The sequence below is a fragment of the Onychostoma macrolepis genome, chromosome 01 (genome assembly GCF_012432095.1).
Source record: "Onychostoma macrolepis isolate SWU-2019 chromosome 01, ASM1243209v1, whole genome shotgun sequence".
In the NCBI taxonomy this organism is placed as follows: domain Eukaryota; kingdom Metazoa; phylum Chordata; class Actinopteri; order Cypriniformes; family Cyprinidae; genus Onychostoma; species Onychostoma macrolepis.
Genome location: NC_081155.1, coordinates 4,219,928 through 4,292,016, shown reverse-complemented (window position 1 = coordinate 4,292,016; position 72,089 = coordinate 4,219,928). Strand labels below are relative to the sequence as shown.

Sequence of the window (72,089 nt, the reverse complement as noted above, 5' to 3'; positions counted from 1 at the left end):
TGATTTCATCTTCAGCTGTGGCTGAAGTCAGTTGTAGTTCTTGTGTTTCTCTTTCCTTCGGTGATTCTTCTTGATAACAGCAGGTGTTCATCATTAATGATCAATCATCACATAATTATCTCCTTAACTCCAGCACTACTTCAATTCTACTTGTACACTCTGTAGTGTGGAAACACATGAACACTGGCGCAAATTAGACCAAATCATTTTTTTGAGTGTACTTCACAAATTACTAACCAGACTGATGATATTTCTGTCAGACGTTCACAGAAATGCAAGTTGTTGTTGGTTTTTTTAACTACCATGATGGAGATCATTGTTAGCTTTAGTTGGGCTCTTGAACCTTGACTTGTTAACATCAGCTTGTCTTTGGCTGTTGTAAACATGTGTTTTAAAGCACAGTTGTTATGGCAAAAAGAACCAAAGCAAAATCTGTAATATTGTTAGTTGTGTTTTGTTAATGACCGAACCATCATCAAGCATTATATTTTTTTTTTCTCCAGTGTCTCTTCTGTTGTCAAAGTGATGATGTAATAACAGCCTGCTCAATCTTTTGCTCTCGCTTACGTACGATTGTTAAAAACATTACTGACAATTAAAAAAAAAAAAAAAAAAAGCTGTAAATTGCTATGAAACACACACCTCAAGAATCAGCGTATGAATCTCAACAGTGGTGACTATCAACCAAAATAAATAAACAGATCAACTCTGAACATCACAAAACATGCTAATATAACTCAACACAAAAAACAAAAGCAATTATAAAATCAAATATAAAGAATTAGAGAAAATAAGAGGACAATTCAGTGGCATAATTTATTCATGTTGAAATGCATGCTGGGAGTCATGGGTGAGTTTTGTACTGTGCTGGTACCCAGCATGCATTGCAGCATGAAGATTTTGACTCACCATTGTTGAGATTCATATGCTGATTCTTGATGTCTGTAAGGGTCTTAATTATGCCGTAGTACTGAAGGCTTTGTGCACAAGATGTTTTACAATTTTTCATAGTCAACTGTTTTGTCGTATCATAGCACATATCAGAACATGAAACTAATAATAAAAAAGCCACAACACTTCATTAAAGACGGAATAAGGTCAGAGAAGCGGGCAGCTTCATGATGATTACAACACAAACACAAACAAACCTCTACAAATCTTTACTATATCAGTAAATACACAGTTACTGCCTTTAAATAAAACAGCATAACACCAGTATTTGTCTGTCCGTCCTTGACTTAAACACAGGCTCTACTCTCCAGCACAATGGTGACCCATAAAACACAACAGGAAGTTGACTGTTAGATTTTACAGTATGTTGCTGTTTATTTTCTTGATTTTACAGTGAAATACCGGCAGCTGTGGTTGCCAGTAATCTACTGTTTTTTATATTTACGATATATTTCTGTTAAAATTACGTTTTTTTCATCTCACACATTTTACCCCTTTAATCCTACAGCAAAATCCTCAGTTTTAAAGAGCACTTTTATGTGTCCACACCACAGAGTTTTGAATTTAATGAGATAATTAATTGACTAATTAAATGAGGATTGAGCTTTAGTGATGAACACCTGCTGTTACCAAGTAGAATCACTAAAGGAAAGAGAAACAAGAGCAGAGAAACAAAACTTACAGCTAAAGCCAAAGATTAAATCAACTGAAATAAAACACATTAAATCTCTCAAGATCTCAGCAGAGGGTGATTAAACAACTCCACAAACAGCATCACCAGCTTATTATTATTAACCACTTTGACTTTATTTCTGTCATATGTGTACAAAAGCTCTTATTGAGATTTTAGGTGTTGTACTTTCATTTGAAGTCACCATATTGGCGATCAGTGGTTGCTTTAGTTGGGCTCTTGAACATTGACACTTTTAAATTAGTTTTTCTTTGGTTGCTTTGATTAGCTGTTTCTTAGGCAGTTTTTAAAGCAAGAAAAACAGAGATAATTTGTGCTGAGGAAAGACTGATGTTTGTGATGTCAAAACCATCGTGATCTAGTCTAGTTCACTGATCTTGCCCAATGTTTAATCTCTTATTAAATATGTGATATATTAATACACTTGTACCACTGATACTACAGCAATCAAATGTTGTTAAACAGTTAAGCGCAATATGCACAAATGTATTGAACTACGGCAGAAGTTAAACACACACAGACATCAACAATCAACATATGAATCTCAAAATTGGCGACAATCAAAAATGATAAAAAAAATAAAACCATCGGTTCAATCTGAACATCACAAAACAGTCCACTGAAAAGTCACAACCAAAACAACACCAAAATAAAAGCAAATAAAGAAAATATTAAGAACATTCAGCTGCATAATTTATTCATGCTGCAATGCATGCTGGGAGTTTTGTACTGGCACCCAGCATGCTTTGCAGCATGATTTTTTTTTTTTTTTTTTTTTTGAGGTTCATGTGCTGATTCCTGATGTCTGTGTGTCTAAATGGTGCTGTAGCTCTGAAGGTTTTGTGTATAAAATATTTTTTTATTCATACATTAAGAACTTATCTAATGAAAATGTAATGAAATTTATTACAAATCACCCATCTCATTTGAGACTAATTGAGATCAACGAATCAGATCATAAGACGATGACATTACCATCAACAATTATCCAACACTACATAATTTATTTTGGATTTTTTGTCATAACAAATGTGCATCATAAACACCGTTACAAGAACCAAAGAAAAGCTAACCTTAAAGAGTCAAGGGTCAAGAATCCAACAAAAGCAACCACTGATCGCCAAAATGGTGAGAGAAAACAAAACATTTGAAATAAAATCTAAACCTCTGTTAATTCGTAGATAAATTACAGAAATGAAGTCAATCTGGTTAGTAATGAGTGGAGCTGGTAATACTGTTTGTGGAGTTGTTTAATCATCCTCTGCTGTTTTATTTCAGTTGATTTAATTTAAGGCTGAGGCTGTATGTCAGTTGTAGTTTTTTTTCTTGTTCTTTCCTTCAGTGATTGTGTTAACAGTAGGTGTTCATCAGTGTCTGAATTTACTCGTATGTTCTCAATCACTCTGTCTAGTGGACTATATAGTGAAGTAATGTAGGACTAGTGAATGAGGGTGTAGGGTGTGGTTTCAGACACAGTCTATGAATGTCGATTCTGAGGCTACTTTCTCGAAAACAAAGGTTAGATCTATTACAGTTATTCACTGTATATAGTAAGAAAACTTACTGTTAATCATTTAACAGGTTTTTACTGTGGCATTTTTACAGTCTTTTACCGTTAAAATCGCGATAATTTTTTACAGTGAGCCTACATTGTATTAAATAGTTGTAAGCTTAGCGTAGAACCCTAGTATATTTTACATTTACATTTACATTTACATTTAGTCATTTAGCAGACGCTTTTATCCAAAGCGACTTACAATTGGGGAATACATCGAGCGATTAATCTTGAAGAGGCAATCAGACATACGAAGTGCTTGCAACACCAAGTCTCAGACATTGTTCAAATAAATACAAACTACCCAAGGAAGGAATAAGTAAAGATAATTTTTTTTTTTTTTTTTTTTTTTTAAGTTTAGGATGAAGTCAAGTGCTGTCGAAAGAGATGAGTTTTCAGTTGTTGCTTGAAGATTGACAGGGATCCAGCATTCCGGATAGAGGTGGGAAGATCGTTCCACCAGCCAGGAATGGTGAATGAGAATGATCTAGAGAGTGATTTTGCGCCTCTCTGTGATGGTATCACGAGGCCGCTCACTAGCAGATCTCAGATTTCTGGAGGGATGTAGTTTGTTAATAGAGAGTGCAAGTAAACGGGTGCTGAGCCAGTGGTTGTTCTATATGCAAGCATCAGTGTCTTGAACTTGATGCGAGCCGTGATTGGTAGCCAGTGCAGGGAGATAAAGAGAGGTGTAACATGGGCTCTTTTGGGCTCGTTGAAGACCAGTCGTGCCGCTGCATTCTGAATCATTTGTAGAGGTTTGACTGTATTAGACGGAAGTCCAGCCAGAAGAGCATTGCAATAGTCCAGCCTAGAAATGACAAGGGCCTGGACAAGAAGTTGTGCAGCATGCTCTGTCAGAAAGGGCCTGATCTTTCTGATGTTAAATAGTGCAAACCTGCAAGATCGAGCAGTTTTGTAATGTGGTCTTTGAAGGTCAGCTGATCATCAAAGATTACACCAAGATTTCTGACCGAAGTTGATGGGGTTATTGTTGATGAACCTAACTGGATCGTGAAGTCATGCTGTAGAGTCGGAGTGGCAGGGAGGACAAGAAGCTCAGTCTTTGCCAGGTTGAGCTGCAGGTGATGTTCTTTCATCCATGCCGAGATGTCCGCCAGGCAACCTGAGATCCTTGCAGTTACCGTTGGATCATCTGGTTGAAAAGAGAGGTAGAGCTGTGTGTCATCAGCGTAGCAATGGTATGAGAATCCATGTGCCTGTATGATGGGACCCAGTGATGTAGTGTATGTGGAGAAGAGGAGGGTCAAGAACTGATCCCTGAGGAACCCCAGTGACCAGTGTATGTGCTTTGGATACCTCACCTCCCAGGCCACCCTGAAAGACCTACCAGTGAGATAGGATTCAAACCAGCGAAGTGGAATGCCAGAGATGCCCAGTGATGAGAGGGTGGACAGGAGTATCTGATGATTGACAGTGTCAAAAGCGGCAGATAGGTCCAGCAGAATGAGGACTGATGATTTGGAATGGGCTTTTGCAATTCGCAGGGCTTCAGTGACCGAGAGAAGCGCAGTCTCAGTTGAATGGCCCCTCCTGAAACCTGACTGTTTAGCATCCAGTTTGTCGTTCTGTGAAAGAAACAGTGAGACTTGGTTGAAGACAACTCGTTCAAGTGTTTTCGCTATGAACGGAAGGAGAGAGACAGGTCTGTAGTTTTCTATAAGAGAAGTGTTTAATGTAGGTTTTTTGAGCAGTGGGGTTACCCGAGCCTGCTTGAACGCAATGGGGAAGTTACCTGTGAGTAGGGATGTGTTGATGATGTGTGTGAGTGCAGGTAAGAGTGTGGGTGAGATTGCTTGGAGAAGGTGTGAGGGATTGGGTCAAGAGGACATGTTGTAGGATGGTTGGAGAGGAGAAGCTTGGATACTTCAGCTTCAGTGAGTGGACAGAAAGAAAAGATGGGAGTTTTAGCAGTGGATGTGGTAGGGTGAGGGTCCTGTGTGCGTGGAGGTGAAAACTGACCACTGATTGATCTAGTTTTGTCTGTAAAGAAAGTGGCAAAGTCATCAGCTGTAATAGAGGTGGAGGGAGGAGGTGGAGGGGGACAGAGGAGGGAATTAAATGTTCTGAAGAGATTACGCATGTCTGGAGCGCTGTCGATCTTGTTATGCGGAAATGTGAGGATTTGGCAGTGTGGACTTTAGCAGAGAAGGATGTGAGCATAGACTGGTACCTACTGAGGTCCGACAGATCGTTTGATTTGCGCCATTTTCTCTCTGCCGCTCTGAGTGTAGTCCGATGTTCACGAAGAACCTCGGATAACCAGGGGTTGGAAGGAGCAGCCCGTGCGGGCCTAGAGGAGAGAGGACAAATGTCGTCTAGACAAGAGGTTAAGGTAGAGCATAAAGTCTCAGTAGCTGCGTTTACATCCAGAGATGAGAAATGGGTGGGTGAAGGAAGAGAGGAGGATACCACAGAGGAAAGATGGGAAGGAGAAAGGGAGCGCAGGTTTCGTCTAAAAGTAACTGGTAGGGGTTGGTGGCACAGGAGAAGCAAAGTGTAATGTAAATGTAATGAAGAAATGGTCCGAAGTATGTAGCGGTTGTACCAGAATGTTATCTGCAGTACAATTGCGTGTGTAAATTAAGTCAAGTTGGTTGCCTGATTTGTGCGTGCTAGTAGTGGTAAGGCGTTTGAGATCAAACGAAGCTAGGAGTGCATGGAAGTCTGTAGCATAAGGCTTGTCTAGGTGAATGTTGAAATCACCAAAGACTAGGAGTGGAGTGCCATCCTCCACGAAGAGGACAGCAGCCCGTCCAGCTCCTCTAGGAAGGTGGCTAGAATTTGGCTAGGGGACGGTAAATGACCACGATCTGGAGTTTTATCGAGCTGATACAGTAATGGCATGAGATTCAAATGAGTTGTAATTGCATAGGGAAGAGCGGGTTGAGTATTTCCAATTGTTAGAAATGAGCAGACCAGTGCCTCCACCCCGGCCAACTTGCCGGGGGGTGTGAGAGAAAGAGAGATTAGTAGAGAGAGCAGCTGGGGTTGCTGAGTCTTCTGGACGAATCCAGGTCTCAGTCAAGCCCAAGATGCTGAGCGTGGATTTTAAAGAAAAAGCAGAAATGAAGTCAGCTTTGTTGACAGCTGACTGACAATTCCAGAGACCCACAGAGAAGGAAAGAGGTGTAGTGAAGGAGGTAGAGATAAGGCGCAGGTTAGCAGGATTACGTTGCCGTCTGCGTGGGACGTTAGAGCGTGGTTGAGAGAGAACCGGAATAGTTTTAAAGTGTCATTGCTTCGTGGTACTCGGTTACAAGTGTTAGCTAGCCTGTTACTGAATTGCATGATTGAATTGCATGATTGAAATATCAGCAGATAAGGTGGGATTTAGCAACCCAGTCTCTTACTACTGCGTATCTATACAACGAGTTTGCATTTTCATTTGGCACAGTATTTACACGCCAAAGTCACATTTTTCGTTCACACTGTATGCGAATCCCTCACGTTAAACTTCCATTGATGGAAAATGCGTATGCATTGTACGCAGTGAATGGATTATATATCAACGTCATCACCATTGTCCCGCCCCTTCAGTCATACTCAAGATTTCATCTTGCGCAGGTGCCGCCGCATATGCAGAAATACATATTTAGGTTTTGTTTATTTATTTATTTTACAGAAACATATTGTAGCCTACATTACTCAGTATAGGGACGAATGTTGAACTACAGCTAACACTAAGCTTGCTCATTAATAGTCGGCGATTGCTTTTACAGTTATGTGGTAGTTATAATACTGTCTGCTTTTGTTTTTTGGTTTGTGCTTAAGGTTACACACATTTATGTTTTTGTTTGTGTTTGTATTTGGGATAGTAAAAGTATTAACTAATAATAATAATAATAATAATGAATAAAGTGCAATGCTCTGGTTTTTAGTCCTTCGCTGATTCAGGAACCACCCACTCCCGCTCGGAAGCCAATCAAATCGTTTAGCGGCTCATCATTATCCCGGGCCCGATGATTCTCGAGTTCGACTCGTGCGACCTCATGCATCGTCGAAGCTGTCAATCATCGCAACACAAAAGTAAGTATTTAGCCAAAAATATGAACAAATAAATATTGTAAATGTAAGTGCTAATAGGATTTCTAATGTGGGTCAATGCTGTCAGCATCAAACGTTATTCTCTTAAGTGAGCTTGTACATGTAGGCCACAGTGTTGCCAGGCGATTTAAGTCTGTTTAAAATAATTTTCATTAAATGTATTAGAATAAAATTAGTGTAAGGGTCATCTGTGCGCAAAGATTACTTTTTAATGATGCATCATATGTATTTGGTTACATTATGATGAGATCACATCACTTTATGTGCATGCCAGGCATTATGTGTCGATCACAGATGTGTGGATTAATCAACTCATTGTAATCTTGGTTTAACCCAACTTGTTTTCGAATTTCTATTAATTATTTTTCAATTCCTATTTTACATTTGTTCAAGCAGAATGTCCAGAGGCTCTTTAGAAGCAGCACATCTTCTTGGAGATGTGATTCTTGATCACATGCCGATAACTTTAGAAATTGTATCTTAAATAATAATTTACTTTGACTTCTTTTTCTCTGTAACATATTTGAAAGAAAACTACAGAATAGTGAACTATATACTGAATAGTTATATAGACTAATATATTATTCATGGAAGGTAAGTGTAAACTACACTGTAAAAAATTGCTGTAAAATTTACAGTAACTTACTGGCAATTTTGGTTGCCAGTAAGACTGTAAATTTACAAGAGTACTGTAAATCAATAATTACAATTGTACTGTAAAAATACAGCAAACTCTTGCATGCTGTAAAATTGTTGTGATGGTGTAAACATTTGGTAAACTTATTTCATTTGATTCTACTAAGAAGGAACATTTCTTAATATAAAACTGCAAACACTTAATTTGTAATGGTAAAGTTACTAAAAACATGACTTTAACTCAAATCGTTGCAGTTTATCATCAGCTATAACAGACATGCATGTGGTAAAGCACTTAACAAAGAGATCATCACTGTATCAGCAACTTTTTTTTTTCATTCAAATGATTTAAAAGCAGCAAACGTAAGCTAATCTGCTACATCAAGCTTTCGATTCAGCAATGCACAAATGTCTTTTTTTCCCCTTTAAAAACATTTATTCATCATTCAATTCAATACATAGTTATAACATCGCACAAAAAAGGGAACTTTCTTCCCCTACATATCATTCACAATGTTCAAAAACTGGGGAAGAAGTGGAACATTTCCATTTCTTAGATGTTTCCATCACAGATAAAGAGTTTCTATCTCTATCAGCAACTCTACAGTTACTGTCTTTAAATAAAGCAGCAGAACATCAGAGTTTGTGACTCATCATTGACTGAAGCACAGGCTCTACTCTCCACCACAATGGTGACCCACAAAACTAAATTAGATCTCTCTTGTGCAAAATAATAGTTCAGTTAAATATTTACTCTCCTTATAGATAACACCTGCTGTTAACAAGCAGATTCACTGAATGAAAGAGAAACAAGAACTACAACTGACTTCAGCCACAGCCTTAGATGAACTCTGAAATACAAGACATCATTAAATCTCTCAAGATCTGATTAAACAACTCCACAAACAGCATTACCAGCTTCACACATTACAATTTGACTTTATTTCTGTCATTTGTCTATACATTTTTTTTGAAAATTAACAGAAGTTTAGTTGTTATCTAGTGGCCTGATTCATTGTTTACAATCGTTATATGACTCTGAAAAAAACAATAAACAATTACTGAAAAATTTTAATAATGTTTTATACACAAAACTTTTAGTACTACAACAATAATTAGACACACACACAGACATCAAGAATCAGCGTATGAATCTCAACAACGGTGACAATCAACAAAATAAATAAACAGATCAACTCTGAACATCACAAAACATGCTACTAAAACTCAACACGAAAAAAAGAAAAAAGAAAAGCACATAGTAAGAATTAAAGACAATAAGTGGACAATTCAGAGGCATAATTTATTCATGCCGCAATGCATGCTGGGATTCATGGGTGAGTTTTGTACTGTGCTGGTAACCAGCATGAATTGCAGCATTAAGCTTTTGATTGTCACCATTGTTGAGATTCATACGCTGATTCTTGATGTCTGTGTGTGTCTAGTTGCTGCCGTAGTACTAAAAGTTTTGTGCATAAGACATTTTTAAAAATTTTCAGTAGCAGTTTGTCATCTCATTCAGGGTCATATAGCAGCTGTAAACAACACCAAACTATCAAATAAAAAAATCCACACCATGTCTTTAAACATCAGCCTCTGAATGAGATCAGTGAATCAAACCACTAGGTAATGATTACATCATTATCAATAGTCAATCAAAAGCACACAATCACACATTTTCCTGGCTTTCCATGCTATAACAAATGTGCTCTACAAACACTGTTACAGCAGCCAGAAAAAAACTAAGATTAAAATTTGATGGTCAAGAGCCCTACTAAAGCAAACCCTGATCGCCACAATGGTGAGGTCAAACGAAACGTTTTCAATAAAACAAATAAACTTCTGTTAATTCTCAAATTTTTTATAGACATATGACAGAAATAAAGTCAAATTGGAATGCGTGAAGCTGGTAATGCTGTTTGTGGAGTTGTTTAATCAGATCTTGAGAGATTTAATGATGTCTTGTATTTCAGTTGAGTTAATCTAAGGCTGTGGTTGAAGTCAGTTGTAGTTCTTGTTTCTCTTTCATTCAGTGATTCTGCTTGTTAACAGCAGGTGTTATCTATAAGGAGAGTAAATATTTAACTGAACTGTATTATTTTGCACAAGAGAGATCTAATTTAGTTTTGTGGGTCACCATTGCGGTGGAGAGTAGACCCTGTGCTTCAGTAAATGATGAGCCACAAACTCTGATGTTCTGCTGCTTTATTTAAAGACAGTAACTGTAGAGTTGCTGATACAGCGATGATCTCTTTGTTAAGTGCTTTACTACATGCATGTGTGCTATAGCTGATGATAAACTGCAGCTAAAGTTGTGTTTTTAGTGACTTTACTATTACAAATTAAGTGTTTGCAGTTTTATATTAAGAAATGTTCCTCCTTAGTAAAATCAAATGAAATAAGTTAACCAAATGTTTACACACCATCGTAACAATTTTACAGCATGCAAGAGTTTGCTGTATTTTTACAGTACAATTGTAATTATTGATTTACAGCAGTGGTTCTCAATTCCAGTCCTGGGGGCCCCCTGCTCTGCACATTTTGCATGTCTCCCTTACTTAACACACCTGATTGAGATCATCAGCTCATTAGGAGAGAGATCATGAACTGAACTAATGAGCTGATGATCTCAATCAGGTGTGTTAAGTAAGGGAGACATGCAAAATGTGCAGAGCAGGGGGCCCCCAGGACTGGAATTGAGAACCACTGATTTACAGTACTCTTGTAAATTTACAGTCTTACTGGCAACCAAAATTGCCAGTAAGTTACTGTAAATTTTACAGCAATTTTTTACAGTTTAATTTAAAAACCTGTAAAATATATTTGTAATTTAGAAAGAGGAAAATAATCAAGCCAAAAGGTCTAAGCCACATCCCACGACCGTGAAGTGGAGGCAAAGGGACACAAATGGGAATGTGGTAAGGCCACTTTGAAAAAAAACTGCAAAAACACCAAAACTGAAAAGAGCAGCTCCTAAACATGATGAGACAGCCGATAATTTACTGTTATTATTTAAATGTATTGTTATTTTCTGTTGTTATTTGTATTTTATCTCTATTTGATAAACGTTTAGCTATGTGTAGTCTGTTTTAATCTTCAAGTGCACTTATTTATTTACAGAACTAGATATAAAGTACCTCAAGTTGTTGTCTATTAACATTTTATTTTGTTTATAGCTCCTTCCAGTGTACCCATCCAAGAGGAATTTGTTTATCGAACAGAAACTGGTGACTGTTTATAAAATTGTTTATTCTGCCAGCTGCAACATACATAATTGCGTGTTTTTTATTTATTTTTTATAAATGAGATCATTGTACAATATCTCCATAAAAATGGATTGTATTGTGACTATAACACTGTTTCTCTTTCAATGAAGCCTCACAATAATTGGAGAATATCCTTAATGATGAACGTGTTCAGCCCGAAGAGGTGTCTTTGGCCACAGCCTGGCAGAAGCAGCAATCCCTTAGCCATGAAAAATGGCAAATTGCAAGGGAGTCCTTGGTTATGAATCTTTTGGAGGCTGAATATGTTCAGGAATGCATCTGCCAACACTGTCTAACTGCTGAGGCCATTGTACGGTGCAGGGTCTGTATACTGTCAAAACACACACACACACAAAACACAGGAGCTAACTGGCAGAAGTAGTGAAAATGACTTGTGTTAGCTGTATTTTCTGTTTTCTTCTTACCTCTGCGTCTGTGGCACTACTGTCCTCCGCTGCAGCAGCCGAATTTAAACATTTTGAAAAGTGTTCGGTTAATTTTACACATTTAGCAGCGTCGGACTTTAGAGCCATTTTTGTTTGTTTGTTTGTTTGTTGGTTTCTCAAAGTTTTTCTGCACCGCCTTTCCTTTTTACGGTCCATTATCTAGCTTTTACTGAAAATTAGCTTGTGTTAATATAGCTCGATTTTGACTGAACGTCCAATAACCTCTAATCGGTTCGGTCGGCCCATCTCGGGACCAGGCAGCTGGCCGTTGCCGACTGGGCCAAATGCTTAACATTTATTATTAGGCCTATTCATATTATTATTAACCATAGTGAAATCGTGCAAGCAATAAAAACTCGTCCTATGCGCTGTTGGCCCGTATAAACAATTTTATTCATATATTATTTTTAAAAATCTGACCGGCTCACATTAACCCCTTAACTGTCACCCACAGTTTTGAACAGAGACATTATAGTGCACTATCCAAACTTAATTTTTTATAATTCATGAATGAAAATATTTTGTAACATGATTTTAATGTACCATTTACATGGTAATGCAGTGTCTGATTTTAAAATGGGTTTCAAAGGATGAATTTTGAAATTTTAAGTTTTCTACTGATAAATAATTTCTTATGATTTCTAATTCGTGATAGAGAAAAAGGCAACTAAGAAGACTTTCTGTGACAAAGGTCAGAATTCATGTCATGATGTAGATTTTTTTCAGGTGCACTCTTGTCATAAACAGAGGTGTCAAATCCAGGGTCAGAAAGTAAAAGTCCTGCCATGTGTTTATTTCACCCATGAACTCAGCAGCTGATTTCACCAGAGGAGGAACCAACTCATTCCTTTCAAGTCACAAGCAAGTTTCGAGTCAAATCCCAAGACCTCAATGAGTTGAGGTAATTAAGAGATAATTGAGAGACTAATTAAATGATGATTGTGCATTAGTGATGAACACCTGCTGTTACTGTGAATCACAGAGGATCAGATGTTGATGTTTTATTGGTTAAAATGATATCACCATCATGTAGATCAGTGTTTGCTTTAGTTGGGCTCTTGACCCCTGTGTTAGATCTCTCTGTAGCAATGCATGTGCTGTTGTAAAGCGGAGAGATCAGTGCTGTGCAGTGAGCAACTGTTAGTTGTTTTCATACGATGAGGTAATCATCAGGTGCTTACCTGTTTGCATCCAATATACTGTGTGTGTATATATATATATATATATATATATACACATACAACATTTTTCATTTTTTTAATTTATGTTCTGCTTTTGAATAAACAACTCTGGGAAACCACAGTACGCAACGAATTTACTGCTGTAGTAGTTATAGAGAAAGAATTTTAAATCTAATGCATTTAAATATTTAAACTCCAGTCCTACTCAGACACACACAGACATCAAGAACCAGCGTATGAATCTCAACAATGGTGACAATCAACAAAATGCTTCATGCTGCAATGCATGCTGGGTAACACCACAGTATGAATAATTATTGTCACCACTGTTGAGGATCGTATGATAAGTGTTCATGTCTAAAAGCTTGAGCAATATGATTCTTAATTTTTTCCAATATTTAATATTACGATGGCATTTGTTTAATAGTAAATTCCTGCAGTTCTGTAACAGCTGAACGTCAGTAAATAAACCAAAGAGAGACACCTTCATGATGTTCATTCAAGTGACATAAAAGCCAAAAGTGTAAGCTCATCTGCTTTCTCAAGCTTTTAATTCAGCAATGTGCAAATGTTTGTTGTGAAGCAATATTGCAATTGCTTAAAAGCAATCCATTCTCAGTTACTAAAAGGGTCAAGAGCCCAACTAAAACAAACACTGATCTTCATGATGGTGGCATCATTTTAACCAATAAAACATCAACATCTGATCCTCTGTAATTCTCAATAACAGCAGGTGTTCATCACTAATGCACAATCAACATTTAATTAGTCTCTCAATTATCTCTTAATTACCTCAACTCGTTGAGGTCTTGGGATTTGACTCGAAACTTGCTTGTGACTTGAAAGGAATGACTTGGTTCCTCCTCTGGTGAAATCAGCTGCTGAGTTCATGGGTGGAACAAACACATGGCAGGACTTTTACTTTCTGACCCTGGATTTGACACCTCTGGTCATAAATTAATCTATTACTTTTCCTACATAATTTTTTAACAGAAAAAGTCGTAAAATACCTATTTAGGAGTCTTAGACCTTTCCAACGATATATAGTTTGTCATGATTAGATTAGGATTTAATTGTAAAATAGTGAAGTAAAGGTAGGCGTCCCACAGGGTGGACGGTGACAGTTAAGAGGTTAAATAAAATGGTCTGGCACCTCTGGCATTTGCCAGATGGCCAGTCCGCCCCTGGAACAGGTGAGCTGATGCTCCAAACAGTATACCAATACAGAATGCACATAAATGGAATGATATAAAGCTGGATGATGTGGATTCTATTTTAGATTGTGATAGACTACCCACTGGGCAAAGTTACGTCCAGTGGACGTCTTTTTGAAGTCTTTGCAGACGTTGAAAAGACGTCCACTGAGGAGCCAGAATGAACGTTTTTATGACGTCTTTTTTTGACGTGTTCTGCGCGTCCGATATAGACGTTCATGGAACCTCCATACTAGGTTAAAAACTAGTTCAAATGTGGTCAAGTGGACATATTTTTAACATAATTTAACTTTTTCAACGCCATTGACGAGATATCTCGTCAATTAAGAGACAATGCTTCCCCGCCATTGGTGAGTTTTTATGGCAATCCGTGTTCTAGGTGTATTACGGTAAGGAAAGACCTAGCGCATGTCCTGAATGAGTTGTGGGACTTCCGGGTCTTTAGGGTGTGAATAGAAGACGATCGGCGTACATGGAAGAATCAGAGAAAATGTAGATCATATATAGATCATAGCCTATGTAGATCATGCTTTAACCATTTTGAATCTGATTGGGACGATGTAGTCAGTGAGAGAAATGCATTTACAGACACAGAAACATATGTAGTTATAACCGATCTGTCGATCTGAATAGGGGTGTGTGTGGGCTCTATCTATGTATCTGTCTGTCTGCATGTACAGTATATGTATGCATATGTATGTATGTAGCCTGTGTGTGTGTGTATAATCATATGTATGTATATGTGTGTGCATGTGTGTGTGTGCATGTACAGTATATGTATGTATGTAGCCTGTGTGTGTGTGTATAATCATATGTATGTATATGTTTGTGTGTGTGTGTGTGTGTGTGTCTGTTTGTTCTGTTTATTGAATGCAATTTAAATTATTCATATAATTATTTACAGGTGAAAGAATATGACATCTGAATGTATTTTGCATGAAAACGCACTACTTTGATAAAAATACATTTTTCTCAGTTTTTTGTCCAAAATGTTGTATTTTTGATGGTACCCACCCGCATTCAAATGGTCATAAAACATGAACACATGAAGATAGAATAAAATAGTTTAATCATCAAAAATGCTGGCGGTGGCTGGCAACTTTTTTTTAAAAATGCTGGCAGTGAAAGAGTTAAGGTTCATTTAGACACAATTTATAATGTTTCTGGACCAAATAAACACTCTCAGGATACCGCAACAACTGCGTTTCACAAAGACACAGTTACAACAGCCAATGAAAAGCGAACACAAGTAATGCAAGGACCAAGATCCCAGCTAAAGCAAACACTGTCCACCACAATGGTGAGTTCAAATGAAACAAATACCAACATTTAAAACTCTGGTAATTATCAATAAAAGCTATAGATGTCTGACAGAAATAAAGTCAATCTAATGAGTGAAGCTGGTGATGCTGTTTGTGGAGATGTTTGATCCTCCTCTGCTGAGATCTTGAGAGATTTATTGTCTTTGATTTGCAGTTGATTTTACCAAATGCTTAATCATTAGTTATTTGATCATTTAATTAAACACTGTTTCAGTGAAGATTCTTTTATTTTCATGATTTTTGGACAAACACAGTGTCTGTGAGTTGCTTTGCAATTATAAATGGAAATTACTTTGAAAAAACATGAGTTTAAATCTAATGCATCCTGAGAGTGTTTATTTGGTCCAGAAACAGTATAAATTATGTCTAAATGAACCTTAAATTATGTAAAAAATATGTCCACTGACCACATTTGAACTAGTTTTTAACCTTGTATGGAGGTTCCATGAACGTCTAAATCGGATGCTCAGAACACGCCAAAAAAAGACGTCATAAAAACTTTCATTCTGGCTCCTCAGTGGACGTCTTTTCAACGTCTGCAAAGACATAAAAAGACGTCCTCTGGACATAACCTTGCCCAGTGGGTAGATATATTTTTAAATTTATACAGTTTTGTGTCTCCTGAAAGAATACAACTGATAATATAAAACACAAAATGTGAAATTTGGTTCAATTTGTTTATGCAATTTTGTATTTTACTACTTAGAAAAACATAAAAATGAAACATAATTCATTCAATAATCAGGAAAAGTGGTTATGGCACATAGTAAATTAGGATTCTGGGAGTAATTTGTTTTATATAGCTTGTTTTTGCAAAGGAAACTCAAAATGACAAATCTACATGCAAAATATGATAATTTCACTCGCTTCATTTATGATGCAATAACTCCTGTTTGGAAGCTGTTATTTGAAAAATTATTTTTTCTGGTACATTTTGGCATCTAGTGGCATCAAACTAAGTAAGTTTTAGATAAATAGAACATGAATTACAGATTTTCATTTTATTTTATTTTTTGTGTTTATTGTAATATTTGAAACACATATAATGTTATTTATGAAAAATGACACCCATCTGTTATAGTTCAAAGGGTTTTCTTTCAAATTAAACCATTTTTTTTTCTTTCATTTCCTCCATTGTATGTGTGCAGGGTAAACATTTGAATTTGAGTGTGAAAATTTAGGAGAAAATTCCCAAAAACGCCCCAGAGAATAAGTGGTTAAACTAGAATTAATCTGAAACTGATGATGAAGATTACAGTATGATTGATTCAACATTCAATATCAGACAGAGCGTTATAAACACATGTGCACAGCGACTCAGAGAAACCTTTACCAAAAAAAAAAAAAAAAAAGCCCTGATTATAAGAATAGAGACCTCTGCTGGTCACTCTTTATGCCTTACAGTGACAAGTCTTTCACTCATCGAATAAAAGTGTGCTTAATTTATTTGCAAATCTCATACTATCAATACTACTCCTGTAATTTATTTTCCATTATAGTTTTTCTCTGTCTGCATGTTTATTTAGTAACATGAATGTGAAAAAGTTTATTTAAACTGCCCCTGTAGTTCATTCATTAAACAATCCGTGAAATTACAGACACATGTACTGATTGTGCAGCCATAACCCTAAATATCATATATTATAAACCAAATGCACATTACTGGAGTCCAAATTTGGAGTCACACCATTTCTGAAAGCACTTCTCAGCCTCCTCCACTGTCTTCTTCTCCTCCACTTTTTTCTTCTCCTTCTGTTTCCCATCAGTTTGTTTGTAGTAAACTCTGACCAGTTCTTCATTAAACTTATTTGGCAGGAAACTGGAGAGCTGACAGAACAAGACAAATGAGTTTCTATTGTAGTAAATAAGCTGCACCGCAAACTTCAGTCCAGCATTCAAACAATACATAGATTTAAGCTCCTGCATCGTTTACAAAAAATACTTTAGTGAGACATTTATCACTCTTATTTTATTAAATTATGATTCATACTTCTAATCTGAAAGAATGTTCTGAAATATAATGATTTAAATGTGACGGGTACCTGATAAACTTTCATTTTAGAAGCTTCATTGGGTTTCCTCTTGCTGTAGAAATAGACGTTATCAATGGGGTTTTTGTCCTTCATGCCGTGATCCAGATCAACCACCTGAGTAAGATATGAAATGGTTTATGAGGACATGAGGCAGAGATGAAGGGGTGAATTCAGTAAATAGCTGAACATTTTATTTCAGTACAAAAACCTGCATCTAAACACCTGCAATCTACCCAGTCAACACGTGAGATCAAGCGATGATCACAGTGACATCACACCATTCTCATACGGTGATCCTCACAGTGTGAGTAATATATGAGCTCATTGTGAACTCAAAAAGATGAGCGGGGTTCTTATTTCTGTTAGACATCTACAAAAGCGCTTATTGAGAATTAACAGATTTAGATGATGATGTTTTATTGTTTTGTTTGACGTTACCATCGTGGTGAGTAGTGTTTGCTTTAGTTGGACTCTTGACCCTTGACTTTTAACATTATATTTTTTGGGGCTGCTGTAACTGTGTTTGAAAAGCACGTTTGTTATGGCAAGAAAAACCAAAAAAGAGACTGCAGCCAGGTGGTATTGGTTTGTTACTGATGATAATAGTGCAACCATCACCTAGATTCAACATGCAGTCTTTGTGAGTAGTTATTAATCTTAAATTTTTAACAATAGCTCTGCGATTACACAGTATAGGACCTAACAGTGTCATAATTGTTTATGAAGGATTTTAAAAGCATGATAAGACAGAAACATTTTGAAACACTGTGTAAATTAAATACAAAGAGAGACATCAAGAATCAGTGTATGAATCTCAACAATGGTGACAATCAAAAGCTTCATGCTGCCATGCATGCTGGGTACCTAGTCTCTGTGCAGTGAGTGCACTTTGACCTCACATTAGTATGAGCTCACAGTGAGGGCACTGTGAGGTTACACTTTTAGCTCACTGTTACCTCACATTGTGACCTCATCACGAGTATCCTGTGAGCTCATGGTGACATCACTGTGAGATCAAATTGTTGACTGGGTTGTATGTTTGGAGAAGGTTCTTATAACAGAAATCTGTTAGCTGGGCGTGCACTCATGAGCTCATCATGTGAGAGCACTGTGATATCTCTGTGATAGTGTTGAGAAACAGGAAGTAGAATGTCCCCCAGCGACTGATATTTGAGCTGCCTCGTCTCAACCTGCTCAACATTTTGAGTTCACAATGAGCTCATATATTACTCACACTGTGAGGATCACCGTATGAGAATGGTGTGATGTCACTGTGATCATCGCGTGATCTCACGTGTTGACTGGGAACTGACTTCCAGCCACAGCCTTAGATGAAATCAACTGAAATAAACAAATAACCAGCTTCACTCATTATTAACCAGACTGACTTAATTTCTGTCAGACATCTTCAAAAGCGCTTATTGGGAATTAACAGAGATTTAGATGATGATGTTTTATTGTTTTGTTTGATGTTACCATCATAGTGATTAGTGTTTGCTTTAGTTGGGCTCTTGACCCTTAACTTTATAACATTATATTTTCTTGGGCTGCTATAACTGTGTTTGTAAAGCACATATGTTATGGCAAGGAAACCCAAAAACAGACTGCAACCAGGTGGTTTGTTATTGATGACAACAACACAGTCATCACCTAGATTCAATTTGCAGTCTTGGTCTTGGGAAGTTGTGGCCTAATGGTTAGAGAGTCGGACTCGTACTCGTAATCCAAAGGTTGCGAGTTTGAGTCTTGGGCCGGCAGGGATTGTACTACGAATGAGGTGCCCTTGAGCAAGGCACCAAACCCCCAACTGCTTCCCAGGCACTGCAGCATAAATGGCTGCTCACTGCTCTGGGTGGGTGTACACCTTGGATGTGTTAATTGCAGAGCACAAATTCCGAGTATGGGTCACTTTCATAATCATTCATGAAGAGCTACAACAGCATAAGACACAAACATTATTAACTACTCTGATTCTTGATGTTTCTCTTTGTGTTTAAATGACAGTGTATGAATCTCAACAATGGTGACAATCAAAAGCTTCATGCTGCAATGCATGCTGGGTACCTAGTCTCTGTGCAGTGAGTGCACTTTGACCTCACATTACTATGAGCACACAGTGAGGGCGCTGTGAGGTTACACTTTTAGCTCACTGTTACTTCACATTGTGACCTCATCACAAGTATCCTGTGAGCTCATGGTGAGATCACTGTGAGATCAAATTGTTGACTGGGCAGACAACCTGCTAAATATGCCACACTAGCACACAAAATATTAGTTTACTAAACCTAGCATTTCTATTGAGCTCAATGATTGATTATACAACACAATAATTGTTTTAAAATGTTCAATTAATCAATAAATTAAACAAAATATAGAGAGAGACAGCAGAATATCAGTTATCATCTGGATATATTAAGCTTTGAATATAATAATATCTCACCCAAGAGAGTGCTCAAAGCGATTGTGAGAAGCTCCCGGATACACCAGGTATGTTCCTCCCAGCTGTTTAATGTGTCTCAGTCTCTGAAACTGAGGAGTGTCAATGATCTTCACCAGCAGGGGGTGCAGCTCAATGTGGCCATGAATGGGGTCGTTGAAGATCTACAAGACAAAAGACATCAGTTTGCTAAGAGTACTGACAGGTTTTAGCTTATAACTAAATATAACTTAACCAACTGGGACAAGATGTCCTCAAGGTTAAGACAGTAGTTAAATGGAAGCCCGAAAGATGTTATTTTGAGATGCTGACCAATATAATCGCTGCCAAGTACAACACCACAACACCAGGCGTGTGATGGAGTGAGTAAAGCACACTGATACTGGACTCTGGAGCAGTGGAAACCTGTTCAGTGGAGTGACCGATCACGCTCCTCTGTTTGGCAGTCTGATGGCCAGGTCTGGGTTTGGAGAGCGTTACCAACTGCATTGTGTTGACCAGGGTGTTGCTATGAATCTGGGACCCTGTGCAATGAATTTGCTACGAAGCCCTCTTTAAAATCACATTCAGTGCCAAACCTTAATGCTTCAGCATACTAAGACATTTTGGACAATGCTATGCTTCCAACTTTGTGGTAAAAACCAACTTTGTGGACAGCCCTTTTCTATTCCAGCATGACGTTTACATGCAACCAAATAATTATTTTTTAATCAGATCGATCGTTCATGTAAACACCTCAATCAATCTGACTGGATTGGACATGTAATCACTTGATCGGACTGAAAACTGAAATTGAAGGGAAAAAAAACAAAAAACTTTTGCGCATGTGCAATGATGTAGTAATGGCGTAATTGCATAATAGCATAATGGCACATGACGTGTGGAATGAGCTGTTGTTCTTGTAGGATGAAGTGCCATAATTGACAGTCATGTTATTCCAAAATTCTCTCATCATCATGTGTGACGTGGAGCAGAACAGAACAACATCCCATCAGTCCACACTTTATACACAGAGCTTGGGGACCAACTCCATATTAACATCTATTTAGAAAACAATGTCACTAAAGACACAAAAAAGCCCAAATTTTGTATCTTATTAAAAATATATACTATATACAGGCAAGCAACGTGGTAATCCATTAAGCCACATTAGGACTTTATAATGTTTTTATATGGGGGAGAAGACATGTGAAACTTTGCGCGTTCAGTTCATGTTCTGGGTTTGTCTGCTTTCCTGTGTGTAATATATTTTATTAATGAACTGTGTACTACATTTGGTCTTTTTATATTACCGTCTTCGTCCATTAAGTCCTTAAGCATTTTCTACAACGGTTTTCTATGGGGGAGAAAAAGCTTAACGTGCATTTGCGCGTTTTGTTCATAGCTATTCTGCTTTTACAGTAATATTACACAGAAAAATCTCCGGCGTTAAATTAACACCGCTCGGTGTCTATATGTGTAACACTGAAACAGTGTTAAAATCAATTAGGTAATTAAGAGATTCATTTGAGTGATGATTGGCCATTATTGAAGACACCTGATGTTAACAAGCAGAATCACCAAAGAAGAAAATCACAATTTTTAAAGTCAACATTACAGTGGTCAGTGTTTACTTTAGTTGGGCTCTTGACCCTTGACTTTTTAATGTTACAATTGTTTTGCTGCTGTAACTAAATTATAGTACCCAGACCAGCAGATAACAAAAGTCATCAGGTGGTGATGATTATATTGTGACATAATCATCATACAGTGATTTGAATAACTGAGTTAGGTTTTCTTTGTTGCTTATGTGAATGCTGTGAACAGCATAAGATCTGGTATTTTCAGTATAATATAAAAACTTATTTTGATCAAAAACTTAAAAATTGTCTTTAACTTAGCCACACAGACATCAATAATTAGTGTGAGAATCACAACAACAGTGACCATCAAAAAAAGCATGGTGTAGCCAATCAAAACTCATCCATGGCTCCCATCATGCATTGCGACATGAATAAATTATGAGCAGAATTGTATTTGTAATGTCTTTTATTCTTACTATTTTCTTTTATTTTTGCTGTTTTTATGTGACTTTTTAGTGGCTTGTTTTGTGATGTTCATAGTTGAGCTGAATATGCTGTTTGTCACTGTTGTTGAGATTCATACACTGATTCTTGATTTCTGTGTGTGCCTAAGTAAAACTTTTTTCTGAAGGTTTTTTTTTCTTTTCGGAACAGCTCATAGATTAAGATTTATATCTTAATCTATGAGATATATATTGTCTTCCTTGTCAAAGACATATTCAAAACAGCGCAATGCATAGATAACCAAGTGGCAATATCTTCTACTTTAATCCTTTCAGAATATATCAGGACAGTCGCAGTTCTAACATCTCTTTCAGACAGAGGAGTCAACTGGATTTTCTGAAGACAGGGAGCCACAGTTTTCTTGGAATTGAATCTTTCCAAACAAAGCTCATAAGCAAAAAAGGTGGTAAAAACAACTTCAAAGACTTTCCTACTGGGCAGAGCAAAGATATAATCCAGTTGCAAGGGTTGGAATCCAAGCACAGTCTGTAAGATTTTCCTGCTGAAATTCAGACGATCCATCTCCAATCCTTCCAGAAGCTCAAACCGGACTGTATTCCTTTGCACCAAAGAGGCCGACACTGTTGTTCTGTTGTATACTCTAAACCAGAACAAATGTTAAGGACTCTGGGTGAACCGCCTTCTTGGTCATGGTGTCTCCCCTGCCAGGTAAGTATCTATATATTATATATGAGCATGGGATAAAAACTGGAGCATCTAAGTTTCAAGTGCGTTTGAAGAGAGACGCTGAGGGTAATTACCACCACCTTCCCTCATTAATCCAATTAGGCCCAATTAGGGTCTATATTTTCTATAATGGACAACCAAAAGAATGTAGAAAATGTGGCTCCTTAGATCACATAGCTGCCAACCGTGAACTGGAAATTTGTAGACATTGTAAAAGTAAAGAACATAGCTCCAAAGATTGTCAGTTACTAAAGAAATGCAACCTTTGTGGAGCAGAAAGCCACAGGTTTCGTGATTGTCCCCATGCCTACTCTAATAAAACAAAACAACAGAATTATGGAGAAACGGAAAATGTAGTGGACTTTGAAGACTTGGCGAGTACTACTGGAGATCGTGTTGCTACTGGGAACCAACAGCGTTTAGCCCAAGATGGTATGGTCCCTTTGGGAGTGTCTAGTATAAACTCCTCACCGCAATTGCAAGGAACAGCTGAAGTCTCTATATTGACCTTGTCGAAAGAAGAGTTGTTGTCTTTATCAAGATTTATTGATCCCCCATTAGCTTCTAATGATGAGAAAACAGGAGAAAAGATACAAAGACGAGAAGTTCAATCACTTGAAGGAGGGATAGGTGTTGCAACAACAACTCCAGATAAGGAAGTTCAGAAACTGAAAGAATTGGTGGAATTAAATGGTATAGCTTTTCGTATAATTAACGTATATTGTCCTCCAGATTTACAAGAGCGGAAGGAAATTTTGAAAGAAATAGCTTCAATATTAATTTGTGAGCGGGAAGTAATTATGGGAGGTGATTTTAATTGTATAATAGCTAAAGAAGATCAGAAATCAATAACAACAATAAAACTTGATTCTAGTTCAATAGACCTTATGAATATTATTAAGGACTTTAAACTTACAGATATTTTTAGATCGCAGAACCCCAATATTCCAGGTTTTACTAGGTCTAATGGTTCCTCTTTCTCTCGTATTGATTTCATATTCTCCTCACCTACAATTGAAGTAATGGAATCTTTGAAACCGGTGTTCTTTTTCGATCATGCCAAAGTAGATTGTGTGGTGAGGATAAACGGAAGTAGTACGAGGGGATCTGGATTATGGAAACTGAATATAAATTTGTTAAAAGATCCTAAAGTGGTATCAAGATTAACCTCTTAACTGTCACCGTCCACCCTGTGGGACGCCTACCTTTACTTCACTATTTTACAATTAAATCCTAATCTAATCATGACAAACTATATATCGTTGGAAAGGTCTAAGACTCCTAAATAGGTAATTTACCACTTTTTCTGTTAAAAAATTATGTAGGAAAAGTAATAGATTAATTTATGACCAGAGGTGTCAAATCCAGGGTCAGAAAGTAAAAGTCCTGCCATGTGTTTATTCCACCCATGAACTCAGCAGCTGATTTCACCAGAGGAGGAACCAACTCATTCCTTTCAAGTCACAAGCAAGTTTCGAGTCAAATCCCAAGACCTCAACGAGTTGAGGTAATTAAGAGATAATTGAGAGACTAATTAAATGTTGATTGTGCATTAGTGATGAACACCTGCTGTTATTGAGAATTACAGAGGATCAGATGTTGATGTTTTATTGGTTAAAATGATGCCACCATCATGGAGATCAGTGTTTGCTTTAGTTGGGCTCTTGACCCTTTTAGTAACTGAGAATGGATTGCTTTTAAGCAATTGCAATATTGCTTCACAACAAACATTTGCACATTGCTGAATTAAAAGCTTGAGGAAGCAGATGAGCTTACACTTTTGGCTTTTATGTTACTTGAATGAACATCATGAAGGTGTCTCTTTGGTTTATTTACTGACGTTCAGCTGTTACAGAACTGCAGGAATTTACTATTAAACAAATGCCATCGTAATATTAAATATTGGAAAAAAATAAGAATTATATTGCTCAGGCTTTTAGACATGAACACTTATCATACGATCCTCAACAGTGGTGACCATAATTATTCATACTGTGGTGTTACCCAGCATGCATTGCAGCATGAAGCATTTTGTTGATTGTCACCATTGTTGAGATTCATACGCTGGTTCTTGATGTCTGTGTGTGTCTGAATAAGACTGGAGTTTAAATATTTAAATGCATTAGATTTAAAATTCTTTCTCTATAACTGCTACAGCAGTAAATTCATTGCGTACTGTGGTTTCACAGAGTTGTTTATTCAAAAGCAGAACATAAATTTAAAAATGAAAATGTTGTATGTGTATATATATATATATATATACACACACAGTATATTGATGCAAACAGGTAAGCACCTGATGATTACCTCATCATATGAAAACAACTAACAGTTGCTCATTGCACAGCACTGATCTCTCCGCTTTACAACAGCACATGCATTGCTACAGAGAGATCTAACACAGGAGTCAAGGGTCAAGAGCCCAACTAAAGCAAACACTGATCTCCATGATGGTGGTATCATTTTAACCAATAAAACATCAACATCTGATCCTCTGTGATTCACAGTAACAGCAGGTGTTCATCACTAATGCACAATCATCATTTAATTAGTCTCTCAATTATCTCTTAATTACCTCAACTCGTTGAGGTCTTGGGATTTGACTCGAAACTTGCTTGTGACTTGAAAGGAATGAGTTGGTTCCTCCTCTGGTGAAATCAGCTGCTGAGTTCATGGGTGGAATAAACACATGGCAGGACTTTACTTTCTGACCCTGGATTTGACACCTCTGTTTATGACAAGAGTGCACCTGAAAAAAATCTACATCATGACATGAATTCTGACCTTTGTCACAGAAAGTCTTCTTAGTTGCCTTTTTCTCTATCACGAATTAGAAATCATAAGAAATTATTTATCAGTAGAAAACTTAAAATTTCGAAATTCATCCTTTGAAACCCATTTTAAAATCAGACATTGCATTACCATGTAAATGGTACATTAAAATCATGTTACAAAATATTTTCATTCATGAATTATAAAAAATTAAGTTTGGATAGTGCACTATAATGTCTCTGTTCAAAACTGTGGGTGACAGTTAAGGGGTTAAGAGAAAAAACTTAATCAGTGGAAATCTCTGCAAGAATTGTATAGTTCTGTAGGAGATTGGTGGGAAGATCTTAAAACTAGAATAAGGAGGTTTTTCATACAGGAAAGTAAGAAAGCTACGTCGAAAAGTAATTTCCATTTTAAAAAATGTCAGAGAGATTTGCAAATCTTATATTCTATGTCTCATTTTGGATTTGATGTAGTTGAAGATATTGCAAAACTTAATAAAGAAATGGCTAAAATGATGGCTTATAAGAGTAAGAGCTATATTATAAGGAGTAGAGTTCAGTATATGGAATCTAATGAAAAATGCACTAGATATTTTTTTAGGAAACTTCTTGGTTCCTCAAGTTTACATTCTTTAAAAATTCAAGACGATCAAATAATAACAGGAACCCATAATATAGTATCCCATGTTCATTCGTTTTACGAGAATTTATATAGATCAAAAAACATAGAAGAAGAGGATATGATGACTTTCTTCTCTGAGGTTGGAAATAATATTCAAGGAGAATGGAGGAGATTAACCTCTGCGTAGACGACTTAACTAATGCAGTAAAGAGCATGAGTAATAATAAATGCCCAGGAGCAGATGGTTTACCTAAGGAATTCTATATAACCTTTTGGGAAGATTTAAAAGATCATTTGCTAATGATGTTCATGGAGAGTCTACGTATAGGAAAACTCCCATCTTCTTTAAGAGAAGTAGTCATCTCATTGATGTTTAAAAAAGGAGACAAACAAGATTTAAAAAATTGGATCCCCTTGACTTTGCTAGGGGTAGATGCTAAAATATTGTCTAAAGCCCTTTTTTTTAAGATTCAGCCTATTATGCCCAAGTTTATTGGTAGCGATCAAACATGTGGCATTAAGGGGCGGTCCTTACAAGACAATTTGGCATTGGCCAGAGATAGTTATTTGTTTGCACAAAACCGTAAACTGCCTTTGGCGATTTTAGGACTAGATCTGGAAAAAGCCTTTGACAGTATAGATTATTGCTATTTACATAGATTATGTGAGTGATTAGGCCTTAGCCCCTCTATATGCTCATGGATTAAACTTCTTTATACAGATTGTCAAAGCAAAGTATTGGTAAATAACTATTTGTTCGAGTGTACGACAAGGTTGTAGCTTGTCCCCATTGCTATTTATTTTAGCGGTCGAGCCACTAGCTTGTGCGCTTAGGCAAAACCCAGAAATTAAAGGGTTTCCGATCCCGGCAGTTCAGGTAGGGAGGCTAGGGTCTCACTTTATATGGACGATCTATCCCAGTCAATACGTGAGATCACGCGATGATCACAGTGACATCACACCATTCTCATACGGTGATCCTCACAGTGTGAGTAATATGTGAGCTCATTGTGAACTCAAAAAGATGAGCGGGGTTCTTATTTCTGTCAGACATCTACAAAGTGCTTATTGAGAATTAACAGATTTAGATGATGATGTTTTATTGTTTTGTTTGACGTTACCATCGTGGTGAGTAGTGTTTGCTTTAGTTGGGCTCTTGAGACTTGACTTTACAACATTATATTTTTTGTGGCTGCTGTAACTGTGTTTGAAAAGCACATTTGTTATGGCAAGGAAAACCAAAAAAGAGACTGCAACCAGGTGATATTGGATTGTTACTGATGATAACAGTGCAACCATCACCTAGATTCAGTATGCAGTCTTTGTGAGTAGTTATTAATCTAAAGTTTTAATAATAGCTCTGTGATTATACAAAATAAGACCCAACAGTGTCATAACCATTTATGAAAGATTTTAAAAGCATGATAAGACACAAACATTTTGAAATACTGTGTAATTTAAACACAAAGAGAGACATCAAGAATCAGTGTATGAATCTCAACAATGGTGACAATCAAAAGCTTCATGCTGCAATGCATGCTGGGTACCTAGTCTCTGTGCAGTGAGTGCACTTTGACCTCACATTAGTATGAGCTCACAGTGAGGGCGCTGTGAGGTTACACTTTTAGCTCACTGTTACCTCACATTGTGACCTCATCACGAGTATCCTGTGAGCTCATGGTGAGATCACTGTGAGATCAAGTTGTTGACTGGGAACCCTCTTTCTTATTGATAATAACTACATTAAGGAAACTTCGCAAAGCTGTGAAAAGTTTACTCTAGCTACCGGTGCAAAAATTAATAGAAAAAAAGACTGAAATTCTGTATTCCTTTGGAAAGAACCTAAATTAAATTTGGGCTTTAAAGATCAGGTAGAATCCATTAAGATTTTAGAGCTTTTGATTGCTAACAATATGGAGAAAATTAATTGGGATCAGAGACTCGATAAAATTAAATGGAAAGTAAAACAGTGGGAGGATCGAGACCTTACTTTGAGAGGGAAAGTGTTAGTAATAAATGCAAAATTGTAGCTTCTCTCACCTTTCTAGCCGCAACTTTGCCGGTACCAGTTAATTTCATAAGATCGGTTAAAAAAGTCTTGTTTGGTTTCCTTTGGGGTTCCAAACACGAAAGAATGAGAAGAGAAATATTGTATAAATCAGTAGTTAAGGGTGGGCTAGCAGTTCCAGAAATAAGTATTAAATTGGAATCAATGTTTTTGACTCCTATTCTGAAAGCTTGTCTAAGTAAGAACGAAGAAACCTTGTGGCATTGTTTTGCTAAGCTTTGGGTGGGCCAACAGGTAGCCAATGCTTGGAGGATTAGACGTCCACAAAATAAACCTCATGCTGATTTTAGACCAAATATATACGAAAAGGTGTTACTCTTCTTAAGAAAAGTTAAAGTGTCAGACATCCCTATCGAGAAAGTAAATCGAGTGAACGTGCAAAATATGTTATACCCAGAATTACAGAGGATATCTCCGTGGGAAAGCTCATTGAGCCTGATTGTATTCAAGTATGGAAGAATGTAAGCAATGTATTTTATTTAATTCACATAAAGACATTGCTTGGCAAGTAGTGCATCAAAGTCTACCTACTGAGTGTTTTTGGAAAAAGGAACTGCTCAAAGAGTTCACAATGTACAAAATTTAAATGTGGAGAAGACAAGTCCATCAGCCATTTATTTTGGTCTTGTAAATATGCTAAGGAGGTACGGTTTTCTGTATGAGAATGGTTAACTGACTTGTATAGATTTCCAAGTGAAATGGATGTTCTGTATGGAGAGCTGAATAACATAGACCCTGAGGAATGGATTAGATGGTGGACGGTTATCAATGTCATTAAAGAGGGGATATGGAAAGCAATAAATGTTTCTTGCTTTAAAAGATAAGATATACCAGCGGAACAGTGATTACCTCAAGTCTTGTTTCAATCAGAGACTATTTGTTATAGAAACTCTTTATCTGTGATGGAAACATCTAAGAAATGGAAATGTTCAACTTCTTCCCCAATTTTTGAATATTGTGAATGATATGTATGGAAGAGAGTTCCCTTTTTTGTGTGATGTTATAACTATGTATTGAATTGAATGATAAATAAATGTTTTTAAAACGAAAAAAAAAAAAAAAAAGATTAAGATTTATAAAAAATACAACATTTTTCACCGTGGAATCACAAGGCTTGTTCATACGAATTATAAATGCAAAATTTGATTCTCCAATTTCACTGTATTAGTACATTAAGCATTTTAGAATGTCCCAAAACCGTGTTTTGAACTAAGCACTTACTGTATTTCTTCATGCTTGAGTCCAAGTTCAAAATAAAACTCTATGAACTGCTACACTGTGAACGTATGGAGCTGTATGAACCACTGCAAGCTGTAAAGTAAACAGGAAGTGTTTGTCCGAAGGCAACTCGTTTTGTGAGAGAATGCAAATGTTTTCTGAGGAATGCAAATATATTTGCAAGAGAACGAAACATTTTTGCGAGGGAATGCAAATATATTTGCAAGAGAACGAAACATTTTTGCGAGGGAATGCAAATATCTTTCAGAGAAAGACATTTCTTTTCTTTTTTTTCTTTTTTTTTCCACCACCATGTCCCTTTAGGGGCTCTGTAGTTTCGCAAGTAAATCAAAGCAAACAAAATGGATACAAAATATAATCTTAAATATCACACATGCAGTAAAGAAACACAAGCTGCTAACTGCTCTTTCAACTGCTGGTTTTCTTAAAGGGCAGTACTCAATTTGAACATATCACATATTTCAATGTAAAAGTTATAAATACTCATCTAAATAGTACACATGCATCATATGTGTCCCAACAAATGCAAACAATAAGAAACACAAAATGCAAAGAGCAATACTAAACCACAAAACATGCAATACCAGCATGCAGCAGAACCTTTGCAAACTCCTACAGTAATAATATGAACCTTTTAGGGGTAAATCAATTACAGAAGTGTAAACCTAGATTAATAAAATGTTCTAAACACTAAGACAAATATTTTATTTTAAGAACTGTTCACTGATAGGTTCACCTTTTGAAACCTTTGTCTTTAGGAGTATATTATACAGTAGCTATACAGTACAGTACAGTAAGATAGTAAAATAGTACTATTATCATTAGGTTCATGTGTGGTAAATAATTCAACAGTCCTGATAACAGCTTCACACAAGACATTGTTTGCTATATTTTCCCATAGAGGAGATTTTCTGCTTCCCTTTTAATGCTTCACTTACCTTCATGACGTCCTTTGAAATGTGTGAAGAGTTTTTCTGTTTTTCAGTGGTTTCGCGTCTTTTCACTGCAGATAAAGTATGAAAGTTTTTATGTGTTTATATAACTTTATATGAAAATTATTACCATGACATTGAATTTACATTTCTTAAAAGATCCTAAAGTGGTATCAAGATTAACCTCTTAACTGTCACCGTCCACCCTGTGGGACGCCTACCTTTACTTCACTATTTTACAATTAAATCCTAATCTAATCATGACAAACTATATATCGTTGGAAAGGTCTAAGACTCCTAAATAGGTAATTTACCACTTTTTCTGTTAAAAATTATGTAGGAAAAGTAATAGATTAATTTATGACCAGAGGTGTCAAATCCAGGGTCAGAAAGTAAAAGTCCTGCCATGTGTTTATTCCACCCATGAACTCAGCAGCTGATTTCACCAGAGGAGGAACCAACTCATTCCTTTCAAGTCACAAGCAAGTTTCGAGTCAAATCCCAAGACCTCAACGAGTTGAGGTAATTAAGAGATAATTGAGAGACTAATTAAATGTTGATTGTGCATTAGTGATGAACACCTGCTGTTATTGAGAATTACAGAGGATCAGATGTTGATGTTTTATTGGTTAAAATGATGCCACCATCATGGAGATCAGTGTTTGCTTTAGTTGGGCTCTTGACCCTTTTAGTAACTGAGAATGGATTGCTTTTAAGCAATTGCAATATTGCTTCACAACAAACATTTGCACATTGCTGAATTAAAAGCTTGAGGAAGCAGATGAGCTTACACTTTTGGCTTTTATGTTACTTGAATGAACATCATGAAGGTGTCTCTTTGGTTTATTTACTGACGTTCAGCTGTTACAGAACTGCAGGAATTTACTATTAAACAAATGCCATCGTAATATTAAATATTGGAAAAAAATAAGAATTATATTGCTCAGGCTTTTAGACATGAACACTTATCATACGATCCTCAACAGTGGTGACCATAATTATTCATACTGTGGTGTTACCCAGCATGCATTGCAGCATGAAGCATTTTGTTGATTGTCACCATTGTTGAGATTCATACGCTGGTTCTTGATGTCTGTGTGTGTCTGAATAAGACTGGAGTTTAAATATTTAAATGCATTAGATTTAAAATTCTTTCTCTATAACTGCTACAGCAGTAAATTCATTGCGTACTGTGGTTTCACAGAGTTGTTTATTCAAAAGCAGAACATAAATTTAAAAAATGAAAAATGTTGTATGTGTATATATATATATATATATACACACACAGTATATTGGATGCAAACAGGTAAGCACCTGATGATTACCTCATCATATGAAAACAACTAACAGTTGCTCATTGCACAGCACTGATCTCTCCGCTTTACAACAGCACATGCATTGCTACAGAGAGATCTAACACAGGAGTCAAGGGTCAAGAGCCCAACTAAAGCAAACACTGATCTCCATGATGGTGGTATCATTTTAACCAATAAAACATCAACATCTGATCCTCTGTGATTCACAGTAACAGCAGGTGTTCATCACTAATGCACAATCATCATTTAATTAGTCTCTCAATTATCTCTTAATTACCTCAACTCGTTGAGGTCTTGGGATTTGACTCGAAACTTGCTTGTGACTTGAAAGGAATGAGTTGGTTCCTCCTCTGGTGAAATCAGCTGCTGAGTTCATGGGTGGAATAAACACATGGCAGGACTTTACTTTCTGACCCTGGATTTGACACCTCTGTTTATGACAAGAGTGCACCTGAAAAATCTACATCATGACATGAATTCTGACCTTTGTCACAGAAAGTCTTCTTAGTTGCCTTTTTCTCTATCACGAATTAGAAATCATAAGAAATTATTTATCAGTAGAAAACTTAAAATTTCGAAATTCATCCTTTGAAACCCATTTTAAAATCAGACATTGCATTACCATGTAAATGGTACATTAAAATCATGTTACAAAATATTTTCATTCATGAATTATAAAAAATTAAGTTTGGATAGTGCACTATAATGTCTCTGTTCAAAACTGTGGGTGACAGTTAAGGGGTTAAGAGAAAAAACTTAATCAGTGGAAATCTCTGCAAGAATTGTATAGTTCTGTAGGAGATTGGTGGGAAGATCTTAAAACTAGAATAAGGAGGTTTTCATACAGGAAAGTAAGAAAGCTACGTCGAAAAGTAATTTCCATTTTAAAAATGTCAGAGAGATTTGCAAATCTTATATTCTATGTCTCATTTTGGATTTGATGTAGTTGAAGATATTGCAAAACTTAATAAAGAAATGGCTAAAATGATGGCTTATAAGAGTAAGAGCTATATTATAAGGAGTAGAGTTCAGTATATGGAATCTAATGAAAATGCACTAGATATTTTTTAGGAAACTTCTTGGTTCCTCAAGTTTACATTCTTTAAAAATTCAAGACGATCAAATAATAACAGGAACCCATAATATAGTATCCCATGTTCATTCGTTTTACGAGAATTTATATAGATCAAAAACATAGAAGAAGAGGATATGATGACTTTCTTCTCTGAGGTTGGAAATAATATTCAAGGAGAATGGAGGAGATTAACCTCTGCGTGAGCGACTTAACTAATGCAGTAAAGAGCATGAGTAATAATAAATGCCCAGGAGCAGATGGTTTACCTAAGGAATTCTATATAACCTTTGGGAAGATTTAAAAGATCATTTGCTAATGATGTTCATGGAGAGTCTACGTATAGGAAAACTCCCATCTTCTTTAAGAGAAGTAGTCATCTCATTGATGTTTAAAAAAGGAGACAAACAAGATTTAAAAAATTGGATCCCCTTGACTTTGCTAGGGTAGATGCTAAAATATTGTCTAAAGCCCTTTTTAAGATTCAGCCTATTATGCCCAAGTTTATTGGTAGCGATCAAACATGTGGCATTAAGGGGCGGTCCTTACAAGACAATTTGGCATTGGCCAGAGATAGTTATTTGTTTGCACAAAACCGTAAACTGCCTTTGGCGATTTTAGGACTAGATCTGGAAAAAGCCTTTGACAGTATAGATTATTGCTATTTACATAGATTATGTGAGTGATTAGGCCTTAGCCCCTCTATATGCTCATGGATTAAACTTCTTTATACAGATTGTCAAAGCAAAGTATTGGTAAATAACTATTTGTTCGAGTGTACGACAAGGTTGTAGCTTGTCCCCATTGCTATTTATTTTAGCGGTCGAGCCACTAGCTTGTGCGCTTAGGCAAAACCCAGAAATTAAAGGGTTTCCGATCCCGGGCAGTTCAGGTAGGGAGGCTAGGGTCTCACTTTATATGGACGATCTATCCCAGTCAATACGTGAGATCACGCGATGATCACAGTGACATCACACCATTCTCATACGGTGATCCTCACAGTGTGAGTAATATGTGAGCTCATTGTGAACTCAAAAAGATGAGCGGGGTTCTTATTTCTGTCAGACATCTACAAAGTGCTTATTGAGAATTAACAGATTTAGATGATGATGTTTTATTGTTTTGTTTGACGTTACCATCGTGGTGAGTAGTGTTTGCTTTAGTTGGGCTCTTGAGACTTGACTTTACAACATTATATTTTTTGTGGCTGCTGTAACTGTGTTTGAAAAGCACATTTGTTATGGCAAGGAAAACCAAAAAAGAGACTGCAACCAGGTGATATTGGATTGTTACTGATGATAACAGTGCAACCATCACCTAGATTCAGTATGCAGTCTTTGTGAGTAGTTATTAATCTAAAGTTTTAATAATAGCTCTGTGATTATACAAAATAAGACCCAACAGTGTCATAACCATTTATGAAAGATTTTAAAAGCATGATAAGACACAAACATTTTGAAATACTGTGTAATTTAAACACAAAGAGAGACATCAAGAATCAGTGTATGAATCTCAACAATGGTGACAATCAAAAGCTTCATGCTGCAATGCATGCTGGGTACCTAGTCTCTGTGCAGTGAGTGCACTTTGACCTCACATTAGTATGAGCTCACAGTGAGGGCGCTGTGAGGTTACACTTTTAGCTCACTGTTACCTCACATTGTGACCTCATCACGAGTATCCTGTGAGCTCATGGTGAGATCACTGTGAGATCAAGTTGTTGACTGGGAACCCTCTTTCTTATTGATAATAACTACATTAAGGAAACTTAGCAAAGCTGTGAAAAGTTTACTCTAGCTACCGGTGCAAAAATTAATAGAAAAAAAGACTGAAATTCTGTATTCCTTTGGAAAGAACCTAAATTAAATTTGGGCTTTAAAGATCAGGTAGAATCCATTAAGATTTTAGAGCTTTTGATTGCTAACAATATGGAGAAAATTAATTGGGATCAGAGACTCGATAAAATTAAATGGAAAGTAAAACAGTGGGAGGATCGAGACCTTACTTTGAGAGGGAAAGTGTTAGTAATAAATGCAAAATTGTAGCTTCTCTCACCTTTCTAGCCGCAACTTTGCCGGTACCAGTTAATTTCATAAGATCGGTTAAAAAAGTCTTGTTTGGTTTCCTTTGGGGTTCCAAACACGAAAGAATGAGAAGAGAAATATTGTATAAATCAGTAGTTAAGGGTGGGCTAGCAGTTCCAGAAATAAGTATTAAATTGGAATCAATGTTTTTGACTCCTATTCTGAAAGCTTGTCTAAGTAAGAACGAAGAAACCTTGTGGCATTGTTTTGCTAAGCTTTGGGTGGGCCAACAGGTAGCCAATGCTTGGAGGATTAGACGTCCACAAAATAAACCTCATGCTGATTTTAGACCAAATATATACGAAAAGGTGTTACTCTTCTTAAGAAAAGTTAAAGTGTCAGACATCCCTATCGAGAAAGTAAATCGAGTGAACGTGCAAAATATGTTATACCCAGAATTACAGAGGATATCTCCGGTGGGAAAGCTCATTGAGCCTGATTGTATTCAAGTATGGAAGAATGTAAGCAATGTATTTTTATTTAATTCACATAAAGACATTGCTTGGCAAGTAGTGCATCAAAGTCTACCTACTCGAGTGTTTTTGGAAAAAAGGAACTGCTCAAAGAGTTCACAATGTACAAAATTTAAATGTGGAGAAGACAAGTCCATCAGCCATTTATTTTGGTCTTGTAAATATGCTAAGGAGGTACGGTTTTCTGTATGAGAATGGTTAACTGACTTGTATAGATTTCCAAGTGAAATGGATGTTCTGTATGGAGAGCTGAATAACATAGACCCTGAGGAATGGATTAGATGGTGGACGGTTATCAATGTCATTAAAGAGGGGATATGGAAAGCAATAAATGTTTCTTGCTTTAAAAGATAAGATATACCAGCGGGAACAGTGATTACCTCAAGTCTTGTTTCAATCAGAGACTATTTGTTATAGAAACTCTTTATCTGTGATGGAAACATCTAAGAAATGGAAATGTTCAACTTCTTCCCCAATTTTTGAATATTGTGAATGATATGTATGGGAAGAGAGTTCCCTTTTTTGTGTGATGTTATAACTATGTATTGAATTGAATGATAAATAAATGTTTTTAAAACGAAAAAAAAAAAAAAAGATTAAGATTTATAAAAAATACAACATTTTTCACCGTGGAATCACAAGGCTTGTTCATACGAATTATAAATGCAAAATTTGATTCTCCAATTTCACTGTATTAGTACATTAAGCATTTTAGAATGTCCCAAAACCGTGTTTTGAACTAAGCACTTACTGTATTTCTTCATGCTTGAGTCCAAGTTCAAAATAAAACTCTATGAACTGCTACACTGTGAACGTATGGAGCTGTATGAACCACTGCAAGCTGTAAAGTAAACAGGAAGTGTTTGTCCGAAGGCAACTCGTTTTGTGAGAGAATGCAAATGTTTTCTGAGGGAATGCAAATATATTTGCAAGAGAACGAAACATTTTTGCGAGGGAATGCAAATATCTTTCAGAGAAAGACATTTCTTTTCTTTTTTTTCTTTTTTTTTCCACCACCATGTCCCTTTAGGGGCTCTGTAGTTTCGCAAGTAAATCAAAGCAAACAAAATGGATACAAAAATATAATCTTAAATATCACACATGCAGTAAAGAAACACAAGCTGCTAACTGCTCTTTCAACTGCTGGTTTTCTTAAAGGGGCAGTACTCAATTTGAACATATCACATATTTCAATGTAAAAGTTATAAATACTCATCTAAATAGTACACATGCATCATATGTGTCCCAACAAATGCAAACAATAAGAAACACAAAATGCAAAGAGCAATACTAAACCACAAAACATGCAATACCAGCATGCAGCAGAACCTTTGCAAACTCCTACAGTAATAATATGAACCTTTTAGGGGTAAATCAATTACAGAAGTGTAAACCTAGATTAATAAAATGTTCTAAACACTAAGACAAATATTTTATTTTAAGAACTGTTCACTGATAGGTTCACCTTTTGAAACCTTTGTCTTTAGGAGTATATTATACAGTAGCTATACAGTACAGTACAGTAAGATAGTAAAATAGTACTATTATCATTAGGTTCATGTGTGGTAAATAATTCAACAGTCCTGATAACAGCTTCACACAAGACATTGTTTGCTATATTTTCCCATAGAGGAGATTTTCTGCTTCCCTTTTAATGCTTCACTTACCTTCATGACGTCCTTTGAAATGTGTGAAGAGTTTTTCTGTTTTTCAGTGGTTTCGCGTCTTTTCACTGCAGATAAAGTATGAAAGTTTTTTATGTGTTTATATAACTTTATATGAAAATTATTACCATGACATTGAATTTACATTTCTCTAAAATATTATTTTTAAAAATTCAGTTTTTTTATGTTTATTTTTCATCATAAAGGGTTTTCTCACCATCTTTTGTGCCTTCAGATCCAGACATCTTCTCTTCTTCTCAAGTAGAACTGTGTAGAGAGTTTATGGATTCAGAGGTTTGTCCCACTGCAGCATGTTATCAGGGCTTTAAATGATGAGGGTGTGTCAGAATGACTGACGAATCTGATCATCTGCTGCACTGTGTTCTTCTGTGAGTGTCCTGATTGGGGCATTCGCTCTTACTGGAAATGAACAGCTATTACTGCATTAGATACAGGTATTACTTGAAATTAAAGCTGTTTTTCTGTTTCAGTTGGCTAAGTGGTTGTCAAGATGCACCTCACTTTCTGTCTGCTGATACTGTTTTTGTTATGGGTATGTTGACAACATAATGATTTTTTAGCATGTAGGCTGATGATTTTAAAAATGAAAAATAAACGCAGAGATCATACAAAAACCATCAGCAATAAGAAGCGGAGAGGTAATGTTGTGAAATATAACACTATTGTACATAAGATGATGTGCATAAAAGGCTGTCAGTAACAATCTGAAGCAGTAAATCTAACTGTTTTTGCAATGAACATGATTATGCAGCGATTTCAGTTTTATTGTTTTTGTAATAAAATTATTTTTATTTTTAACGGAGAGCAATAAAAAGTTTTGTTTTTTTCACATGAATGTACTATTACATTTTTAGGGTGTTAAACTTTAAAGTTTTTATTTTTTTATTTATTGATTCAAATTAATGAATTTTAATAAATTAAAGTATTCAATTTGATAGACTTTATTGTACTTAAAATGTATCTATTATCAGTGTTACAAAGATAGCAAGGTGATATTGATTCAATGTTGAAATTCCATCAGAATCATCATTTTGATTGAGGTTGAAAATTCAATGTTAAATAATATTGAATCAATGTTGATAATTCAATGCTTTTCAGTAGTGATGGTGAAATTAAGCTTCATGAAGCCTTAACCCCTTAACTGTCACCCACAGTTTTGAACAGAGACATTATAGTGCACTATCCAAACTTAATTTTTTATAATTCATGAATGAAAATATTTTGTAACATGATTTTAATGTACCATTTACATGGTAATGCAATGTCTGATTTTAAAATGGGTTTCAAAGGATGAATTTTGAAATTTTAAGTTTTCTACTGATAAATAATTTCTTATGATTTCTAATTCGTGATAGAGAAAAAAAACAACTAAGAAGACTTTCTGTGACAAAGGTCAGAATTCATGTCATGATGTAGATTTTTTTCAGGTGCACTCTTGTCATAAACAGAGGTGTCAAATCCAGGGTCAGAAAGTAAAAGTCCTGCCATGTGTTTATTCCACCCATGAACTCAGCAGCTGATTTCACCAGAGGAGAAACCAACTCATTCCTTTCAAGTCACAAGCAAGTTTCGAGTCAAATCCCAAGACCTCAACGAGTTGAGGTAATTAAGAGATAATTGAGAGACAAATTAAATGATGATTGTGCATTAGTGATGAACACCTGCTGTTACTGTGAATCACAGAGGATCAGATGTTGATGTTTTATTGGTTAAAATGATGCCACCATCATGTAGATCAGTGTTTGCTTTAGTTGGGCTCTTGACCCTTGACTCCTGTGTTAGATCTCTCTGTAGCAATTCATGTGCTGTTGTAAATCGGAGAGATCAGTGCTGTGCAGTGAGCAACTGTTAGTTGTTTTCATATGATGAGGTAATCATCAGGTGCTTACCTGTTTGCATCCAATATACTGTGTGTATATATATATATATATATACATACAACATCTTTCATTTTTTTAATTTATGTTCTGCTTTTGAATAAACAACTGTGTGAAACCACAGTACGCAATGAATTTACTGCTGTAGTAGTTATAGAGAAAGAATTTTAAATCTAATGCATTTAAACTCCAGTCCTACTCAGACACACACAGACATCAAGAACCAGCGTATGAATCTCAACAATGGTGACAATCAACAAAATGCTTCATGCTGCAATGCATGCTGGGTAACACCACAGTATGAATAATTATTGTCACCACTGTTGAGGATCGTATGATAAGTGTTCATGTCTAAAAGCCTGAGCAATATAATTCTTTCCAATATTTAATATTACGATGCAATTTGTTTAATTGTAAATTCCTGCAGTTTTGTAACAGCTGAACATCAGTAAATAAACCAAAGAGAGACACCTTCATGATGTTCATTCAAGTGACATAAAAGCCAAAAGTGTAAGCTCATCTGCTTCCTCAAGCTTTTAATTCAACAATGTGCAAATGTTTGTTGTGAAGCAATATTGCAATTGCTTAAAAGCAATCCATTCTCAGTTACTAAAAGGGTCAAGAGCCCAACTAAAGCAAACACTGATCTCCATGATGGTGGCATCATTTTAACCAATAAAACATCAACATCTGATCCTCTGTAATTCTCAATAACAGCAGGTGTTCATCACTAATGCACAATCAACATTTAATTAGTCTCTCAATTATCTCTTAATTACCTCAACTCGTTGAGGTCTTGGGATTTGACTCGAAACTTGCTTGTGACTTGAAAGGAATGAGTTGGTTCCTCCTCTGGTGAAATCAGCTGCTGAGTTCATGGGTGGAATAAACACATGGCAGGACTTTTACTTTCTGACCCTGGATTTGACACCTCTGGTCATAAATTAATCTATTACTTTTCCTACATAATTTTTTAACAGAAAAAGTGGTAAAATACCTATTTAGGAGTCTTAGACCTTTCCAACGATATATAGTTTGTCATGATTAGATTAGGATTTAATTGTAAAATAGTGAAGTAAAGGTAGGCGTCCCACAGGGTGGACGGTGACAGTTAAGAGGTTAAACTTTTCAGCCAAGTGGTTCACAAAAGGGTTAATTTCTGGTGGCTTAATTTGCTCACAATACCACCTGGTGGACAAAGAGTGTTAAACAAGCAGATATATTACAGACAGAGGTGGATAATCCAGGGGTCAGAAAGTAAAAGTCCTGCCCTGTGTTTATTCCACCCATTAACTTAGCAGCTGATTTCACCAGAGGAACCAAGTCATTCCTTTCAAGTCACAAGCAAGTCTCGAGTCAAATCCCAAGTCCTCAAAGAGTTTAAGTTATTGAGATAATTAAGTGACTAATTAAATGATGATTGTGCATTAGTGATGAACACCTGCTGTTATTGAGAATTACAGAGGATCAGATGTTGATGTTTCATTGGTTAAAATGATGCCACCATCATAGAGAGCAGTGTTTGCTTTAGCTAGGCTCTTGACCCTTTTAATAACTGAGAGTGGTTTGCTTTTAAGCAATCGCAATATTGCTTCACAACAAGCAATTGAACATTTGTACATTGCTGAATTAAAAGCATAAAGAAGCAAATGAGTTCATGCTATTGGCTTTTAATTCACTTGAGTGAACATCGTGAAAGTGTCTCTCTTTCTGCAAATAAACTGCAAAAAAGTTTTATTAAACAATGCAATGGTTAAGTATTGGAAAAAATAAAAACTTTATTATTCAGGCTTTTAGACATGAACACTTATCATACGATCCTCAACAATGGTGACAATAATTATTTATGCTGCAGTGCATGATGGGAGTTTTTACTATGGGGTTACCCAGCATTCATTTCGGCATGAAGTATTTTGTTGATTATCACCATTGTTGAGATTCATATGCTGGTTATTGATGTCTGTGTGTGTCTAAATAGCACTGGAGTTTAAATATTTATATGCGTAACATAGGTTTAAAATTCATTCAATCTAACTATTAGAGCAACATTTTCGTTGCATACTGCAGTTTCACAGGGTTGGTTATTGAAAATCTGAACATATAAGTAAAACAAAAAGTTATTTTTATAAACAAAGTTATTTATATAAATACCTGAAGATTATTTGATCATATGAAAACAGCTAATAGGTGTAGTTATGGCCTAATGGTTAGGGAGTCGGGTTTGTAACCTGAAGGTTGCCGGTTTGATTCTCGCGCCGGCAGGAATTGAAGGTGGGGATTGTGAATGAACAGCACCCTCTCCACCTTCAATACCATGACTAAGGTGCCCTTGAGCAAGGCACTGTACCCCTAATTGCTCCCTGGGCGCTGGAGCAATGGCTGCCCACTGCTCCGTGTGTGTGCATTTGTTCACTACTCACTGCTGTGTGTGTGCGCACTTGAATGGGTTAAATGCAGAGCACAATTTCGAGTATGGGTCACCATACTTGACAATACATCACGACTTAACTTAACTGCACAGCGCTGAACTCTCTGCTTTATAACAGCACATGCACTGTTTTAGAGAGAGATCTGACAGAAGTAGTCCATGATGGTGGCATCATTTTAACCAATAAAACATCAACATCTGATCCTCTGTAATTCTCAATAACAGCAGGTGTTCATCACTAATGCACAATCATCATTTAATTAGACACTTAATTATCTCATTAACTTTAACTCTTTGAGGACTTGGGATTTGACTTGAGACTTGCTTGTGACTTGAAAGGAATGTCTTGGTTCCTATTCTGGTGAAATCAGCTGCTGAGTTCATGGGTGGAATAAACACATGGCAGGACTTTTACTTTCTGACCCCCTGGACTATCCACCTCTGTCTGTAATATATCTGCTTGTTTTACACTCTTTGGCCACCAGGTGATATTGTGAGCAAATGAAGCCACCAGAAATTAACCCTTTTTTGAACCACTTGGCTGAAAAGTTTAATGCTTCGTGAAGCTTCATTTCACCATCACTATCGCAAAGTGCTACTAAAACTCAATACAAAAACAAAGGCAAAAATAAAAGCACATAGAAGTCATGGAAGAGTTTTGTACTGTGCTGGTACCCAGCATGCATTGCAGCATGAAGCTTTTTATTGTCACCATTGTTGAAATTCATATACTGATTATTTCTGTGTCTTTTTGAGTGTAAATAACACAGCAGCTCAAAATAGTTTAAACCCAAACTGTTTTTATTTGCTATAAGTAGCTTTGATGTTTTATTAGTTAAAATGATGCCACCATCGTGGAAAACAGTGTTTGCTTTAGTTGGGCTCTTGACACTTGACTCCTGTGTTAGATCTCTCAAAAATGCATGTGGAGTTGTAAAAAATAAGTTTTGAAAAATCTCAACAATGATGACAACCATTGAGTTTTTGAGCACAAAGTGATTTGTAAATTATTTAAATTATCTGATTTTTCAAGACTACTTCATCTGAAGCTATATAAAAAATCTAAAGCAGTACTACATCCATGCAATCAGATGTTGGACTTGAAATGAGACGGGATCATTTGCCCACAACTCTTTTTTTGTTTTGTTTTTTCTTAGCTTTTCTTGGTTAAACGAAGTGTGTTCTATATAAACACACAATTAAAGCAACCAGTGTAATATTAACACCAACACGTCAAGGGTCAAGAGCCCAGAGCCCAGAGCCCAACAAAAGGAAACACTGGTCTCTTTGATGGTGATTTCAAACAAAACAATAAAGCATCTAAACCTCTGTTAATTCTCAATAAGAGCTTCTCTAGAAGTCTGACAGAAATAAAGTCAATCTGGTCAGTCTGATGCTGTTTAATCAGATCTTGAGAGATTTAATGTCTTCTTTTTTTTCAGTTGATTTCATCTTCAGCTGTGGCTGAAGTCAGTTGTAGTTCTTGTATTTCTCTTTCCTTCGGTGATTCTTCTTGATAACAGCAGGTGTTCATCATTAATGATCAATCATCACATAATTATCTCCTTAACTCCAGCACTGCTTCAATTCTACTTGAACACTCTGTAGTGTGGAAACACGAACACTGGCGCAAATTAGACCAAATCATTTTTTGAGTGTGTAATTCTCAATAAGATCTTCTGTAGATGTCTGACAGAAATAAAGTCAGCTGGTAAAGCTGTTTGTTGAGTTGTTTAAATCTTCGGTTGATTTCATCCAAGGCTGTGGCTGAAGTCAGTTGTAGTTCTTGTGTTTGTCTTGTTTCTCTTTCCTTCAGTGAATCTGTTTGTTAACAGCAGCTGTTCATCTGTGTCTGAATTCATTCATTAGTTCTCATGCTCTATTAGTAAACTCATGTAAGGAATAGTGAATGAGGGTGTAGGGTGTGATTTGAAACACAGCCTCTGAGTGTCGACTGAACGCTGTTAATTCACAATATATAGCAGCAGGCTACCTTCTCAAAAATGACAAATATTACCCAGAATGCACTGTTTTAATGGAAAACAGCATGTTACTGTCTAAATTTGGCCATTTTTTACAGCGATTTTTAACAGTGTAGGCTGATCAATCAAAAACAATAATAATAATAATGATAATAGTAGTAGTAGTAGTAATATTAATAATATAAAATGTAAGCTTTTTTTTTTTTTACATTTTATTTCTCATAGTTTACATTAATATCAAAAAGCAGGAATACAGGTGGCACACATGCACTTGTAAACTCACTAAAGAAGCCATTTAATTCGGTCAGTTTATGGAATACTGTAAATCTTTATTCTGTCTGAAGGCTGTTTATATATAAGATAATATCTAAAACATAGATTCACATAGGTCACTTAGTGTAACTATTATTTTAAGTACATTAAAATCTTGTTGCCTTTGGTTATGCGTATATAGATGCAATGGCATGAAATCTCCTGTAATCCTGATTATAAAAACACTCATATTCATGACTCAGGGATCATGATTTATCAACAATTCTGATAATATTTTTAGAGAGCAATGAGGATTTAGTGCTTTTGTATGAACGTTTGTATGAGGATTCATCTCATATAATTCAGCAGTGAAGTCATGACAAATCTCACACATACATCAACCTTCATCACTCAACACTGATCCTGTTATTAGCTATTCATTCTTTTTGTTTGTTCATTTGTCTTTTTCTCTGGAGTTTTTGTAACAATCTAACGTGAGTTGATGATCTTTGGTTGGATGTGTTTTACTGATCAAAGTCCAAATGGAAATCTCACACATCAGAACAAGAAAAACCAGCACCTCAGTAAAACAATCACCGGAGACAGATTAACCCCTTAACTGTCACCCACAGTTTTGAACAGAGACATTATAGTGCACTATCCAAACTTAATTTTTTATAATTCATGAATGAAAATATTTTGTAACATGATTTTAATGTACCATTTACATGGTAATGCAATGTCTGATTTTAAAATGGGTTTCAAAGGATGAATTTTGAAATTTTAAGTTTTCTACTGATAAATAATTTCTTATGATTTCTAATTCGTGATAGAGAAAAAAAACAACTAAGAAGACTTTCTGTGACAAAGGTCAGAATTCATGTCATGATGTAGATTTTTTTCAGGTGCACTCTTGTCATAAACAGAGGTGTCAAATCCAGGGTCAGAAAGTAAAGTCCTGCCATGTGTTTATTCCACCCATGAACTCAGCAGCTGATTTCACCAGAGGAGGAACCAACTCATTCCTTTCAAGTCACAAGCAAGTTTCGAGTCAAATCCCAAGACCTCAACGAGTTGAGGTAATTAAGAGATAATTGAGAGACTAATTAAATGATGATTGTGCATTAGTGATGAACACCTGCTGTTACTGTGAATCACAGAGGATCAGATGTTGATGTTTTATTGGTTAAAATGATACCACCATCATGTAGATCAGTGTTTGCTTTAGTTGGGCTCTTGACCCTTGACTTCTGTGTTAGATCTCTCTGTAGCAATGCATGTGCTGTTGTAAAGCGGAGAGATCAGTGCTGTGCAGTGAGCAACTGTTAGTTGTTTTCATATGATGAGGTAATCATCAGGTGCTTACTTGTTTGCATCAATATACTGTGTGTGTATATACATATATATATACACATACAACATTTTCATTTTTAAATTTATGTTCTGCTTTTGAATAAACAACTCTGTGAAACCACAGTACGCAATGAATTTACTGCTGTAGCAGTTATAGAGAAAGAATTTTAAATCTAATGCATTTAAATATTTAAACTCCAGTCTTATTCAGACACACACAGACATCAAGAACCAGCGTATGAATCTCAACAATGGTGACAATCAACAAAATGCTTCATGCTGCAATGCATGCTGGGTAACACCACAGTATGAATAATTATGGTCACCACTGTTGAGGATCGTATGATAAGTGTTCATGTCTAAAAGCCTGAGCAATATAATTCTTAATTTTTCCAATATTTAATATTACGATGGCATTTGTTTAATAGTAAATTCCTGCAGTTCTGTAACAGCTGAGCGTCAGTAAATAAACCAAAGAGACACCTTCATGATGTTCATTCAAGTAACATAAAAGCCAAAAGTGTAAGCTCATCTGCTTCCTCAAGCTTTTAATTCAGCAATGTGCAAATGTTTGTTGTGAAGCAATATTTCAATTGCTTAAAAGCAATCCATTCTCAGTTACTAAAAGGGTCAAGAGCCCAACTAAAGCAAACACTGATCTCCATGATGGTGGCATCATTTTAACCAATAAAACATCAACATCTGATCCTCTGTAATTCTCAATAACAGCAGGTGTTCATCACTAATGCACAATCAACATTTAATTAGTCTCTCAATTATCTCTTAATTACCTCAACTCGTTGAGGTCTTGAGATTTGACTCGAAACTTGCTTGTGACTTGAAAGGAATGAGTTGGTTCCTCCTCTGGTGAAATCAGCTGCTGAGTTCATGGGTGGAATAAACACATGGCAGGACTTTTACTTTCTGACCCTGGATTTGACACCTCTGGTCATAAATTAATCTATTACTTTTCCTACATAATTTTTAACAGAAAAAGTGGTAAAATACCTATTTAGGAGTCTTAGACCTTTCCAACGATATATAGTTTGTCATGATTAGATTAGGATTTAATTGTAAAATAGTGAAGTAAAGGTAGGCGTCCCACAGGGTGGACGGTGACAGTTAAGAGGTTAAACACACAGGGCTTGGCTTCTTTTGTGTAAGTGTTACACAATAAAATATTGTGATTTTAACCTCTTAACTGTCACCGTCCACCCTGTGGGACGCCTACCTTTACTTCACTATTTTACAATTAAATCCTAATCTAATCATGACAAACTATATATCGTTGGAAAGGTCTAAGACTCTAAATAGGTAATTTACCACTTTTCTGTTAAAAATTATGTAGGAAAAGTAATAGATTAATTTATGACCAGAGGTGTCAAATCCAGGGTCAGAAAGTAAAAGTCCTGCCATGTGTTTATTCCACCCATGAACTCAGCAGCTGATTTCACCAGAGGAGGAACCAACTCATTCCTTTCAAGTCACAAGCAAGTTTCGAGTCAAATCCCAAGACCTCAACGAGTTGAGGTAATTAAGAGATAATTGAGAGACTAATTAAATGTTGATTGTGCATTAGTGATGAACACCTGCTGTTATTGAGAATTACAGAGGATCAGATGTTGATGTTTTATTGGTTAAAATGATGCCACCATCATGGAGATCAGTGTTTGCTTTAGTTGGGCTCTTGACCCTTTTAGTAACTGAGAATGGATTGCTTTTAAGCAATTGCAATATTGCTTCACAACAAACATTTGCACATTGCTGAATTAAAAGCTTGAGGAAGCAGATGAGCTTACACTTTTGGCTTTTATGTTACTTGAATGAACATCATGAAGGTGTCTCTTTGGTTTATTTACTGACGTTCAGCTGTTACAGAACTGCAGGAATTTACTATTAAACAAATGCCATCGTAATATTAAATATTGGAAAAAAATAAGAATTATATTGCTCAGGCTTTTAGACATGAACACTTATCATACGATCCTCAACAGTGGTGACCATAATTATTCATACTGTGGTGTTACCCAGCATGCATTGCAGCATGAAGCATTTTGTTGATTGTCACCATTGTTGAGATTCATACGCTGGTTCTTGATGTCTGTGTGTGTCTGAATAAGACTGGAGTTTAAATATTTAAATGCATTAGATTTAAAATTCTTTCTCTATAACTGCTACAGCAGTAAATTCATTGCGTACTGTGGTTTCACAGAGTTGTTTATTCAAAAGCAGAACATAAATTTAAAAAATGAAAAATGTTGTATGTGTATATATATATATATATATATATATATATACACACACAGTATATTGGATGCAAACAGGTAAGCACCTGATGATTACCTCATCATATGAAAACAACTAACAGTTGCTCATTGCACAGCACTGATCTCTCCGCTTTACAACAGCACATGCATTGCTACAGAGATCTAACACAGGAGTCAAGGGTCAAGAGCCCAACTAAAGCAAACACTGATCTACATGATGGTGGTATCATTTTAACCAATAAAACATCAACATCTGATCCTCTGTGATTCACAGTAACAGCAGGTGTTCATCACTAATGCACAATCATCATTTAATTAGTCTCTCAATTATCTCTTAATTACCTCAACTCGTTGAGGTCTTGGGATTTGACTCGAAACTTGCTTGTGACTTGAAAGGAATGAGTTGGTTCCTCCTCTGGTGAAATCAGCTGCTGAGTTCATGGGTGGAATAAACACATGGCAGGACTTTTACTTTCTGACCCTGGATTTGACACCTCTGTTTATGACAAGAGTGCACCTGAAAAAAATCTACATCATGACATGAATTCTGACCTTTGTCACAGAAAGTCTTCTTAGTTGCCTTTTTCTCTATCACGAATTAGAAATCATAAGAAATTATTTATCAGTAGAAAACTTAAAATTTCGAAATTCATCCTTTGAAACCCATTTTAAAATCAGACATTGCATTACCATGTAAATGGTACATTAAAATCATGTTACAAAATATTTTCATTCATGAATTATAAAAAATTAAGTTTGGATAGTGCACTATAATGTCTCTGTTCAAAACTGTGGGTGACAGTTAAGGGGTTAAAGCAAGTGAATCCAGTGGATCCGGTTTTTCTCTTTAATGCAGAAACAGATGAGCAGATAATCTGTGTTTCTATTTCCATTCATACACACTTTCACTTTCACAGCTACTTTAGACTTTGTGTTTTGTGTCATTTGTCAGAGTAAAATTTGACCTAACTATTGTTTTGTTTAATATATATATATATATATATATATATATATATATATATATATATATATTAACTATAACTATACAGTACAGTGCAAAGGATAAAAATTAAGCATCTAATATGTTTTGTACATTTCTACAGTTTCTATAGTACCGTAGTTTATATTTTAAAGTTTATATTTATTTAGCTTTTTTTAACAAGTAGATGTTTCAGTGGACTACACTCAAAAAAATGATTTGGTCTTAATTTACATTTTATGTAATTCAATTGCATAACAATTTTCCATCCATTTAGATTACATAGTTTTAACATAAACAAATCAATAAACTTAATGTGATTCATATCCATCAGTCATACTTGAATGAAACAGGTAAGATTCATGCAATAATTCACAGCAAAGTCCCCACACTGCTCAGTGTTCATGTGTTTTCACACTACAGAGTGTTAAAGTAGAATTGAAGCAGTGTTGAGCTAAGGAGATAATTATGTGATGATTGACCATTAATGATGAACAGCTGCTGTTATCAAGAAAAAATCACAGAAGGAAAGAGAAACATAAGAACTACAACTGACTTCAGCTACAGCCGAACGTGAAATCAACTGAAATAAAAGAAGACATTAAATCTCTCAAAATCTGATTAAACAACTACACATACAGCATCAGATTGACCAGATGGACTTTATTTCTGTCAGACTTCTAGAGAAGCTCTTACTGAGAATTAACAGAGGTTTAGATGCTTTGTTGTTTTGTTTGAAATCACCATCAAAGAGACCAGTGTTTCCTTTTGTTGGGCTCTTTGAGTGTATTCTGTTCTTGTTTTCTTCTGTTGTAAACTGTTCTTGTGTTTTATTAGATTAGTTATTTATTAGAGGAATTTATTTATTAGATGAGTTATTGCCAGTTTGAGTACAGGACATATCTGTGCATTAAACACTGGAATATCACACACCTTTATGTAAGATATTGGGGGGGGGCTTCGAATGTAAGAATGTTTCAATGTATTGATTGCTTATCAAAGCAATTTTGTGTTCGGATCTGAAAGAGAGAGAACAAAGACACGGTGGAGAGATGAAGATAAAGTGCCACACATCAGGACAGATGGGCATGAAATAAAACATATCTTGTCCTGCTGGCAGTTTCCTCACAGATTCACCTTTGTACCTGGTCTAAACCTAAATCTCAGTGTTTTGCATGTGATTTCTTCATACGGCCATATATTTCCATACAGTGACCTGCTGAGCAAAGTTTTGACAGTCAAACCTCTGATAGCGTGTAATGATAATAGTTAATTCATTAATCAAATGTTGGATTAATGACTGGTGCATGCATTGGTGTTGCTTAATGGAAATGTATGAATATACATGCAAATATAAACATGAGCTGCTGGACAAATTTAATATCCATAATTTCTCACGTCACGCATCTGGTCCAATCTCTTCTCTGGCTGAAAGAATTCAGTAACAGCCTTAGATTTTTCAGGCATGTCTTGTTAGTAAACGTGGCAGGTACCTATAATATAAAAACATAAAACACCAACGCCCTGTGAAATACGCAGCTGAGCAGGTTCAACTGTAAGGTGTGGAAAGGTGTGTTAATGCTCACATAAACAAAAACATTCTGAGGTTTGTAGGAATTCAAGGTTGATAGAGGAACAGGTTCAGTTACATGTGTGAAGAACAGGTAGTGCTGCTTGTCACTTTGTTTTACACCTATAATGCTCTATGTAATTATAATACACATTACTTGTTAATACTTGTTTATAATGTGCAGAGACGACTGGCTTCATACAGCTGAATTCTTTGTGATTCAATAGTCTCTCCAGTCAACAATTTGATGTCACAGTGATGTCACCATGAGCTCACAGGATACTCGTGATGAGGTCACAATGTGAGGTAACAGTGAGCTAAAAGTGTAACCTCACAGCGCCCTCACTGTGTGCTCATACTAATGTGAGGTCAAAGTGCACTCACTGCACAGAGACTAGGTACCCAGCATGCATTGCAGCATGAAGCTTTTGATTGTCACCATTGTTGAGATTCATACACTGATTCTTGATGTCTCTCTTTGTGTTTAAATGACACAGTAGTTGAAAATGTTTTTGTCTTATCATGCTTTTAAAATCCTTCATAAATGATTATGACACTGCTGGGTCCTATGCTGTATAATCACAGAGCTATTATTAACAACTTAAGATAAATAAAACCTCACAGAGACCGCATACTGAATCTAGGTTATGGTTGCGCTGTTATCATCAGTAACAAACCAGTATCACCTAGTTGCAGTCTCTTTTGGTTTTCCTTGCCATAACAAATGTGCTTTTCAAACACAGTTACAACAGCCCCAAAAAATATAATGTTTTAAAGTCAAGTCTAAAGAGCCCAACTAAAGCAAACACTACTCACCACGATGGTAAAGTCAAACAAAACAATAAAACATCATCATTTAAATCTGTTAATTCTCAATAAGCGCTTTTGTAGAAGTCTGACAGAAATAAGAACCCCGCTCATCTTTTTGAGTTCACAATGAGCTCACATATTACTCACACTGTGAGGATCACCGTATGAGAATGGTGTGATATCACTGTGATCATTGCGTGATCTCACGTGTTGACTGGGTTTTGTGGTAACTGCTTCATGAATGTTGCTGAGATTAGTTGTTACATCAGTCATAATTTCATGAGAGACTCATTTTGTTTCCTTCCAGATCTAAATGCAGTTGTAAGGAATTTGTGTGAACGCGGCTGCTGTGTCACTTTCAGTTACAGGAAACATCACATATGTTTATTTAGTCATTGTATCATATTTACTGTCTCTACAGCTCAGTCTGTATTTGTTTAGTTAAATATTAGTGAAAGTATTTTACATACATGGAAATGTAATTATAAAATGGTCAATCATAGGATTTAAAACAAGCAATAAAAACACCAGTGGAATGTTATCACTCTATTGAATAAGCGTTATCAGTGGATATCAGGTCATAGATATGGGCCAGAAGGGACCTGCTACACCTACTGGTAGGCTGAGAAGGCTGTTATCATCCATCCAAATGATTAATCACCGCACGCATGTATGAAGGTGAAGTTACCACTGGAGTACCAGCAGGGGTGATCTTTTCCCCAATGTCAACAACTGCACACGGACCAAAGACCAGCGAAATAGCGCATTAAAAGATGGATTTGGATGACTTCAGGACACATATACAGGTACAGTCTCGTAAAATACTCCATTGTTCTGTGTTTATGAATGAAGATATGTATTTATAATTTGCCTATGGTGGGAAAGGGATCATGTAAACAGTCCACACATTTACCATATTTTTACCATAGTAACTGTCACTTGACCATGTCATGTGTAGTTGATACACAGTAACCACAAAGTATACCATGCTTCTCCCACCATATCCGTAGTTTTACTATGGTATTTGTAGTTAAAGCACAATAACTTCAATATTTACTATGAGTTTACCTCAGTAACTGTAGTTTTACTGTGGTATTTGTAGTGAGAGCACAATAACCTCAATTCTGACTATGGGTTTACCTTAGTAACCGTTGTTTTACTGTGATATTTGTAGTTAAAGCACAATAACCTCGATACTTACTCCTTTCCATGGATTCAATAAGAAAAAAACATAATCAATAGAGAAGGAGCTTGTTTTGACATAGAATATCAGTGTAGTTGAACATCTGATGCTGGTGCAGCGCTCTCAGAGGAACACAGTTTGAAGAGACATCAGGATACATCTGGTGCTGGTATCTGATTCAAAATACAAACAAAAAAACATTTGTGAGCATGTTAATATCAGGAATATCTGTATATATATCATAAATATCATATATATCACTACCATAAAAGAGAGAAAGAAATCTTATATCTGAGAAACAAATTATTATTGTTTAGCACGTTATTAAAAGAAAAAGAGATAGAGGAAAAAAAATTGAATGAAATCTAGCAGCGGGGAGCCGCCATTTTGGATTCTGCACCAGATCTCGTTGGGTTCTCGCGTTACGCAGCCATCAATTTTTAGCCTAACTTTTTCCGAGCATGATATGAAGAGAGGCGAGCATGATAAACGCTGGTCATTCACATATTTGCACAACTAGCTACTCAAACAGCATTTATATGCACTTGATGCGTTTATTTTGTCACACTTATACTGTCACAGAAGCGCCAGACAAAAGTTTATAGGGCATATAAGCACAATAATGTATGAAAAGGCGCTCAGCCTGTTTGTTTTAGGCTGATGAGCAGCTGGCATTTATATTCACTAAAACAGTGTTTACATTCGCATGCTTATTTTATGCCAGCACTCCGATTGTCACTGAGGTACCACAAAAAAAGAAAAAAAGTTTACGGCACATATAAGCACAAGAATGTCAATGTAGCCGAAAGCGTAGCCGTCTATGTTTACATCACAGGCTGATGTGCGCCTGTCATTACGTTCACTCAAACAGTGTTTATAGGCACTTGATGCATTTAATTTGTCACATACACTTATATTGTCACAGAAGCACCAGACAAAAGTTTATAGGGCATATAAGCACAATAATGTATAAATGAAACGAGCGCAGCCGTGTTTGTTTTCTAAGGCTGATGACTGGCATTTACATTCACTAAAACTGTTTATATTCGCATGATGTGCTTAGCCTATTTTATGCCACGGACACTCGATTGTCACAGAAGCACCACAACAAAAGTGTATGTAGCATAAGTCCGTTATGAATGAAATGCGCGCAGCCGTCTTTGTTTTCATCACAGGCGGCTGTCAATTACGTTCATTCAAACAGTGTTTATAGGCACTTTATGTGATTATTTTATGTCACGAACACTCAGATTGTCACAGAAGTACCACAACAAATGTTTATAGGGCATATAAGCACAATATATATTAATGAAACACGGTCACCCGATGCGTTGCATAACTATAAAGTTTATTGTTTACATAGTACAGTATACAAACAAACATGGCTTCCTACATGACAGCTCATGACATCACCATAAATAGTTCGCGGGGATGTTTTTTTTTTTTTGCGGGAATGTTTGGCGGGGTTGTGACGCGTCTCCCTCTGATCTGACCACATTACTTCAGAGTAAACATGGAAAGAAAACTTACTCGTGATGATATTTTGGACATTCTTCTTGACTCGGACGCTGAATCCGGCAGCAGCAGTGACGGACAGCTGTCAGAGAGCGACGAGGAAGCCCACCTCCTGGAAAACCTTGCGGGCTGTGATCGTTCCGAAGCGCCGGCGATCCCTGACAATGCCGGCCCTGCCAGTGAGGGCGCTGTTGTGGAGGACTTCCTTCCAACCTGGACGTCCAATCCATACTCTCCACCAGCCCTGGACTTTGACAACACTACCAAAGGTGTTCAAGGTAGTCTAACAAATCCTTCTGAGGCAGAATGTTTCAGATTATTTATGAATGAGCAACTTGTGGAGCAAGTGGTGCAGGAGACCAATAGGTATGCTCATCAGCTGAAAGAGTCGGCTACTATCCCTGGGAAACTGGCAAAGTGGACTGAAACAACTGTAAATGAAATTTACACATTTCTGGCAGCTGTTATTCTTATGGGCCTGGTAAGAAAAAACTCCTTGAAAGATTACTGGTCCACCGATCCAGTAATACAGACCCCATTTTTCTCTACTCTCTTCTCTCTGGATCGGTTCCAACTCCTCCAGAGGGCCCTCCACTTTGCTGACAATGCTACAGCAAATCTCAGGGATCCTCTGAATAAAATTAGAAGTGTTTTCACCTCTCTGATGGCTGCTTTTGGACAGATGTTCATTCCTCACAGGGACTTGTGCATCGATGAGTCACTGCTGCTGTGGAAAGGCCGGCTTGGATTTCGACAGTACATTCCATCAAAGAGGAAGAGGTTCGGAATCAAGCTCTTCATGCTGTGTGATGTTCTGACTGGGTACGTCATCAATGTGGTAGTGTACACTGGCTCCAGCACAGACATCACACACACTCCAGGACTTGGTGTGTCTGGCTCAGTAGTGCTGACACTGCTGAAGCCATACCTGGGGAGAGGGCATACTTTGTACGTGGACAACTGGTACACCAGTCCTTCTCTTTTCAGTCACCTGCTGAGAGGTAAAACTGGGGCTTGTGGAACAGTGAGGGCCAACAGAAAGGGCATGCCACGCTTCCAAGACAGGATGTCCAGTGGGGAGGTAGACTTTAAAAGTTGCGAAGAAATGCTGGCAGTGAAGTGGCATGACAAACGCGATATCCGCATGCTGACAACAGTCCACTCAGCAGAGTTGTCACCCTCTGGAAAGATAGACCACACCACTAGAAATGAGAAAATCAAACCCCAATGCGTGCTGGACTACAATAAAAAAATGAGTGCTGTGGATAATGATGGACAGTTTTGTTGGCTGTACTCGTAAGACCTTAAAATGGTACAAGAAACTGTTCTTCCATTTTTTGGACCTTGCAGTACACAATGCATTCATTGTTTACAAGGTGAAGAATGATTCTAGCCTGACATACTGAAAGTTCCGTCAAAATCTTGTTCGCCAACTTGTGGAAGAACACCACACTCCCCAGAAGCCATCTTCCGGTGGTCGCCCTCCTGCTTACAACCCACTTCGTCTCACTGCTCGGCATTTCCCCTCTGAGATCCCTGCAACTATCCAACAGGGGAAGAACACACGCAGGCACTGCAAGGTCTGCCTGACCACCAAAAAGTGCCCACAGAAAAGGCAAAAGACGAGGTTCATGTGTAAACCTTGCAACACAGCACTGTGTCCAACAGAGTGCTTTGAACAGTACCACACTTCTGCCTATTTCTGAGAGAGAAAGAAAAAAATGTTTTATAGCACTATAACAATACTTGTTTTTTTTACTGTGTAAATAATGTATATTGTTTAAAGTGTAAAATATATGAAACACACACACACACACACACACACAAACAAACACACACACAGCTATTATATCAACCTTGTAAATAATAGTGTACAGTAATTTAGGAACGATTTAGCAATGTCATGCTGTAGTTGTAATTATATTTACAATTATTATCATAATTAATATTATAGAATTTCATTATATTTAAATATTTAATGATATATTCTAAATACTTCGTAATTGCTGTAAAAACATTTTGATGACTGTTCTACACAATGCTGTTCTACACATACAAGATACTTTATTTTTGTGAAACTAAGTAAACTGCACCAAACCAACTTTGGTTTAAAAAAAATGGTTCAAAAGTATCGTTGGCTTCGCGTTTTCATTAATAGTATTTGGATATTTTGGCACTTTCAAAGGATGCATGCACGTTGTTTCATCGACATGTCATTCTGGTTGATGTTATTTCTTGCTTAGAATAAAATTAACGAGATTAAATTTCAAATAATAAAATATAAGAGAATACATTTGCAATACATAATCATAATACCATGTTGAAGTACACCCAGTCAACAATTTGATCTCACAGGATACTCGTGATGAGGTCACAATGTGAGGTAACAGTGAGCTAAAAGTGTAACCTCACAGCGCCCTCACTGTGTGCTCATACTAATGTGAGGTCAAAGTGCACTCACTGCACAGAGACTAGGTACCCAGCATGCATTGCAGCATGAAGCTTTTGATTGTCACCATTGTTGAGATTCATACACTGATTCTTGATGTCTCTCTTTGTGTTTAAATGGCACAGCAGTTCAAAATGTTTGCCTTATTATACTTTTAAAATCTTTCATAAATGATTATGATACTGTTGGGTCCTATATTGTCTAATCACAGAGCTATTATTAAAAACTTTAGATTAATAATTTCTCACAAAGACTGCATACTGAATCTAGGTGACGGTTGCACTGGTACCATCAGTAACAAACCAATATCACCTGGTTGCAGTCTCTTTTTGGTTTTACTTGCCATAACAAATGTGCTTTTCAAACACAGTTACAGCAGCCCCAAAAAATATAGTGTTATAAAGTCAAGGGTCAAAAGCCCAACTAAAGCAAACGCTACTCACCACGATGGTAACGTAACAAAACAATAAAACATCATCATCTAAATCTGTTAATTCTCAATAAGCGCTTTTGTAGATGTCTAACAGAAATAAGAACCCCGCTCATCTTTTTGAGTTCACAATGAGCTCATATATTACTCACATCGTGAGTATCACCGTATGAGAATGGTGTGATGTCACGTGTTGACTGGGTAGTGCTGCTGCATACATCAGAATGTGTGCTTTAAATATTTAAAGTCATGTCAATGATATGTTATTTCTATTCAGATTTATTGCATCTCTCTCTATTATTTTTTTTCTCAGTTCAGATGGGCTTTATTGACATGAATATTTCAAGAACCTTTGTTCTCACAACATCAAAATGGTAAACAGTATGCAATAATAGTATTATGAACATTAATTGGTATGAAGATTGATATAATTATTTTTGGACCATATATGTGTGTGCTCTCTGTGGTAACTAAGATCTTTTAAATATGAAATTTAAAATTAGAGAGTAGAACATGTTCAACTAAATGTTCCTTATTTCATTCACTTCTCTGTCTTTCTCTCTCTTCCCAGTCAACAATTTGATCTCACAGTGATGTGACCATGATCTCCCAGGATACTCGTGATGAGGTCACAATGTGAGGTAACAGTGAGCTAAAAGTGTAACCTCACAGCGCCCTCACTGTGTGCTCATACTAATGTGAGGTCAAAGTGCACTCACTGCACAGAGACTAGGTACCCAGCATGCATTGCAGCATGAAGCTTTTGATTGTCACCATTGTTGAGATTCATACACTGATTCTTGATGTTTCTCTTTGTGTTTAAATTACAGAGTAGTTAATAATGTTTGTGTCTTATGCTGTTGTAGTTCTTCATAAATGATTATGAAAGTGACGTGACATACGGCCAAGTATGGTGACCCATGCTCGGAATTTGTGCTCTGCAATTAACCCATCCGAAGTGTACACTTCATTTATGAAGTGAAACAAGCGACGCTACTCACCACGATGGTAACGTAACAAAACAATAAAACATCATCATCTAAATCTGTTAATTCTCAATAAGCGCTTTTGTAGATGTCTAACAGAAATAAGAACCCCGCTCATCTTTTTGAATTCACAATGAGCTCATATATTACTCACACTGTGAGGATCACCGTATGAGAATGGTGTGACGTCACTGTGATCATCGCGTGATCTCACGTGTTGACTGGGTTAGGAGTCAGTGAAGACGTCGTCCATGAAGTTCTTTCTATGTGGTTCACGTCATGAACAAATTTGTTTTTGTGTGTGTTCAAGTTCAACTGTTGTAATATAAAACCCATAGTTACAACAACCAGAGAAAAAAAAAAGCTACTAACACAGAAGTCAAGGGGTCAAGATCCCAACTAAAGCAGACACTGATCTCTAACATGGTTACTTCAATTGAAACAATACATCGTTCATAATTGTTAGTTTTAAAAACGTAATTGTTTTAAGGCAATAAGTTTCCTCAAACAGTTTGAGTTACCGTGACTTGTCAGGTTTTTAAGGCAATCGGTTTACTCAAATAGTTTGAGTTACCCTAACTGTTGGGTTTTACAGTGTTGGTTTTACAGTGTATCTTATTTAGTGAACTCAACTGAAATAAGTTCAGAGTACTCATAACTGTTAGTTTTAAAAAACTGAAATGTTTTAAGACAATAAGTTTCCTCAAATGGTTTGAGTTAACCTAACTTGTCAGGTTTTTAAGGCAATCGGTTTACTCAAATAGTTTGAGTTACCCTAACTGTTCTGTTTTACAGTGTTGGTTTTACAGTGTATCTTATTTAGTGAACTCAACTGAAACAAGTTCAGAGTACTCATAACTGTTAGTTTTATGAAACTTAAATGTTTTATGGCAATCAGTTGCCTTAAACGGTTTGAGTTACCCTAACTTGTTGGGTTTTACAGTGCAGTATCTCGAGCCCCACAACCCTCAGGAGGGAAATTAGTTTCTGCTGCTTTTGCGAATCAGCTGTTTTAAGGTAAGGCGATTTTTACTTATTTATTGGTGTATTTATTGTGTATTTTTAGGCTGTAGGTGCCTCCACCATGTCGGCTGCTCGTGCCGGCGTGCGGAGGCACCACAGCGTGCACTTTTTATTTAAGGAGGTTGATGGAAAGCTTCTGGGTATGTCCCAAATGAACTTTTCCAGAAGGCTGATCCAGCAAACCTTACATCTTAGACCACACTCAAAAAATGATTTGGTCTAATTTGCGCCAGTGTTCGTGTTTCCACACTACAGAGTGTTCAAGTAGAATTGAAGCAGTGCTGGAGTTAAGGAGATAATTATGTGATGATTGATCATTAATGATGAACACCTGCTGTTATCAAGAAGAATCACCGAAGGAAAGAGAAACACAAGAACTACAACTGACTTCAGCCACAGCTGAAGATGAAATCAACTGAAAAAAAAGAAGACATTAAATCTCTCAAGATCTGATTAAACAGCACCAGACTGACCAGATTGACTTTATTTCTGTCAGACTTCTAGATAAGCTCTTATTGAGAATTAACAGAGGTTTAGATGCTTTATTGTTTTGTTTGAAATCACCATCAAAGAGACCAGTGTTTCCTTTTGTTGGGCTCTGGGCTCTTGACCCTTGATATGTTGGTGTTAATATTACACTGCTTGCTTTAATTGTGTGTTTATATAGAACGCACTTCGTTCAGCCAGCAAAGCTAAGAAAAAAAAAAAGAGTTGTGGACAAATGATCCCATCTCATTTCAAGTCCAACATCTGATTGTATGGATGTAGTACTGCTTAAGATTTTTTATATAGCTTCAGATATAGTAGTCTTGTAAAATCAGATAATTTAAATAATTTACAAATCACTTTGTGCTCAAAAACTTTTCATCTGTAACATTGCAAAGATCACAGACATCAAGAATCAGCGTATGAATCTCAACAATGGTTACAGTCAACAAAATGCTTCATGTTGCAATGCATGCTGGGTACCAGCATAGTACAAGACTCTCCCATGTATCCCAGCATGCATTGCAGCATGAATAAACAACGCAGCTGAATTGTCTGATTATTTTATTTTACGTATGCTGTTATAGTTGTGACTTTTAGTAGCTTGTTTTGTGATGTTCAGAGTTTTATCTGAATATTTTCTTGACTGTCACCATTGTTGAGATTCATACACTGATTCTTGATGTCTGTGGTCTTTGTATTGATACAGATGAAAACTTTATGTGCACAAGGTGATTTGTAAATTATTCAAATTATCTGATATTTACAATACTGCAAGATATGAAGCTACGAAAAAATCTAAAACAGTATAATGTCTACATAATCAGAAATTGGACTTGAAATGATGACAGGGACCAGTGACAAGATCTACCCACAACTCTTTTTCACTTGGCTTCGCTGGTTAAGCTAAGTGTGTTTTAAATGATCACACAATTAAAGCAACCAGCGTAATATTAACACCAACATGTCAAAGGTCAAGAGCCCAGAGCCCAGAGCCCAACAAAAGGAAACACTGGTCTCTTTGATGGTGATTTCAAACAAAACAATAAAGCATCTAAACCTCTGTTAATTCTCAATAAGAGCTTCTCTAGAAGTCTGACAGAAATAAAGTCAATCTGGTCAGTCTGATGCTGTTTAATCAGATCTTGAGAGATTTAATGTCTTCTTTTTTTTCAGTTGATTTCATCTTCAGCTGTGGCTGAAGTCAGTTGTAGTTCTTGTGTTTCTCTTTCCTTCGGTGATTCTTCTTGATAACAGCAGGTGTTCATCATCAATGATCAATCATCACATAATTATCTCCTTAACTCCAGCACTGCTTCAATTCTACTTGAACACTCTGTAGTGTGGAAACACATGAACACTGGCGCAAATTAGACCAAATCATTTTTTTTGAGTGCAGGAGATTTAAATAGCTTGTTGACTCTGCCCCTAAACAAAGGTTTTGACCTGAGTTTTAAGACTGCTTCCCTGCTCAATGACTTTTGGTAAAAGTTTGAAACTGGTAAATACCAGTTCTCTATGTTCACGGTGGAGAAACTCTCTGATAACACGCTTAAAACTGTGATTGTCAGAATGTTCAATGAAACAGTGACTGGAGAAGACATTTGTGTCTGGTTGGGTAGATTTTGCACTGTTCGAGGCCAGCCTGTTAAAGTGTTAGATGAAGACGGCATTTGGACATGCTCCTGGCGAATTCCCATTAAACAATGGGAAGACGCCGGGGGCTACCAGGGCATGAAGCATCTGCCATCTATGATTGTGCTGGGAGAGAACAGAAGCTACATTCATTACCAGAGTATGCCAAAGTTATGTCGAAACCAATGGCAGGCGATGCAAACTTTGTGGAGATTTAAACCACCTCTACAGAGATTGCCCTAAAACGTTTGCCAACAAGCTCAAAATGGCCACCCCACAAGGACACCAAACAAAAGAACAAAGGGAAGAGGAGGTGGTCCCTGAGGTTTTGGCGGGAAATTCAAAATCCCAGCCAGCCTCAGGGATTGGGCAGGAAGGAGGAAGTGGGGCGGCCACAGGGGCGGAGTCAAATGTTTTAAACGAACAGGAAAAGGTCACGGAAGGAGAGGAGAGCGAGGAAGAAACAAATTCCTCCTTAGAAACGGTTTCGGAGATGGGTGAGGAATCTAGTGGGAGTGAAACTGAGTGTTCATTCCCAAATGCTCAGGTGCAAAAAAGACCTGCGGGATCTCCTCTGCTTGAAACAGAGGAGAAGAAAGCTAGGGCAGCACATTGCCTAGATAGTTCCGGATTGGAAGATCTAGAGCGTATGTGGCCCCTAGAATCCCCAAATGAGGTTTCGTTTTTGCACTTTAAGCTAAGAACATCGTCACCAAAGGAGCCACAAGAGGGTCTCTCTGTGGCACCCGAGGCGCCGAGCACTTGCCTCCCGGATCCCAGTTTTTCTGAGGAAAAGGAAAGGCAGGTGCAACAAGATATAACATGATTTTAATTTTATTTTTGTAGTCTTTTATTGTCTTCTGTTTTTGAAATGCTTTATACCTTTTTAACCATACTGCTCATGGCTCTCACCATCTCAACTTTAAATGTGAGAAGTGTGAAGAGCAAAATTAGAGCACAGAGCATTTTAGCCTTTTTAAAATCTTTTAAGTCAGATATGTTTTTATGACAAAAACGTGGTCTGCCTTTTTTATTGAATTACAGGGAATGGGAGGGGCTTTGGACCCCACGGCATTCCATCTGGAGCGGGTCCAATTTTAACAAAAATGACGGTGTTGCCATTTTAATAAACAACCCTAATATCTTGGTGAAGGGCAGCACTGTGGTGAGGGATGGGCGGGCACTTTTAGCAAATCTGACTTTTTTAGGGAAGGATTTTAACATTCTTAATGTGTATGGTCTAGGGCTCCCCTAGTGGTGGCAGGGGATTTTAATTGTGTTTTATTGCAAAATTTTGTCAAGGATTTTAAGTTAGTTGACTGTTTTAAACAACTGCATCAAAGAGAGGAGGGCTTCACCTGGTTCAGTGGTGATAACACCAGAGCCTCTCGATTTGACTATGTTTTTACAAGGGACTGCCCGCCAACCGATGCAACATTGAACCCCCTCTTTTTCTCTGATCACATGATGCTATCTTGCACCCTTTCATTTCCCACAGGTGTGACCGTAGGAGGAGGGCTGTGGAAGGCAGCTGAACTGCTTCCTATTAGAATGATGAAGAAGTGGTTAGAGAGTATAGGGAGCAGTTCAGCCAATGGCAGACCCTCCAAGACTTTTATGATACACGAGCACAGTGGTGGGAGATGGTAAAGGACCGGACGAGACACTTTTCTAGGAAGGTAGGGAGAGAAAAGAAGAATAGGGAAAAGTGATGCATGATGGGGCTGCAAAAAAGACTACAAAGGTATTTTAATCTTTTAAATAAGGGTTCCCAGTCAACACGTGAGATCACGCGATGATCACAGTGACATAAGAGACCAAGATGGCGGCGCGTTCAGATGCAGCGGCTGCTCCAGGTCCCAAAGACGGTGCTTTTTTGTCTTTTAATGTCGTCTGTTCGTCTCCAAATAGTGTAAATTTACCGCTAGTTCATAAGGAAATCACTCCTAAACTCATCTATGATCGCCAAAGACTTTTGGATATCGGCAACGCATACAAAGACCAACTCTCGCCGGCGGCTACTGAGAAGCTACGAGGCCTCTGTTTACTGCTGAAGCCGGACCTCGAGACCGCGGCCTCGCCTACTGTCGCTACCCGCACAAGGCGGCGTCGCAAGCGGTGTGAGAGAGGACAGAAGCACGGTAAGCGCAGAGGTATACGAGCTAGGCTGAGGGAAAACCCCACAAGACCGGCTCTTCCAACACTCATGCTCTCAAACGTTCGCTCTCTGGAAAACAAACTGGACTTAATTCAACTCAGTCGATCTACACAGCATGAGGCAAGGGATTGTTGTGTGTTTGTTTCAGAGGTGGGTAGTAACGAGTTACATTTACTTCGTTACATTTACTTGAGTACATTTTTTGGGTAACTAATACTTTTAGAGTATATTTAAAAATGGGTACTTTTACTCTTACTCAAGTACATTTTTGGTGAAAAAACGGTACTTTTACTTCGTTACTGTGGGCGACGCTCCTCTCGTTACTTTATCTTAATGCATACAAGTTAAAAATCCTTCAATTTATTCCAAGCGCGCCATCTACTTTTTTTTCTGGACAATGGGCGATGCCCGTTCGCGAATGATTCATTCTTTTGAGTCAATTCTGTTCGAAGGCTTGATCAAACCAGTTGGCAGACCAATGAATCGGTTCGCGAATCAGTTTGAATGATTCGTTCAGTTCCCTACCGCACGCGCTGAGTCGTCTGAAGCGGTTCTCACTCAGAGTTGTAACATCAAGAGCGCTGAAGACGTGGCTTTGGATCAACAGTCAGTTGAAAGCAAATCTGCAAAGGCTATGGTTTACTAGCTATGAAGATCTTTATTAGACGAACACCGCGTGTGCTGTCGGTTCCACAGGTATAGATTCGATTACAATACACGATACCACTATGACATTACCAGTTTGTTGTACATGTACCTTACACATTAAATACATGTATAATTGATTCATTAAAAGCTGTGACAGAGTATGAAATAAACACCCGCCAAACCCGCGTTAGTTCCAGGAGGAATGCCTTGCCTTGACACAATTAATATGGAAATTGTCACAATATTTACGCTTGCAGAAATAAAGGCTACATTTGTTTACATTTTGCAGAACAGACGGAAGAAGATCCGTCAATGTGCATTTGTTTCATTATGTTCAGATGTTCTGTAGCGGTCGTGTGAGGAGATTTCACTCTTCTCCGTGTCAGAGGTTATATACATTTATAATACATAATTCAACTTTAAAATATAATTTAATTGAACTCAGTGATGCAAATCAGAATTTGTATCAGCTGTTACTCCAGTTTTTGGTGTAATATGATCCTTCAGAAATCATTCAAATATATTGTTTTGTTACCAATGTTGTTGAAAAAAACAAAAACAAAAAAACAGCATATGCTGGTATGGTATGTTTTGAAGCTGGGATGCTGGTTTGTGCTGGTCATGTGCTGGTCGGACCAGCTTAGGACCAGCAAAGGACCAGCTTAAATCAGTTCAAACCAGCATCCCATGCTTCAAAACATACCATACCAGCATATGCTGTTTTTTTCAACAGGGAACAGTTTTGCTGCTTAATATTTTTTGGAACCTGTGACATTTTGTTTAGGAATATTTTATGAATAGAAAGCTAAAAAAGAACAGCATTGATAATAAATCAGGCTGATAAAAATTCTGATTTGCATCACTGAAATAAATTACATAAAAAAAAATTAAAGGTATTTTGAACAGCAGTGTGTGTATAAAAATGTATCTAAATATCTATATATCTAAATAAAAATAGACTATATTCAGTATATGATCCAAAGTAACTAGTAACTAACTACTTGAGTAGTTTTTTTATCCGATACTTTTTTACTCTTACTCAAGTAACTATTCAGACTATTACTTTTACTTTTACTTGAGTAAATATTTATTCAAGTACTTTTACTTTTACTTGAGTACAGTTTTTTGGTACTCTACCCACCTCTGGTTTGTTTTCACTGAAACATGGCTGAACGACAACATCCCGGACTCCGCCATTCAGCTGCACGGACTAACTTGCTACCGCGCGGACAGAGATTCATCACTGTCTGGTAAGACTCGCGGCAGTGGCTTGTGTGTGTACGTCAACAAAGAATGGTGTAACAATGCAGGGGTAGTGACAAAACACTGTTCATCGCTGGTGGAGTTTATGTTTGTGAAGTGTCGACCGTTCTATCTGCCGCGGGAGTTCACGGCCATTGTTATTGTCGCGGTATACATCCCCCCGTGCGCAAACGCAAAGGACGCGCTTTGCGAGCTGTACAGCGCCATCAGCGAACAACAACCAAATAACCCTGACGGCTTTTTCATCATAGCCGGTGACTTCAACCACGCAAACTTAAAGACAGTTTTGCCAAAGTTCTACCAACATGTGAACTTTGCAACAAGGGGAAATAACACACTGGACTTTGTTTACACAACAGTTAAGAGCGCATACAAAGCCGAACCCCGCCCCCACCTCGGGTACTCGGACCACATCTCTGTTATGCTAATCCCAGCATATAGACCACTTCTGAAACTGGCCAAACCGGTTCACAAACAGATCAAGGTATGGCCAGACAATGCCACCTCAGCACTGCAGGACTGCTTCCAGGACACAGACTGGAACATGTTTAAAGAGGCGGCCACCTACAACAACCACACAGACCTGCAGGAGTACACTGAAACAGTGACTGCTTACATCAAAAAGTGCACTGATGATGTGACAGTCACCAAGACCATCACCACACGTGCCAACCATAAGCCATGGATGACAGCAGAGGTTTGTGGGCTGCTAAAGACCAGAAATTAAGCTTTCAGATCAGGAGATAAAGCAGCCCTCAAAACAGCAAGAGCCAATCTGTCCCGCAGCATCAAAAATGCAAAACGGTCATATGCTCAAAAAATCAACAATCACTTCACAGACAGCAGTGACACACGGAGCCTGTGGCAAGCTATTCAGACCATCACAGACTACAAGCCCCCGCCACAGGCCTGTGATGACGACACATCCCTCCCAGATACACTCAACCACTTTTACTCACGGTTTGAAATGCAGAATGACACACCTGCACAAAAACTGCCCACACCTCCCAACGACTAGGCGCTCTGTCTGTCTCCAGCCGACGTAAGGAAGTCCCTATCTAGGATCAGCCCACGCAAGGCTGCGGGTCCCGACAACATACCTGGCCGTGTACTGAAAGACTGTGCTGCACAGCTGACAGATATCCTAACAGATATCTTCAACACCTCGCTGAGCCAGGCAGTCGTCCCCACATGTCTCAAATCCACAACAATCATACCGGTACCAAAGAAATCACCTGTGTCCTGTCTAAATGACTACTGTCCCATAGCACTGACTCCAATCATAATGAAGTGCTTTGGGAGGTTAGTCATGCACAACATCAAAACCAGCCTCCCCAACACACTCGACCCGCTCCAGTTTGCATACCGTCCAAACCGTTCCACGGACAATGCAATTTCCTCCACTCTCCACCTGGCTCTTACCCACCTAGAAAACAAAGACTCTTATGTTAGAATGCTGTTCATTGACTTCAGCTCAGCATTCAACACAATAATCCCACAACAGCTCATAAATAAACTCAACCTGCTGGGCCTTAACAATTCCCTCTGCAATTGGATCCTGGACTTTCTTTTTTTTTGTTATCAACATTTTTTATTTTTCATACATAACATCCAAAAAAATAAACAAATAAATAAAAATACAAAATAATAATAAAAAAACAAAACAAAACAAAAAAAACAACAACAGACACATACTCAATATCTCAAAGTCCAGTTAAAGGGAGGGAGAGAGGGAAGGACAAGAAAAACATAAAAGTCACTCCTTTATACAGTCACGTATATCAAAGAGAAAGCACTGCCAAGCATCAATGGTAGAAGGCTTGGCCCCATTGATTCGTGCTGTTGTACATTCACAAGTCACTATTTGCAGGAGGCTACGGATCCAATATGTTTTTCCACACATGTGCGGTGTAAACCAGTTTTGTATTATTGTCTTCTTTGCAGCTGTAAAACCAGCAAACAACATTCTCTTTTGCATTGAAGTTATACAGAGGCCAGAATCATCATTAAGAAGACACAAACTTGGATTAACAGACCAATCAATATGCAGTAAGGATGATAGAACCAGGTGTACATGTATCCATAGACTGATGACGACAGGACATTCCCAAAACATATGCAGAAAAGTACCTGATGATGTAGTATTACATATATGGCAGTTGAGATTCGGTTGTAGTTTCATTTTAAATCTTTTGTAAGGAGTTATGTATGCTCTATGAATGACTTTGAAGTGAATAAGACGATGAGCCAGATTTTTAGATGTTAAACTGAGATTAGACCACACTCTCTCCCAGTCGACAGACAAATTAAGGTCAGATAATTCCCTATTCCAAATAGTTTTAATAGAAAGAGGTTTTGTAATGCAATCAATAATCTTAATATATATTAAAGAAACAGACGGCCGACCAACAGATGGTGCAATCCAATCTTGCATAGGATGAGAGGAGATGGGAGATGCCAAAGGAACTCCATACGCTTTGAGAGCAGAACGTAATTGAAGAAAGACAAAATATGCGGATGCTGGTAGACAAAATTTGGTTCTTAATGTCTGAAATGAACATAAGCCCTGGTTCAAAAATTTATCTCAAACATTAAATATACTCTAAAGATAATGTCCAACAAAAACACATTGCCAAAACGGTTAAAGAAACACTTCATTTCAACCCATAGCAGGGCACGAACTGCCATTCTTTCGCTCCGCAAACAACCGACGCTGTCCGCTAGGCCGTGCGTCAGTTCTAAGCAAACTCAAAATAAAACAACGGTTGGGAGTTACAAGAACGAACAATTAAAAATAAATAAATAAAAAACTTAACAGCCATGAAAAGTTTAAAAAGCATTAACATCATAGCACAAATAAATTAAAAAAACTTGGAAGCCACTAAAAGTTTAAAAGCATATATGGACAGCCATAGACGTGTAAAACCGTTCAAAATTTAAAAACTTGGAGGCCATTAAAAGTTTAAAAAGCATATATGGACAGCCATAGACGTGTAAAACCGTTCAAAAATTTATCTCAAACATTAAATATACTCTAAAGATAATGTCCAACAAAAACACATTGCCAAAACGGTTAAAGAAACATTTCATCCCATAGATCCGATCGGATATGAAAAAATTACAAATTAAACTAGAACAAACGGACGACTAAATTATATATCGCTTTAAATTGTATCAAACAAATGACCATGAAAAATCCTAAAATAACAGCTAGACCAAGTAATAAGACGGGACGCTACTCTCTGGAACATCGGCCTACGTAACAAATCGTGTATTCGTTCATCAGTATTTATTGAATAAATGCGTGTCTGTTTCACCCTAGCTGTACCATAATTTTACTCAAATAGTCTAATAACAGGCTTTTTAAAGGAAATAAATAGAAACTTACCGGTTATGTCCATTTCCCCAGAAGCGTTGCAAGAATTTCCAAAAAAAAAACTAAAGAGGGCCAGGGATCTCCTTTAAAAAAAAAAAATGTCTTTGTCCGTTCCTCAAACATTCACGTTATTTAAAGGATCTGTACTGAAATTTATTGCTCCCTGGATGACATCTGTTATATTCATTATAAGAAAAGCTATACGTTAATTGTATAGTTTTGGTAATATTTAAACATAAATGGTATGGAGAGTAATTTAAACGCAACATTTCGTGATATATAACTCATTGTAATATGTTAATATATCGTTTTGATAGCTGGATCTGCATAAAACAAAAAATTTCGTGAGAGATGTTATTTTTAAGCGCGACCAGCAGAGACCGCTCGAGCACCGCTATATAACGTATTAAAAAACATATGTTAGAACGTTATACGACTGGAGTCAGTTCGTCTCGCCGAAGATAAACAACCATACATATGGTATGTCTGTGTACATCCGTTTGAAAACTCTTTCTCAGAGTCTAAACAGAACTACTAAAACGATTTAAACACGGGGGGTGTCTGAAATATTCGCCGTAACTAATTTCCGAATTTCCTAATGTTTTCATAAACAGAGCCTAAAAGTCTGTGAAAATAAACAGGACAGCGTGTCTAATTAGAAAAAAATGTATTTCGGCGCGGCTGCCAGAACCAGACCAGAACTATTATTTAAACAACCTTCTTAAAATAAAACCTAAAATTATGCGATCGGTTCCATCTCTAAAACACGACCAACATTACCGGTGCAGTCAGGCGAAATATACATAGCCATCATTAAATTCGTATCCTAAAGGGATGATTAGTTGTCATTTTAGATAAATAAATTAAAAAGTTTTGAAGCCCTTCCGAGCCGGGATTAGATGAGCGATCAAAACGATCATCTAATCACGTCGCAACGACGTTAACCACAGAACCATTGCTCCGCTATAAAACTGCTGAAATGTTACATCTTTTAGTTTAAAAACATTCAATTTGAAGATATAAGAAACTTTTAAACAAACTTTTGATGCGAAATAAGTTAAAATATAAGGACTTCAGACGTATTAGGGAAACATTAAAGTATATAAATAAATCAAATGTTTCCAAAACATTCTCACTCACAGCAGACAGAAATGGCATGAGCGGTGGGGGTCCTGCGTCACACACACACAGAGAGACAGACAGATACACACAGGAGCGTGCTCACTCTGCAGAGAGCATAATTAAAGTTTAAACTAAACACAATTTGTGTAATCAGTTCATTTGAGGCCGACTGGTATACCATGAAAACGTAAGATCATTTTATTTGTTAAACTAAACATTTTTTATCCCTTCTCATTATTAGTCATGTTGCCTATTTTATTTAAATTATTTTTATACAACCAACAGAATATATCTTTGTCTTAAAACTGACCTGTTAAATTTTGTTTATTTATTCTGCTTTTACCCTTAAATTCAATATCTTTTTCCATAGATAGAGAGAAAGAGCGTGAGGGTGGAGACAGATGCCTTTTTCCAACTAAACACAATTTTTTTTTTGGTAAACCTTTCATTTGAAGAATGGGGTTCCTTGCGAGAGGAGGAAATGTTTTTCTCTTGGAAAAATGTAAGAGGGTTTATTTCTTTATTGTCTGTCTTAAAACTGACCTGTTAAAATTGTTTATTTATTCTGCTTTTACCCTTAAATTCAATATATTTTTCCATAGATAGAAAGAGAGCGTGAGAGAACTTTTTCCAACTTAAACTAAACACAATTTTTTGTAAACCTCTCATTTGAAGAATGGGGTTCCTTGCAAGCGGAGGAAATATTTTTTCTCTTGAAGAAAAAATGTAAGAAGGTTTTAATTCATTCCCAATTCATTATTAGGAGTGTTATTTAATTACATTTTATACAGTCATCAGAATATATGTCTGTCTTAAAACTGACCTGTTAAAATTTTATCTGCTTATCCTTTTACATACATCTCCCATAGAGAGAGAGAAAGAGTCCATAACACACCAGACCTCGGAATGCAACCACCACGTGGTCCACAGATGGGCAAACCCCCACCGTAAAATCTTCGAAACAATACTTGACAACTCATTTATGGTTTTACACTTGTACAAACAACATATCTCATCCCCGGATGACGTAGGAATTTCACGCTTCTCCGATTTCCTCACATCTGGAGCGCATTAACGGGGTCAAGGGGTCAACATGACGTGGTGGGTCGCTATGTGGGTGGTCGCTATGTGGGGGAGGGGGAAAGGTCACAAAGGTCAAAAAAGCCATAAATCAAGGGTCATAAATCATTTTTGTCACAAGCCATGCCTTATCTACTACTATTAGCTTATGTTTTCTGCTTTTAAATCATTTGAAGGAGCATCATGAAGGTGTCTCGCTTTGGTTTTTTGAGTGATGCTCTGCTATTACTGTTAAATAAAAAAAGTCATATTAAACAAATGCCACGGTAGTGATTACATATTAGGGGGAAAAACTGCATAAGCTCAAGCTTTTAGACATGAACACTTATCATACGATCCTCGACGGTGGTGACAATGATTATTCACACTGCAGTGCATGACAAGAGTTTTTTTTTATTATGGTCTTACCCAGTATGCATTGCAGCATGAAGAACTTTGTTGGTTGTCACCATTGTTGAGCTTTTTCAAAACTTATTTTTTACAACTCCACATGCATTTTTGAGAGATCTAACACAGGAGTCAAGTGTCAAGAGCCCAACTAAAGCAAACACTGTTTTCCACGATGGTGGCATCATTTTAACTAATAAAACATCAAAGCTACTTATAGCAAATAAAAACAGTTTGGGTTTAACCCCTTAACTGTCACCCACAGTTTTGAACAGAGACATTATAGTGCACTATCCAAACTTAATTTTTTATAATTCATGAATGAAAATATTTTGTAACATGATTTTAATGTACCATTTACATGGTAATGCAATGTCTGATTTTAAAATGGGTTTCAAAGGATGAATTTTGAAATTTTAAGTTTTCTACTGATAAATAATTTCTTATGATTTCTAATTCGTGATAGAGAAAAAGGCAACTAAGAAGACTTTCTGTGACAAAGGTCAGAATTCATGTCATGATGTAGATTTTTTTTCAGGTGCACTCTTGTCATAAACAGAGGTGTCAAATCCAGGGTCAGAAAGTAAAAGTCCTGCCATGTGTTTATTCCACCCATGAACTCAGCAGCTGATTTCACCAGAGGAGGAACCAAGTCATGCCTTTCAAGTCACAAGCAAGTCTCAAGTCAAATCCCAAGTCCTCAAAGAGTTAAAGTTGATGAGATAATTAAGTGTCTAATTAAATGATGATTGTGCATTAGTGATGAACACCTGCTGTTTAATTCAGCAATGTGCAAATGCTCAAATGCTTGTTGTGAAACAATATTGCGATTGCTTAAAAGCAAACCACTCTCAGTTATTAAAAGGGTCAAGAGCCCAACTAAAGCAAACACTGCTCTCCATGATGGTGTCATCATTTTAACCAATAAAACATCAACATCTGATCCTCTGTAATTCTCACTAACAGCAGGTGTTCATCACTAATGCACAATCATCATTTAAATAGACACTTAATTATCTCAATAACAAACTCTTTGAGGACTTGGGATTTGACTCGAGACTTGCTTGTGACTTGAAAGGAATGACTTGGTTCCTCCTCTGGTGAAATCAGCTGCTAAGTTAATGGGTGGAATAAACACAGGGCAGGACTTTTACTTTCTGACCCCTGGATTATCCACCTCTGTCTGTAATATATCTGCTTGTTTTACACTCTTTGTCCACCAGGTGGTATTGTGAGCAAATTAAGCCACCAGAAATGAACCCTTTTGTGAACCACTTGGCTGAAAAGTTTAAGGCTTAATTTCACCATCACTACTGAAAAGCATTGAATTATCAACATTGATTCAATACTATTTAACATTGAATTTTCAACCTCAATCAAAATGATGATTCTGATGGAATTTCAACATTGAATCAATGTCACCTTGCTATCTTTGTAACACTGATAATAGATACATTTTAAGTACAATAAAGTCTATCAAATTGAATACTTTAATTTATTAAATCATCTTATGTACAATAGTGTTATATTTCACAACATTACCTCTCCGCTTCTTATTGCTGATGGTTTTTGTATGATCTCTGCGTTTATTTTTCATTTTTAAAATCATCAGCCTACATGCTAAAAAATCATTATGTTGTCAACATACCCATAACAAAAACAGTATCAGCAGACAGAAAGTGAGGTGCATCTTGACAACCACTTAGCCAACTGAAACAGAAAAACAGCTTTAATTTCCAGTAATACCTGTATCTAATGCTGTTCATTTCCAGTAAGAGTGAATGCCCCAATCAGGACACTCACAGAAGAACACAGTGCAGCAGATGATCAGATTCGTCAGTCATTCTGACACACCCTCATCATTTAAAGCCCTGATAACATGCTGCAGTGGGACAAACCTCTGAATCCATAAACTCTCTACACAGTTCTACTTGAGAAGAAGAGAAGATGTCTGGATCTGAAGGCACAAAAGATGGTGAGAAAACCCTTTATGATGAAAAATAAACATAAAA

The 72,089-nt window shown here is 36.9% G+C and overlaps 3 protein-coding genes and 1 long non-coding RNA gene across 10 annotated transcripts in view; 3 read left to right on the top strand and 1 right to left on the bottom strand.

Moving 5' to 3' along the window:
* Nucleotides 1-15,400: 15,400 nt before the first annotated feature.
* Nucleotides 15,401-37,148, bottom strand: LOC131547773 (deoxynucleoside triphosphate triphosphohydrolase SAMHD1-like). 6 transcript variants are annotated; one of them, XR_009273009.1, is made up of 5 exons: nucleotides 37,015-37,148; nucleotides 36,801-36,865; nucleotides 19,804-19,964; nucleotides 17,373-17,477; nucleotides 15,401-17,157 (listed from the first exon to the last, which is right to left on the bottom strand). XR_009273009.1 is itself a non-coding variant. In XM_058788415.1 (4 exons), exons 1-4 carry the CDS (start codon nucleotides 37,040-37,042, stop codon nucleotides 16,990-16,992), a joined length of 366 nt encoding a protein of 121 aa, XP_058644398.1. In that variant the 5' UTR covers nucleotides 37,043-37,144; the 3' UTR covers nucleotides 15,401-16,989. The 6 variants fall into 6 exon arrangements, 2 of the variants coding, with proteins under 2 accessions (XP_058644398.1, XP_058644408.1); XR_009273010.1 differs by lacking the exon at nucleotides 36,801-36,865 and adding an exon at nucleotides 30,195-30,259; XR_009273013.1 differs by lacking the exons at nucleotides 36,801-36,865; nucleotides 37,015-37,148 and adding an exon at nucleotides 29,239-29,352.
* Nucleotides 37,149-53,032: 15,884 nt separating this feature from the next.
* LOC131536447 (piggyBac transposable element-derived protein 4-like) lies at nucleotides 53,033-54,334 on the top strand. The gene has a single exon (XM_058769371.1). The coding sequence runs from the start codon at nucleotides 53,033-53,035 to the stop codon at nucleotides 54,332-54,334; it is 1,302 nt and encodes a 433-aa protein (XP_058625354.1).
* A 14,639-nt stretch (nucleotides 54,335-68,973) lies between these two features.
* Nucleotides 68,974-69,614, top strand: LOC131547827 (uncharacterized). The gene is made up of 3 exons (XR_009273026.1): nucleotides 68,974-69,112; nucleotides 69,213-69,336; nucleotides 69,480-69,614. It is a non-coding gene; the product is annotated as an uncharacterized LOC131547827 (long non-coding RNA).
* Nucleotides 69,615-70,204: 590 nt separating this feature from the next.
* The window catches only part of LOC131547574 (glutathione hydrolase 1 proenzyme-like), a 133,408-nt gene continuing 131,523 nt past the window's right edge, over nucleotides 70,205-72,089 (top strand). Inside the window, exons 1-2 of one of the 2 annotated variants that reach the window (XM_058788270.1) lie at nucleotides 70,205-70,579; nucleotides 71,850-72,052. The gene's annotated coding sequence lies outside the window, so the exon portion shown is untranslated. The remainder of the gene's footprint in view (nucleotides 70,580-71,849; nucleotides 72,053-72,089) is intronic. The other variant, XM_058788242.1, reaches the window with a different exon arrangement.

Coding starts and splice junctions, on each gene's coding strand:
- LOC131547773 (XM_058788415.1), bottom strand. CDS start 37,042: ATGTCTGGATCTGAAGGCACAAAAGATG. Junction 36,866..37,014: donor ATCTGAAGGCACAAAAGATG/GTGAGAAAACCC, acceptor CTTTATCTGCAG/TGAAAAGACGCGAAACCACT. Junction 17,478..36,800: donor TTTCAAAGGACGTCATGAAG/GTAAGTGAAGCA, acceptor TATCTTACTCAG/GTGGTTGATCTGGATCACGG.
- LOC131536447 (XM_058769371.1), top strand. CDS start 53,033: ATGGAAAGAAAACTTACTCGTGATGATATTTTGGACATTCTTCTTGAC.